We start from the raw sequence: 72,089 nt of genomic DNA on the forward strand, positions 1-72,089 counted from the left end.
TACCTCAACCAGTACTGTACAGTCCCTTTAAAGTGTTATGATACATAGGTTGCCTAACTTTTACTTCTTCAAAATCATTTTCTGGAATTTTCTAGAGATACGTTGTTTTATCCTCAAAATCACTGTCGATTTTATTTAGAACTGTTTTTCCCAAACCATGTATGTATACGATTACAATTTTGGCTTTGACAAAGAAATCAGTCTGAATGGTTATTGTATCTTTTGATACAGTTTAGTTTGGCGACAAACTCTCCGCCATGTTGTTGAAAACACGTTACATCTTGGAATACGATCTTCGCTCCTATGCTGTTTTGGCAAAAACACATGTTTCTTTCTGTTCGAGACACTTTGTTTTGCCAAATCAAACAGCAGCTCAAGACTTCCAATCATTCTGTGAAACACACGAATCTAAAAAAAACAAACAAAAACAAAAACAAAAACAAAAACAGAGACGTGGCAATGTCAAGTAGATTCTTATCAAAATCAGATATTGTTGATATCCAAGTTTAAATGATCATATCTTTCTAACAAGATTCTATCAACACTGATTAATAACGTCATTTTAATCACTAAGGTGTCAGTTTGATTACCTAGAGAATCAAAATGCTCTCAGACCTAGACTAATGTCATTTTTTGTAACCATTCTCAACATTCAACGTCAGATTGTTCGTGGTCATTTTAAATGACATTTTTTTTGGTCATACTCCCATAGCTTCGGTCAGTTTATACTACATCTTTAATAGGGGGGGGGGGTGGTCGACGGAAATAACCCTGCTGCTCTATAAGCACATACAGCGTTGCTTAATTGACACGATTTACATTCTGGACAGTCTACCGATATTTGTTTCGAAAACAAGTTCACGATGACTTAGTTGAAGACGATAATACTTCCCCATCAGCAGGGTCAACGCACTATACTTTTATCGACATACCCCATACAGCAGACAGCCCTTATTAGACACCGATTATTTTGCTGTAAAATGAATTATGTATCTGACACATCAGTAGTACTTCGTTCCTTGCTTTCATCGCCTTGTGAGATCAAAGTTATATGTTTGCATGGTTTATATTGTTCATTAGGATGTCAATACAGTATAAGTAGATTGATAGGAAGCCAGAATAATACAACGTCATAATATCTCTAGGATAAGAGCTAGGATAGATTAAATGTGTTTGTAGATGTGAAGCCCCATACAATGTCTTGTAAAGTGTAGAATAGATACACCTAAACCGTATGATCACCTCAGTGCAAGAAAAACGAAACATGTAACAAAAGTGAGTTCGAATGCCATGCACAAACAGGTTTGTTTTCATTTCTGTGAACGACAAGTCAGCATTTTAATTCGCATATTCGTTGTTCTCGTTCGCGATATTTTGTAAATAGATTCCTTACGACACTACTAATGTAGATTGAAGTTGATATGGCCCCCATTTTATTCCACAAAATGGGTTTTTATCTTTGTTTTTGTTTATTCTTATTTTGATTGCATAAAGTTCTTCAAAACCCACCGGATGAAAGAACGGAGAGTGGTGTACAGGTTTTTTCTCTTTTATTTGGAACACTATGAAAAAGTAGTTTTCTCTTTCTTTCTCTTCTATTCTTTCTTACCATCTTCCAGTATCACTATCTCCTTTTTCTCTTTTTTTTTCTTAGCATCACATGTGTACATGATCAAGTATGTTTGTGTGTGTAATGTGTGTGTGTGTGTGTTTGTGAATTAAGTTACTTTGTTGTGTTTCGTTACAGTTAACGATGTCCCTATATTAAGCTCGGCTTAATGGGGATACTCCTATATGGGACTTTGATTGGTTTTCCCTCTTATCATATCTCTGTTCTCTGTCAAAATGATGTCTTTGGTTATTTGTACGAGGAAAAAACAAAACAAAATGGAAATGATATGAAGTTCCTATCATGTCTCTTGTGTGTTTAAATTTTTCGTAAAATTTCGAACTGCCCACGTGAGCAGACACACACATACACACACACACACAAAGAAAAAATAAGAAAAGGAGCGATAGACACAATGATGCTATTAGATAGAATGAAAAAAAAGGAGAGGAGAGAGAAGATGATACAAAGATCTGGCAATTTAAGAGTCTGATTTTTGAAGACCCCGTCCTCCATCTTTAAATTGGCTTATCATGACGTTATTACTTTAGTTTATTTAGAATGTATGAATTGATAACATTAATCACTGCTCGGATATACCAACACCTTCTGGTAAAATCATAACTGCCAATTCGTTTATGTATAGCTAATGTACTCACAGAAGTGTTGCCAAGTGATTATTGTGTGACGTTGTGCTTGATTATTATAATTATTTTCTTGTGTGTGTGTGTGGGTGGGGGGGGGGTGATCTTTTCTGTAGTATTAGTATCCTCGGGGCATCTTTTACCAGGAAGAAGCAATTAATGATAATTCTTGATTTTCAAGCTCATTGTATCAGATGTCTGTGCCACCTGTTTTCCTTACACTTATTACTTCAGTCCCAAATATGAATATGACACAATATGAATTAGTTCAAGTGTATCTTCTAGATTTGATTATTACGGAAGGCTTATACGTTATACAAGGGGACATTCATAATCTAACGTTATTGTCTTTTGATTTGTAGATATAATGACATGAATTCTATGAAATGGCCTATCACTCTTTTCAAGTTATCCCGAACTTTTTTCAAGAAAGTTTTGAAGTCAACAATATCATTATGGATATAGGGAACGTAAACTCATCATAATTGCGTGTGTGTGTGTGTGTACTGAAGTTGATGTATGTATAGCATAAGCTTGCATACATGAAGAAAAAAGGCGGACGCTGTTTATGATACTTTCGCTACTCTATTCATCACAAATTCAAACGACAGACGTACAACAAATAGCTTACTGAGGAAGGAAGGGACATGCAACAACTATTTTGATGAAAAGCGAGTTTAATTTTACACACGTTATTGAATCACACTATCCAACTGAGTTAATGGAATCAGATGTAATGGTTATGTAATTTTGTACAGTATACACACCTGTGATGACTAATCACTATTAGTGATTAAAGTAAAATTGAAGTTGAGGGAGCTCTAGCAGCAACAATGGACATGAGAGATATTCTGTACAGACTTTCGTTACTTTTTTTTTCAATCCAATTCAAATTATTTACTTTATTTTCATCGAAAAAAATAATGGCGTAATATCATACAAACATACGAGCAAACAAGCAAGAGATTACACGCTATGAAGTTATATGTACAAGTGAATATAATATATGAGAGAAACAATGCATACTTTGCAAGAATGATATATACATGGAACAAAAGCATTCGAAAAGTGATCCAATAAAAGTAGAGTAGTAAGTGGTAATTAAAATGTAGATCACTAGTTAAAGCATGCAAATAACATGTCCATCAACAATTTTTCTTTGTACATTAAAACATTTTGTTAAACATTTATGTTAACGAATCATGTCGGGAGTACTAGACTAGCAAAGAAAAAAAAAAGGCCTAAATGTAACTGACACAGACGCTCTCCTTTCCTTGTATACACAATACATTGTAAATTATGCTTAATAGCAAAACCAACACAAAAAGAAAAAAAATGTATGGTATAAACTTCTTTTAGAGCACTAGTTATAATTGTTAAAAGTTTAAGCAAACATGACGCCCGGTACAATCACTGTTATTTGAATGGTATGTTTTTGAATGTTTTTTGAGCGCATACGGACATCATCACTTTCTGTTTATGCGTTATAAAAGAACTGTCAATAATGATAATAATGATAATAATAATAATTGAAATAAAGACAATAATAATCATTATCATAAATCATACATTTATCATAAATCATAATGATAAACACCAGTACTAATAATAGATATCAACTACAATATTGCCTGGAAAGATTTGAATATCCAAGGAGTTGGGAAAGCATTTTTTTCCCAATATCTCATGATTCATTTGACTAAATCTATTTCTTAGTCTGGTTATTACGATATATGATATGGGTCATCAAGCAGAAAGATGTTGCTAAATTTAAAGATTATCCATCATTTATACACACTCTCCTAATTGTCACTATAACCAGGAAGTGGGATGAAACACCTGACTGTTTTAACGAGGAGTTAACATTATACATCGTTATTGCGATAATCTTCATTGTGCGTACCTTATTCTTTGTTTTAATAGAAAGAACTTAACACCTAGCTGCTTCCGGGTGAAAGACTATCACATCGATAATACATGTGCCGGATCCATGTTTCACTTCTTAGGGAGGCTGCATACCAAACTTGAACAGGGTATAAAATAAACTTTCACCGCTCGATCAGACTGGAAACCAACGTTTATATCGCGAGCATGGTGCAAACCCAATTTGTAAAGATTTGTTTATTCTTCAGTTCAGTTCAGTTCAGTTCAGTTTTTATTTCTGCATTTCAGAATCAATACAAATCAACAAATCAACAAAATACTTACATAGTCATTTACACAGCTAATATTCGTAACGTTTGGATCTTACATACATTTTCTTTTTTTCAAGAACGAATATCATATATGAAAGGAAGCAATAGGAAATGATAAAAATGAAATGCAGGGGACCATCATCATAAGCTAAGCTTGACGAGGAAGATGGCCCCAGGTAAAGAGATACATTTTTTATTGAAGAGATACATTTTTTATTGAAATTCACATAATTAATTTCTTTTCATCGATCAAAGTGCGTAACATTATGCAAAACATACCAGCAAATATGAAAAAGAAATATACGCTATGAAGTTATATCCACAAGTGGATGTAATTGATAAGAGAAAGAATGCATACTTTCTAAGAAGTTATGACATCTACGGAAAGAAAGCAATGGGAAAATGATTCAATAAAAAACTAATTTTGTAAGACGTAGATCTCATGTGAAAGTGTGCAAACAGCATGTCCTTAAAAATGTATCTTTGTACATTATGACATTTTGCTATTTGTTTTTTTTTTTGATAACGAATATTTTCAGTAGTACTCGAGTAGTAGAGAAAATATATCCGTTGACAAAAAGGCCTAAATGTTACTAACAAAGACGCTCTTCATTACTTGTACCCGTTACATTGTACTTAGTACTTAATATCAAAACCAAACCCAAAAGAAAGAGAAGAAATGTGTGGTATAAAGTTCTTTTAGAGCAGTAGTTATAATTGTTTACAGTGTAAGCAAACATGACGCTCGGTACCATCATTGTAATTGGAATTGTATGTTTTTCTATTATCTTTTCATTTTTTCAGCGCATAGGTACATTGCTACTTTGTGATATGAATATGATGTTGATGATGATCATACTACTACTACTACTACTACTACTAGTAATCATGATATTAATAATGATTATAGTACTACTAATAATAATAATAATGATAATAACAATAATGAAAGTAACCATAATAGATATCAACTACAATATTCCCCGGAAAGACATCTAAGGAGTTGGGGGAAAACATAATTTATTATTTTTTCCCCAATATCACATGATTCCTTTCACTAAATCTATTAATATTTCTTAGTCTGGTTATCAATATATATGATATGGATCATCAAGCAGAAAGATGTTGCTTAATTTCAATATTATTCATCATTTATACACACTCTCCTGATTGTCACTATGACCAGAGAGTAGGATGTAACAACTACCTGTTTTAACGCAGAATTATCATTTTAATACATATCGTTATTACAGTTAATATCACAGTATTGTGCGTATATAAGATTCTTTGTTTGGAAAGAACATAACAACTAGCTGCTTCCGTGTGAAAGACTATCACAGCGACATTTCATGTGCAGGATTCATGTTTCACTTCTAAGGGAGGCTGCATACCCAATTTGAACAGGGTATAAATCCATTTCACTGCTCGATCAGCCTAAAAAACAAATATCACATCTCGAGCGGGGTGCAGATCCAATTTCAGTACTTGAACAAGTCGCAAACCTTTAATCGAGCATGGCGCAAAATCTATTTCATTTCTCGACAGGGCGTGTATGCAATTTCTGATAGCTGTGTGGTAAAATCGTCACATTACATTGCGGAATTGTATGACTAGCACCAGAACAATGTTTACACATCCTGAAAGCACATTGTTTCTCCGGACGATGGCACGCACTGCTTTTCCTATCCCCCTCCTCCCTCTATGCAGCTTGTATTAAAAAATGTCTTAAACCGTTGATATATTGTTCCACCCCTTTTTTTTTTGCCAAAAATATATACATGTTCTAAACACATTGTACATACAATTTTGAGTACATAATCGATGAAAATGTCAACTGTGACAACCAAACATTACACAAAAATAGTATTTAGTCGAATTAGATTTGAAGTGACTTGTTATTATTCCAACTAACACTGGTTGACGTGAGTCGGAAATGACTAGAGTACACGTAATGAAATAATATTTCTATTCCTTTGTGCCAAACGGGATGCATATGTAATAGATGATTAATCTTGGTGCCACACCCTCGTTCAAACGTCAGGCGTCTATGACGCATTGTGTGTGTGTGTGTGTGTGTGTGTGTGTGTGTGTGTGTGTTTTAACATAACGTTCGTCTTATCAAACGGAATTCCAAAATTAAATATCATGTTTTCATCCAAGCATATTGATTCTTCACGGAGTAATCATTAAATACTCTGCCTTTAATGTAAGTGTGTATTAACATGCGAGGGTGACAGTGTTTTTTTGTTCCCTTTTCTTAGTATACTTACGCAATAGTGTTGCTATTTCTATCTTTATATTCTTGCTCGATGTTTGCAAAAGTGGACCTCAAAACCGACAAATTATTGTGCTAGATTCAAATACAAAATCTTTGAAAATATAGCATTATACTTCACATGAAAATAGAGACAACAATGAGTGAAGGAAACACATGAAACACAAATTTATACACAAGAGTGGTCAAAAAGGTTTATCTTTTAGCCACGTACAAGAATCTCTAGAAGCTATTCTGTCACAATGTTGGAGCAAAGTCTCAAGATGATATCTTTCGTATTAAATTATATGTTGCCTTTTCTGTGTGTGTGTTTTTTTTTTATTCAAAACGCTCAGCAGTATTATTCTGGCGTGCCTCCACCAAATTAATAGAGCTCTCAGATTTCTATTGTTACTGTTTCAGCCCATTGATGCTCTCTCAAATATGTTATGAGGTCGTCCAGCACGCGGTTTCCTCACAAGAATGACTTGTCTATGTTTTACCATAGATCATTTCCTCCGTTCGAACACATTCATGTCCCTTCTTACTTTCTTTCCGGATTTCGTCTTGCTTCAATATTTTTCCTTTAGTGTCATTTCCTTCTCGTACATGTTCTCATCACCTTCCTACTTCATCCGCTTCCTTCCCTTCTTTCTGGTCCTCTCAATGAACCAACTCCTCGAATGATACGATATTTCCACATTTTGTTTTTTTCTAAGATTCGTTCATAAGTTTTCTTGCCCACAGTTTTGGCCTGTCTGGTGGCTGCTCTCGTCTGTTGAGCTGCTCTCGCCTTCTGAGACGCTGTCATCAACGGGTGTCTATTGGACAGTGAGGAGAGATTGAATGAAATGACTAAGTATAGTCAGATAGCTGTAGGTGACTGGAGTGGTAAAGTCTCTTCTAATCCATACGTATGTGACAACATCTCATATGATAATATTTTAGTTCAGCCAGTTGTTGTTACCCATTCTTCGTGGCGCACCTGAATCTGAAGTTAGCAACCTTTATTTTGCGCAAATCTGAGAACCAAAACTAGAAGGCTAACTTCATGTACATTATTGTGCAAGCGAGTACATGCAAGTGAACATTGGTAATAACCTATGCCATAAACCATTATTATGCATTAGCGATTGAGATGCTTTTAAAAATTGCTCCCCTCTATGTTAGTCCATAATATTTCAATCCCCTCCAGTTCATAATAAGACTAGAAATGTCGGTATGCGTATGGCGACTGGTATGCCTCCGCCATAATGCATGATTCTCCTAATACGTCTGTAGTACATGCGGACAATGCGTGATTACATTTTCACAAAATTAGCAAAATATTAAAATGATATGTTTGTCACAAATGTGTTGACTGTTCACCTTCCTTGACTTAGGTTTAATTGGATGAATGGGAAAGCATGTATTTGGAGATTTTAAGACTTTTACTTGACTTTGACCCTCTCATAAGTTTATGCACTGAGTAATTTTCAAGGTACGGAGAAAAGGTGAAATGTCTGTATTGAACAGGAAATTGTTACCATTTTCATCTGACCATTGAGCCTTGACCTTTGACCCTAAAATTCATCGGAGAATCACTGTGAGGCAGAACATGCATAAATAAAAAATGTACTAAGTTTCAAGATAACTTGAGCTACTTCCGAAATATGGAGAAAGAAGTAAAGTTTAGTACTTTCACTTGATCTTTGACCTTTTGACCTTTGACCTTTTTTGGCCCAAAAAAAAAATTCCCCGAGAATCTCTGTTTGTTTATACATGCATACACCAAGTTTAAAAAAAATCCTGCAGGCAGTGCATAAATATGAGGGGAAAAGTAAAATTTTGACGTGTTGCCCTTGACCTTTGACTAGATAATCACTGCCAATCAGTACATGCATATATACTATGTTCCATGAAAATACCTTGAACCATTTCCAAGATATGGAGAAATAACATTTTTATTTAACCTTTTGACCTTTGACCTTTGACCAAATGACCAAAAACATTCACCAGAGAATCTTGATTGCTTAATACATGTACATATAATAATACACTAAGTTTCAAGAAAATATCTTAAGGCATTGCATAGATATGGGGGAAAGAGTGAAATTTTGAGCGTTTTACCTTGACCTTTTGACCTTTGACTTTGAGCATGTGCACATTAAAGTTGATAGGCACAACTTCACCCCTAATGCACATACATGCTAAGTTCCATTAGGATTCCTCAAAAGGTTTCTTAGGCTGTCCATGAAATTCATGGACGGAAGGAGGACTGTCGGACGGACGGACGGACGGAAGGACGGATAAGCCGAAAACATAATGCCTCCGGCACCACTTCGTTGCGGAGGCACAAAAATACTAGCTAATGTTGGAATTTAAAGGGACTGTACAGTACTGGTTGAGGTAAGGGATCCATGTTTTGAACATTTTTAAGTGAGATAATGAGAAACCTCTTATGAAATATGAAAGAGCATGTAATTTTAAGGAGGATTCAACGTTTATTTGATGAAAATTGGATTTTGAAATGGCTGAGATATCCAAAAAAGTGATAATAATAAAAGGCGACATGCCACAACTTTATTAGGATCTCTTTGTTTCACCTTGTTTTGAGATATATCAGCCATTTCAAAACCGATTTTCATCAAATAAACTTTTAATACCTTTTAGAATTGCATGCTCTTTGACATCTCATAGAGTGGTTTCTGAATATCTCGCAAAATATTAAAAGCTAAATCCTCACCTCGACCAGAACTGTACACACCCTTTAACACATTTCTCTGAATGAAGTATGACTATACCGATCTTTTTTTCTTTTATCTCAAAAGTTAGTGACAAAACTCCGGTAAAAAACATGGACGGTTTGTGTGTATATGTGTGTGTGTGTGTGTGTGTGTGTGTGTGTGTGTGTGTGTGGTCTTTTAATATTTCTCATAGGAACGTAGAAAGCACATCGTCGATGTATATTTACTTCTTCTTTTTCTATTCTCATATTTTATATCCTTGTTCATTCTCTTCACCGAGGGGCATTATGGTATTCATATTCATATATATTCTTATTGGAATTTCCAAATTATCCTCAACAAATGGAAGGTATGACTGATTACCCACGCCGATGAAAATCGGCAGGGGGTTATGTAAAGGGTTCCGTATGTTTGTTTGTTTGTTTGTTTGTTTGTTTGTTTGTTTGTTTGTTTTTTTGTTTGTTTGTTTGTTTGTTTGTTTGTTTGTGTACAAGATAACAAGAGAACGGGTAAACGGATTTGCACGAAATGTTCAGGGAATGTTTGGATAATGACAGGAAAGAATCGATTAGATTTTGGTGATAATCGGTTGACCCTTGCAAATTCTGTGTGACCTTGAAGTTTTGACCCCATGGTATAGTGACCATTCCGAAAATTTCCCGTTTCTCACTTTGCGATTTTCCGCTACCATACGAACACATAAACTCCCCAACGATCCGACTTCGCTGCTCAAATGTTCGTAAGAATTCCGAAATTTACGTTTAGGCCTATTTGAGGGACTATGTCCTTCTAGATTTATGAAAGTTCGTTCTCCGTCATCACAAACTGGCCCGTATTTTGATGATTTTTCAAATTAACATTGATTGTTTTTTTCGTTGGAGGAGCATTTTGCTCGGTCGCAGTCACACTGCACGATATGCGTGCTCAATGTCAATGCGTGTGCAAGGCCGCTGAAAATGCGTCGCGCTCTACACTGTTGGTGCAAAATTGCGCCGCGGACGTTGCGGCGCTCGTTGGTGGCCGAATACTGGTGCAGTAGACATTTGCATTCAACCCTTGCATTGAATAATTCCCGTAGACACTAATCATAGGGGTAATTGCCTAGGGGGTACGTAAATTTTGTTTTTCTTTTTTGCTTTTGTGGATACCATCAAAGATCGTACACTCATACGACCTTTGATATCATCACACTCTCGGCTTGCTATAATCAAAATATCCCGCAAGAAAACGGCGTATTTCTCGATTTTTAGCGCTTTTTCCGCGACCCGTCGCGTAGACAATACTCTTAAAACTGGACTTAATTCGCGCGCGCTTGGAAAAGTTCCGATTCTGCACTTTTGACGGTGGAATTTGGGATTTTCGATGGATTTTTGGAGGAGACTTAAGGACTTTCCTGTACGTGAATGAGTGTTAATACCGTATGTGTAATGATGTGATTTGCGTGTGATGTGACTGTAGAACCAAAGATCGTACACTTCAGTGTACGATCTTTGGTAGAACTCACTGGCTGGTGATAAAGCACACTGGCAATTAAGTGGCCGAATTCTGGTAGATGACCGAATGCACATTATGTTTACCCCGACTTTGTACTTAGGCGTGGGTCTGCCGCCTTTGACGGCCCCTCTCTAGTTTGTTTGTTTGTTTGTTTGTTTGTTTTTTTGTTTGTTTGTTTGTTTGTTTGTTTGTGTACAAGATAACAAGAGAACGGGTAAACGGATTTGCACGAAATGTTCAGGGAATGTTTGGATAATGACAGGAAAGAATCGATTAGATTTTGGTGATAATCGGTTGACCCTTGCAAATTCTGTGTGACCTTGAAGTTTTGACCCCATGGTATAGTGACCATTCCGAAAATTTCCCGTTTCTCACTTTGCGATTTTCCGCTACCATACGAAGACATAAACTCCCCAACGATCCGACTTCGCTGCTCTAATGTTCGTAAGAATTCCGAAATTTACGTTTAGGCCTATTTGAGGGACTATGTCCTTCTAGATTTATGAAAGTTCGTTCTCCGTCATCACAAACTGGCCCGTATTTTGATGATTTTTCAAATTAACATTGATTGTTTTTTTCGTTGGAGGAGCATTTTGCTCGGTCGCAGTCACACTGCACGATATGCGTGCTCAATGTCAATGCGTGTGCAAGGCCGCTGAAAATGCATCGCGCTCTACACTGTTGGTGCAATATTGCACCGGGGACGTTGCGGCGCTCGTTGGTGGCCGAATACTGGTGCAGTAGACATTTGCATTCAACCCTTGCATTGAATAATTCCCGTAGACACTAATCATAGGGGTAATTGCCTAGGGGGTACGTAAATTTTGTTTTTCTTTTTTGCTTTTGTGGATACCATCAAAGATCGTACACTCATACGACCTTTGATATTTGATGATTTTTCAAATTAACATTGATTGTTTTTTTCGTTGGAGGAGCATTTTGCTCGGTCGCAGTCACACTGCACGATATGCGTGCTCAATGTCAATGCGTGTGCAAGGCCGCTGAAAATGCATCGCGCTCTACACTGTTGGTGCAAAATTGCACCGGGGACATTGCGGCGCTCGTTGGTGGCCGAATACTGGTGCAGTAGACATTTGCATTCAACCCTTGCATTGAATAATTCCCGTAGACACTAATCATAGGGGTAATTGCCTAGGGGGTACGTAAATTTTGTTTTTCTTTTTTGCTTTTGTGGATACCATCAAAGATCGTACACTCATACGACCTTTGATATCATCACACTCTCGGCTTGCTATAATCAAAATATCCCGCAAGAAAACGGCGTATTTCTCGATTTTTAGCGCTTTTTCCGCGACCCGTCGCGTAGACAATACTCTTTAAACTGGACTTAATTCGCGCGCGCTTGGAAAAGTTCCGATTCTGCACTTTTGACCGTGGAATTTGGGATTTTCGATGGATTTTTGGAGGAGACTTAAGGACTTTCCTGTACGTGAATGAGTGTTAATACCGTATGTGTAATTATGTGATTTGCGTGTGATGTGACTGTAGAACCAAAGATCGTACACTTCAGTGTACGATCTTTGGTAGAACTCACTGGCTGGTGATAAAGCACACTGGCAATTAAGTGGCCGAATTCTGGTAGATGACCGAATGCACATTATGTTTACCCCGACTTTGTACTTAGGCGTGGGTCTGCCGCCTTTGACGGCCCCTCTCTAGTTATACTTTTAGAATTATTTGGGAATCGTGCTATTGGTAAAGGATTCTATTCTATTCTATTCTCCAATGCCAGCTGAATGTCGAGTAAAGCTTGATGACGTGCATGGTAGCGACGTGGAATAATTCTTATTGCACCTTCCCAATGTCATTTTCTTACGCATTGTGATTTCAGGTTGAAACATTCTCAAAGTTGCCTTGACAGTATTATGCAAGATGTGTCCTGACATGATAATCTCAAAGGTGCATAACAAGTCACCGGCAAAGTCTAGTTACTGTGTCTTCGAGCAATAAGACATAATGTAGACATCGATAAAGTTGTGAACGAAAGGGGGCGGGCCCTAATAGAGACAGTCATGCAAAGGATAGATCAAGTGAAATTGAAGTGGCGAGGTCTCCGAGCTTATAAAGGAACACATGCTTTCATTATGAGCAATTTTGAATGGGGCATTTAATTTGAAGTTATTACCCACGCCGATGAAAATCGGCAGGGGGTTATGTAAAGGGTTCCGTATGTTTGTTTGTTTGTTTGTTTGTTTGTTTGTTTGTTTTTTGTTTGTTTGTTTGTTTGTTTGTTTGTTTGTTTGTTTGTATGTTTGTTTGTTTGTTTGTTTGTTTGTTTGTGTACAAGATAACAAGAGAACGGGTAAACGGATTTGCACGAAATGTTCAGGGAATGTTTGGATAATGACAGGAAAGAATCGATTAGATTTTGGTGATAATCGGTTGACCCTTGCAAATTCTGTGTGACCTTGAAGTTTTGACCCCATGGTATAGTGACCATTCCGAAAATTTCCCGTTTCTCACTTTGCGATTTTCCGCTACCATACGAACACATAAACTCCCCAACGATCCGACTTCGCTGCTCAAATGTTCGTAAGAATTCCGAAATTTACGTTTAGGCCTATTTGAGGGACTATGTCCTTCTAGATTTATGAAAGTTCGTTCTCCGTCATCACAAACTGGCCCGTATTTTGATGATTTTTCAAATTAACATTGATTGTTTTTTTCGTTGGAGGAGCATTTTGCTCGGTCGCAGTCACACTGCACGATATGCGTGCTCAATGTCAATGCGTGTGCAAGGCCGCTGAAAATGCATCGCGCTCTACACTGTTGGTGCAAAATTGCACCGGGGACGTTGCGGCGCTCGTTGGTGGCCGAATACTGGTGCAGTAGACATTTGCATTCAACCCTTGCATTGAATAATTCCCGTAGACACTAATCATAGGGGTAATTGCCTAGGGGGTACGTAAATTTTGTTTTTCTTTTTTGCTTTTGTGGATGCCATCAAAGATCGCACACTCATACGACCTTCGATATTTGATGATTTTTCAAATTAACATTGATTGTTTTTTTCGTTGGAGGAGCATTTTGCTCGGTCGCAGTCACACTGCACGATATGCGTGCTCAATGTCAATGCGTGTGCAAGGCCGCTGAAAATGCATCGCGCTCTACACTGTTGGTGCAAAATTGCACCGGGGACGTTGCGGCGCTCGTTGGTGGCCGAATACTGGTGCAGTAGACATTTGCATTCAACCCTTGCATTGAATAATTCCCGTAGACACTAATCATAGGGGTAATTGCCTAGTGGGTACGTAAATTTTGTTTTTCTTTTTTGCTTTTGTGGATACCATCAAAGATCGTACACTCATACGACCTTTGATATCATCACACTCTCGGCTTGCTATAATCAAAATATCCCGCAAAAAAACGGCGTATTTCTCGATTTTTAGCGCTTTTTCCGCGACCCGTCGCGTAGACAATACTCTTAAAACTGGACTTAATTCGCGCGCGCTTGGAAAAGTTCCGATTCTGCACTTTTGACGGTGGAATTTGGGATTTTCGATGGATTTTTGGAGGAGACTTAAGGACTTTCCTGTACGTGAATGAGTGTTAATACCGTATGTGTAATGATGTGATTTGCGTGTGATGTGACTGTAGAACCAAAGATCGTACACTTCAGTGTACGATCTTTGGTAGAACTCACTGGCTGGTGATAAAGCACACTGGCAATTAAGTGGCCGAATTCTGGTAGATGACCGAATGCACATTATGTTTACCCCGACTTTGTACTTAGGCGTGGGTCTGCCGCCTTTGACGGCCCCTCTCTAGTTTTCTTATTGTTTCCACCAGCTTTGCCACAGATTTAGGTAATGCCAACTTTTCCTTAATGAGCTACAATTATTTTTGGCTATGGCATGCGCCACAATTGACGAGAAAAAAACATAACAAATGTATACCTATCCGCCTCCTTTGCTTGTCACTCAGAAACTCTTTTAGCGGCTTGCCTCCGATAATGATGCACTCCACCTGTATGAAAATTAATAACATGAGAAAAAAAGGTTCATATTTTGTATCAATACGAATATACTTAAATTTCCTCTAAACAAAATTACTTCACACCAGCATACGGAACTGGTACTGAATCACGTTCTTGCTATTATCGCATCCGCCTTCGTTGCAGAAAGTAGATACAGTGATTTAACGTAATCACTACAGCCGGGTGATTTCTGGGGTGAGATAAACCGTTAAAGTCTCCGTCCAAGGGTCCGGATTACGTCCAGCCCGCGTTCCCCCTTGAGCGAAGGCCCTTCGATCCCTCTCTAGACTCTATAGTCCTATTCGGTGGAAGTTTACTCCAACATTTAACGCCAGTTTAAATTTCGTCGGCATTTATCTCGTTTGTAGAATACTCTCTCCTTGGCCCCTATACAGCAACCTCTTTCATGGTGATGAGATCATACCTTACCTCAGATTTTCGAACACAACATAGGTGTGTATGTGACCTTTTGCAACCATCACTTTCTCTTCGTTCTAAATCAATGTATCAAAGGGTATAGACCAGTCCGTCGGCGACACTGATGCACTCCAAACCCTCCAAAAGAACTTAATGAATTATAGACTGAGTGGTTTCACAAACAATGCTGTGCTCTGGTCTCACGAATTCTTGGTTTTGCTTTTGTTTTCCGAACGAAAATTCCTTTTTAACTACACATGCCTATGTCTGACAAGTCTTATTGGAGGAGTTGGTGAAATACTTCACAAATCTTCGTACCAATAGGTCAAAATGGTCCTACCCGAATAACTGTTTTTTTTTTTGCATAATTTCATGGAATTGTTTTTGCACATGATTTGAATGTAGTGGATATTCTTTGAACTACCAAGTGGACGTTAGTTGACCACAATCATGCACTGTCAAAAGCTAACGAGCAAAAAAAAAAAAACAAACAAAAAACCGATCTTCACCGCAAAAGCATAACTTACCACGCTCACACCTCAAGATCTCAATCTTTTTCTTTTTAGTGCCACTTACGCACTGATGACACCTTATGCACTCTTTTGTATGGTGCACTGTAAAAGGGGGAGCCCCCCCTCCTGCCCCGGTTCCGCCGGCCATGACTACATCCTGGTTGTGAGTACCAATTATGGGCGGTGTCCTCCCAGCGGGGTTACCACCCTCACTCCTGGTAGCGATCCGCACTTGGTGAGAATCATCCTCTCTATTTAACTTAATGTTCCACTCGTGCCCCGACGTAGTAATGGCCTATGGGGTGACTGCCCTCTTTTTTCCTGTGCAGTGTAAACTATCATGGGCATCTACATTGCACGTAAAAATAGATTTGATGTAAAAGGGCTCATTAGACTATCAGTAGAACTTTCACATGCAAAAAAAAAAAAAAAAAATGTAGCCTACCCTGCTGTGACAATCATTTTGATAACATTCCGCAACAACACGGTTAGGAGTTGATTTAAATCTAATTTAAATACCCTCCAGTCTGAGATGAAGTAAATTTGAATATGAATTTAGTTGTTGGGTTGGTGGCATCCCACATGCAGGTGTTTGACAGCTATTGTTCCCCATAACCGGGGGGCCAAAAGCTAAAAACAGAGGTCGAGTTGCACTCTCTCTACAAACTAAGTAGACCATGCTTATTTTCAAGTTTTTATTGTAACAAACAACATTCCACTGGTCTACCTCAAAAAATTTGTTGCGAAAGCCTCCAAATCCAAGATGGCGTCCAAGATGGCCGCCATATTGACTGAATTTGTTATTTAAATGATAGAATTCGATAGAAGCATCAGATTTCAACAAATGTGATGTCATATGAAAGAAAATAAAATTCTCTACAAGTTGATACCATTTTTGTTAATTATTGTGATAATTGGATTGAGATTTTAAGGAAAAAACACTCATTTTTTGATTTTTTCTGAAAAAAGGAAAATCATGAAAATGCTTGATTCAGCATAAATTAAAGAAAGACTGAAGGATTATCTTGAAACGTTTCAAGAATTTTGTTTGACATATAATTAATATTTGGAGAAAATTAGGGGTCAGTACCATTTTCGGTTCAGGAATTATAATGTCTCAAACTTGAAAACTCACTACGTAAAAATGGCCAATTTAGTTGTGACAAGACCTTGTTGGTCGTAAAAAAAGCCTGCGCACGCCAAGACTACTACACGCACCACTGGCACTGGCGCTTGTAGCAGTGCCAGTGGTGCGTGTAGTAGTCTTGACAAATACAGATTTTTTCTTTGACAAACAAGAGTTTGTGCCTGCAAACTACTTTTCATACCAAGTGGTAGCTCAGGTGATACTGATCGCTATTATTTCAAAATAGATTGTTCTGAAGCAGATGAGATGAAGCAAAAAAACGAGAAAAAAAAAATCAAATAGAGGTAGTAGCTTGAAACTTGGCACCAATCTTGTTATAGATAGTTTAAGACAGAATTTAGATCAACTGCTCAAAAAAAAAAAAAATCAAGATGACAGCCATCAAAGTTGACATAGTGTATTGCGCCAAATTAAATGTATTATATCGTTTTTGATACAAATTTGTCTGTTGTGCTATCTTAAACCGTCTTAAGTTTTCGTGGACACATTTTTCAAACCAGTGATATTCTACTCTCCGAAAAAGCAAAAACAAATCGAGTGGAAGTTTTTACTTTTGATGTGAGGAGTGAAAAACAGAAAACGGTGAATTTAGAGTGAAATTGGAGTGACTTTTGAGTGAAAATGTTCATTTTCATTCATTTTAGAGTGACCTTAGGCAGAGCCCCACACTAACTTTTATTTTTGGTGGCCCAAAGGCAAATATCCGACCTTTTTTTGGTGGCCCGATCAGGCCACCAAATTCTTCATTTCTGACATTTTTGTGGCCCGACGTGCGTTTTTTGTGGCCCCGGGCCACCGGACCACCGTTAGTGTCGAGCCCTGCCTTAGAGATCACTCGTCACTCTTCGAGTGATCCCCGAGGTCACTCTTAAATGAATGAAAATGAACATTTTCACTTTCGAGTGATCCTGATATCTAATATAGGAAAGCATCTACCAATGGTATAAGTTCAGATCAATTGTGACACTATAACCCACATGAAATCAGCCTAAAAACAATGTAAGAAAAATCTGATAACGGAAAATACAGTTTCCGCAAGCTTATTTGTAACTGTGAATATACAGCACGAATAATCAATTTGGACAATTTTATTCGAACAAAGATGAAAAGCAATTTCGCACAACACATTTAAGAGCAAAGTTGAGAAATTGTCGCCATGCTGGATTTTTTTTTTTTTTTTGGGGGGGGGAGGGGTTTCGGATCAGAAGGGCTTTCAAAGACATCTACGGATCAGACATTATTACACATACCATCATCATTCACGTTTCTACAACAGCAGAGTAACATACAAGTAAAAAAGCATATCTTTGATACAGAAGCATTTCTTTTTTTATTAAAGATTGAGCCTTACCCAAACACTGGAATGAGCTCCACCCCCCCCCCCCAAAAAAAAAAAGAAGACCCTCAATATGGTTTACACTAGTACAATATCGTTCGGATGTATAGAAACATGTAATAGACAGCAATATAAGAAGATTAAAAAAACATATCAAATTATACGTTATAAGTTGAGATAACTTTGACGCAACACACTAAAGGTATTGTTTACCATTGGGAGAGATATCACATTCGATTTATATGTGCAGGTTAGTTGTATTACAAAACATTCTACCATGTAAAAAATTATAATAAAGCCTAAAACATACGGAGATATCACCATTTCTTTTCAAGAAACCATAACCATGATAACTGTTGACATAAAAACATATTCTTAACAGATCTATTTAGTATATCTAACAATATTTAGCATTAATTATACTGATTTAAGTTTGTACATTAATCCATAACTAAATTCCTAATTAAGTAAAGCTGGGTTTTTGTTTTACGTGCACTAATTGTAAATAATGCCTTGAACGACAACCTCGATTAATTACCGCCATCTTGAATATTGTGTGGATACTATTTCTATCGCTAAATATTACACATTGGCAAAATTTGTGCCAAATTTTAAGCTCCTATATCTTTTTGGAAAATACTTTCTGTTCAATCTTATCTGCCTCAGAACAATCTACTATGATGAAATGCTACAGTAATAGCGACCAGCGTCACCTACCGCTTGGCATGAAAATTTAGTTTGCAGGTACTTGCAAGTCACTAGACCATTACAGTATTACATGTGACCATGTAAACACATTGTAAGCAAAATTTATAATGCATAAATATTTTTTTTTTCATGTTTTAGATGTTAACTTGTCAACAGTGTATGATATTGCCTGTAATTCCATAAATATGAATCATGTCTCAATCTCAGTAAATCTCAATCTCAATCGCAGGTTTCAAAATAATTCTTCAGTTCTTCTTTGATAAATACTAAATCATGCATTTTTACATTTCTTCCTTTTTTCAAAACAATATAAAAATATGGATCCCCCCAAAAAGAGAAGCAAACAACCCCCCCCATTTATCACAATACACAGCTAAAGTGGTATCAACTTTTAGAAAGTTTTACTCTCCTTCATATGACATCAAATTTGTTGCAATCCAATGTCTCTATCAAATTTTATGTTTGAAATGTTAATTTCAATAAAATGGCGGCCCTGTTGGACCGCATCTGTACTTTGCAACAAATCTACTGAGGTGTACTTACGGAACATTGCTTAGTATGCTTAATATTAGTCTTGTTTATAGAGAATGGAACTCGAAAAGTAAGCACGATCTTGGATTTGACCCTCTGTGACGTCTTTGGGAACAGATGCGTGTAAATAACATATTATGTAAAATGGGATTTCAAGTTTGAGACATTATAACTCCTGAACCAAATACAATACTGACCTCTAATTTTTTCCACATATTGATTATACGGGAAAGATGTTAATTTTTGCATGGTTTTCATAAACATTTTTAGTTTTATTTTTTAAAACTTTTTATAGAAATATTCATGGTGCATTCTGAAAAATGTCTCCATAAAAACCTAAGTTGGTTTGAAATGGCATTGAAATGTTCAGAATATATAAAAACCATATGAATAGACAGCAAAACAGACAACATTGTATCAAATCGAAATGATACATTTACTTTGGCGCAATACACTATGTCAGCTTTGATGGCCTGCAATCTTGAATTTTTTGAGTGATCGATCCAAATTTTGTTTTAAACTTTCTATAGCAAGGTTGTTTCAAGCTTCTACCTCTATTTGAAAGATATTTTTTGCTTCATCTCATCTGCTTCAGAACAATCTACTTTGAAATAAGAGCAATCAGCGTCACCTGAGCTACCACTTGGTATGGAAAGTTAGTTTGCAGGCACAAACCCTTGTTTGTCAAAGAAAAAAATCTGCGTTTGCCAAGACTACTACACGCACTACTGGCACTGCTACAAGCGCCAGTGCCAGTGGTGCGTGTAGTAGTCTTGGCGCGCGCAGGCTTTTTTTTTTACGGCCAACAAGGTCTTGTCACATCTTAAGTGGCCATTTATACGTAGTGAGTTTTCAAGTTTGAGACATTATAATTCCTGAACCGAAAATGGTACTGACCCCTAATTTTCTTCAAATATCAATTATATGTCAAACAAAATTCTTGAAACGTTTCAAGATAATCCTTTAGTCTTTCTTTAATTTATGCTGAATCAAGCATTTTCATGATTTTCCTTTTTTCAGAAAAATATCAAAAAATGAGTGTTTTTTCCTTAAAATCTCAATCCAATTATCACAATAACCCACAAAAATGGTATCAACTTGTAGGAAATTTTATTTTCTTTCACATGACATCAAATTTGTTGAAATCTGATTTTTCAATCAAATTTTATCTTTCAAATAACAAATTCAGTAAATATGGCGGCCATCTTGGACGCCATCTTGGATTTGGAGGCTTTCGCAACAATTTTTTTGAGGTAGACCAGTGGAATGTTGCTTGTGGAATGTTGCTTGTTACAATAAAAACTTTAAAATAAGCATGTCTACTTAGTTTGTAGAGAGAGTGCAACTCACTCGTTAAGTAAGCGACTTTTGGGGGTTTGGCCCTCCGGTTACCAGCATAGATAAGTATGTAGCAGCTAGCGTATGTATTGGCAGGCTCACAAGAAGTGAAGCTGCCACACCCTGTCTTGCCACCAGACAGACCAGACGCTGCAGAGCCTTGTTTAGCAGTGATGCCACATCTGGGGTGTCCAAGGCCCAACTGTAAGTTTCAGTTGGTCTTATTTATAATTCTGCAGTATGGATAACGCTTGAGTTTGCCCAGATATTAATTGATATTGTATAGTTATATTGCTGGCGGTAAGCCGTACCCCGTAATTATTGATAACAGGACGGTTTAGAAGACCCTCCTTATTGATTGCAGTTGTGATATGAATACAGTTTAATTTGATTAAAGAAAGTTGATATAGTTTTTTTTTTTTGTATTCGAGTTTGATATGAGGAGAGTTGAAGATAATTGAAAGGTAAAAGAGTAATTTTGATAGTTGAAGTTTGAAGTATAGTGTGTAAAATGCGGAATTATGTTTCCGCGTATAGTGCATTGTAATGATGGTGATTTTGTAGATGTAATAAGCCAGTTCGGAGTTCCACTCTGCGCATGAGCAGAAAAAAAGGTCATTCGGACCAACAGGCACGTTGGTTTTTAAAGTCACTGGGATAAGCGTCTGTGATGTATTATTATGCATAATGATTATACATGTAATCCTTATAAATGCTGCTTGCCAGCACATCCACCTGACAGCAAAAGTGGTATTTGGCAATATCGATAGAAAGAGGTTGTTCTTACATTCAATGTAAGATAATAAAATGGATGCTTTCCCAAGTGTTAATTGACGGATCATTCTGGCCATCTGGTCTATGCGAGTTCATTCTTTGTTTAAGCTGGATTGATGAATACCATAAATCGTTGCGTAAAGCGTATGCATTATGTCGCTCTGAAAACGAGTGAAGAGCCCCTTAACCGACTGAGAAAAAAGAAAGGTCATTCGGACCAATGTGCCCATGAGCTAACTCCGAACTGGCTTATTGTCTGCTGTATATTTTGAGACTAGGGTACATTTGAGAGGCCCCTTGTGATGTTTCTGTAATAGAAATGGCTAAAGCAGGCTGTTTGAGTGTACATAATAATGCCCTTATTATCTTAGTGAGTTGGTGATAGTAATAAGATGAAGGTATTATAAAAGATGATATTGTCAGACAGTTGTTTTGTAAGATGTTGTTTATAATGTTTTCCAGACGGCTCTTAATTAAGGGTATAGTGGAGCTTCGTCCACATGGATTAAGTCTTGAAGCTCACACAACCACCGGGTCGAGACTCCACAGGTGTCTCCTGTTCAGCCGCTGCCTGATCCGTTTTCCGGATTCCCTCGCCGAGTTCGAGACACATCCCCTCCACAACAACCCCGTTTACACGGGGCTTGATCCGTCGCCTTCGCTGAAGGACGTCGTTATCGCCCCGAGACATTCTCCAAGCGATCCGCGTTCGCCGTCTCCAAGGATACAAGGCTGTCGTCATTACATGGAGAACGCCGATTCGTGAAGCAAAGTCAGTTTAATAACAATCCCCATTGTTTGATAAACCGGAACCACAAGTTTGGACTGAACCGAACTGAACGCTGAACCGACATTATAATGGTCAGGGATATGATTTGGTGTGGCAAGCCACATGCTCACGCCGTCTCCTAGGTTAATATTGCGAGAAGTATATTATATGTTATTCAGTTTATAAGTCACAAAGATTAATGTTGAGAGTTATTAGTTTTGGAATTAGAAGGTGGTTAGTATTTGACGCATGGAAGAACAGCCGTTTAATTCGGGAGATATAATGTGTAAGCTTTGAGCTCAAGATTATCATATTGTATGACTGGATGTATGATTTAAAGACGTGATTCCACCTTAATAAATGCACACATAATTTTAACGGTACCCCATCTCTTCATATATTTCATTTCGGGTGATAAAACTGCCTCATCTAGATCAATAAGCTAGTTCACTTGTAACATACTGTGACAAACACTAAAATTAATTGTCGAGTGTTTGGACGGATTGCGAGAACATGTGAAAGTAATGTCAATGCTTGAGATATTTAGATTATTTGTGTTTAATTAATCTTAAATCTTGTTTTGTCTGTCTTTATAAGGGAAGTATAAGACTACATGACGTTCCGGATGAACCGAATTCGGAAAATATTGATGCCACACAAAAAAAACAATAAGTAAATAAATAAATACAAACAAAGAAATAAATGAAAATAATAACTGAAGAAATAAAATAGATACAATAACCCACTGACGGAGCCACCCTGTGAAAATAAATCATATAAATAAATACAATATAGACTGGTAAGTAACTAATGTAATAAATCTCGAAATCTCGCCAAGGTTATTGATGTTACCCCCCGGCCCCCCGTTTTGAACAAGGTAGTGTTGAACACTGACTGCTTCTTACTCTAAAGCGTGAAGCCTGTGAGGAAATTGTCTTGAAAAATGTCTTCGGGCGGTGAAGTCCACTGAGATTGGTAGATGTAAGATTGGGCAGACGACATAGAAATTCAGCTAAATGTGCTTCTGCTGACTTTGAGACGAATCGCCCCATTTTTCTCGAGATGTTTATGTCTAATTTGTCGATCTGTATTTAAACAGGAAGATAAATAACATGAGTTACATCACGAGGCCTATCCATTCTCTTGCGGTTATTTCTAATATTTGTTGTGTTTTCCATCCTTTTAGCCCCCTATGGACTATTTTATTATCTCCATGTCAACATAATACAACTGAGCTCAAATCATTCAACCATAATCTCATTTTTTTCTTAACATTTCTCTCGTAAACATTTACACAACCAAATGTTTGAGAGACTCTTACCTTAAACTAAACTTGTTGAGAGTACCCGATACAAAATAAATATATCTCTCATCTGCATAATATTCAATAATTTTTTTCTTCATGAAGTTAAACCCAATGACTTTATTTTTTAACGTTTTTTTTTTTGCGTATGACGAGAACAAAATAGATTGTGTCATGTGATTTATTTGTTACCCTCTTCGCAGTAAGACACATCGCAACAATTAATCATTTTTAGTACAAATTATACAAAGAATCTTCACTTGCCAGAAGAGAAAGGAAACAATAAAGCTCGGCTATTCGACATAATAATCATAGGTGAAGAATGTATGACTGATCAATGACGGCAGCACGCAACACCGTAAAGCCTGGAGAGATTATACCGTTTGACAGACAATGTATGTATGTATGTATAAAAAATTGCATGTATATGTGTATGCATGTTTGTATGTATGTATGTATGTCTGTATGTATGTATGTATCAATGGATATATGATATATTCCTCTGTGTACGTCCATATGCCTACCAAAAGAATTTAATAAATGGAAAATAAATGCATCTGATTCTGCATCTGAGTCTGAATAGGAAGGCGTCACACACAGCCTCTATGTTACGGTCATTGCCTCCGTCTACACTGAGATAGTGATCTGTGACTTGTAAATACAAATTACTCCTCCACCAATTTACCTATTACGGCTTTTGCGAGCGAGGAAGTGATCACAAACACCTTTCTCACTATAACACACACATCGAGTAGCAAGTCTCATGCTAGGTCAATACAGTATGTATTAATATTCATTCTCTCTCTCTCTCATTCTCTCTCTCTCTACATATATATATATATATATATATATATATATATATACATGGGGGTTTGTTCGCAAAAATCGATAAATCCATTTTGAAAATTTTGAAGTACGGTGTCTGTCATAACGTACAAAATAATACCTTTTAAATGATATATTGGTCACTACATAAAAGGTACATTTTTGAAGTTATGGTCAAAAGAAACAAAAATTTTCTTATTTTTCTCTTTATTTTTCTTGACCTTTAATCGAAAATATCTCCATTTGGCAAATATGGACTTATCGGTTTTTGCGAACAAACTCTTCATATATATATATATATATATATATATATATTTGTGGAGTTTATTATGTTTTCATTTCAATAGCCTGCATACATTTTTCATTGCATGAAAAGACTCCGTACCTATGCTTTCGTTCATATATTGAATAAATGCTGTTGAGGACTATAAGAGTAACAAACCTTGTTTGACTGACATCAATATTCAAAGACTACATGCCTGGCATGATGATGCTGAGGCGGCTGCTGTTGAGAGGAAACTATCGGGCAAGTAGTGACATTCAAGGAGGAACTTGGAAAGACGTGGCATAGCACACACCCATTGGGCCAAGTCTGCCCCCACCGAAGGCTGATTTAAGAAATCATCATCACTGCTGGGAATTTGCAAGCACAGATCTTCAAACTGTAGATAGGGGGAAGGGGGGTGAGCAAATAGAAATAGTAAAGTGAAAATCAACAAAGAGAGAGTAATGAAATGGTGTAAAAATGGCAAGAAGGCATACATGTACACGAAGTTAATAGACCAGTGTAAAGATGGATCGAAGACTGGCATTGATAGGCCTATGACATTTAACGTGGGGATGTTTTAAAGCTATACACTTAAGCTCAAGCTACAATTATTTTCATTTTATTTCTTTGATTAATCAACACACATGACTATGTTTCGATAACACAATGACGTTATCAAAGCAGCAAAAAGTCCTCTCTTATTATTAGTAGTACATACCCAGCCAATTGAGTCAGTTGGTGAAGGAAATTATCACTTTTTTTTTTCGTCATTCCCTCCTCCTTGATCCTCATACTTCATAACAGTTTCACTTGCTTTTCTAAAAAATTTGGTCAGGTTCTGAACAATACATGTATTGTCAGTCATGACACAGAATGAACAGAATAATAGTGATAATACAAAATGAATAATGAGTAAAATAATTAGTGTTCAGTGAGTAAGATGACCCCGGTAGAAAAAAAAAAGAAAGCAGAAAACCGGATGAAATGGTCCTGTAAAGTCTCCGTGAACACTTACAAGAGTAGAATGTAGAGTCGCGTTAACTTGTATGAAGTCATTCTCAAAAGTGAAGAACAGATTTAATGTACCTTAATGACGAAATAACCAGCGTTTCCGGTTGAGCTGATAAACTAAATTAAAAAGAATGTTAGATGCCTTGTATTGTAACAATAACATCCAAACAGAGTACAACGTATTCATGGTATCGTCTGATTCCTTGAACGGCATTATTGGGATTTTATCATATTCCGAATTAATCAGTGTCCACGATTGAGCTGATAAATGAAATAGATTAGTTGACGGGTAAAAAACGACGGTGTCGAGGAAGGATGACATGTGCGTCTTTGTATTAATCAAAATTTATTATTGCAGCCTTGTCACTAAAGTGTTGCCTGGTGAGCCTGCAGACTGTGATGAGCGCGTAGCCATATATTGTAAAGATATTTTGCAGACAAAATTGTGATAATCCTTCTCCGTAGTGGTGACGTAACGACGCGAGAGGAATCCCCTCACCATCATTATTACTTATACTACCACTATCCGACAGTGGATCCAATAAAATGTGCCGGGTGTAGTCACAGAATAAGAATAAACACACACAGGGCATTTCATTCCTAATTAGGCAGTTCGATACATCTCCGTTGACTCGGCATGGATTTGCACGCACATCGATAGGTGAGCGCATAATGTGACGTATACGTATAAGTCTACTATACCACGGAAGTGGGGTCAAAACAAGCAGGTACTGATTCGCCTAGTACTACCTTGACTACACACTTTGCCTGCTACTAATAATACTATCATTGCAAAGACATCCGGTAGGGGGTAGTCGCCCCCCCCCCCCCCAAAAAAAAAAAATTATATATATATATATATATATATATATATATATATACATTTGTACATATATATGAATAAATAAATGAAACGAAATAAAATAAAATAATAATAATAATGATTAAAAAAAAAAAAACTTTCTTCACCAAAATATCTCTCGCCATGCGTAAAGTTCGCATGCCAGGCCAGGTTGAGTTTTAAACACCTGTCATGGTACAAGAACAAGCACGCAGAATGGACAGAGAAAAAGACGAGATGATCACACAAAAGGCATCTTACAACTATCCCTGTGACAACTGCCCTTCGGTTAACAGGAAACTAAATGAAGGCCTACTTTCGAGCATTCTTATGTGCACAGATGTTACACACCTTCTGTGTGTGTGTGTGTGTGTGTGCGTGTGTGTGTGTGTGTGTTTGAACGCTTGCTTGTTTTTTTTTTACTCCAAGCATTTAGATCTCTCTCAGATATCTTTCGAATTTCATAATTATGTACTCGAGACAGTGAATGAGATTAATCTTAGTGTTATCTCAGTATCTACATCGCAGTTGCGCAGAGGATAAGGTTCGAACTGCTCATCTTGTTTGTAATAAACTTACTAGAGGGTAATCATAAGACACTCTCGCTAGGATGACAATCGGAAGCGCACCCTCTCTGGCAAGAAGCTTGCGACAAGCGAATTCTAATGTTAACATAATTCTCCATATCGCATATAGCCGATATACAGTGATATCAGCTAATCGATATTAACATCCGGGTATTTTTGCAGTGAAGCTCGCTTCCGGTAACAGCTTTGAAACCTTCTACCCTGAATCGTTCGTTTCCTGAACTGTTCACACATTCATCATGGATGAATTTCAGGGAATGACAGTGCCACAACTGAGAGAATTGTTGAATAGTCGCGGTGTTCCAAATGCTGTGAAACGACGACAAGAACTCGAGACACTCGCCAGGAAAGGCAACGAAGCCGTCATATAAAAGCAAGAAAGCATCGATGGCCAACTAGCGCGCCAGCACCGGAAGTACCCTTGAATTCCCAGCACATCCGGGTACCTTGAAGGGAATTTTTGATATCGATAGCTGATATTGCTGGATATTGCTGGATATCGGCTATATGTGATAATATCGCATATATGGAGAATTTCCCTCACGGCTTTGCATCATTACGGGGCCTAATGCATAAAGCAAGTGATTGTTTGTATGCAAATGCTTCAAGCAAAATCACAAGCTCGTCTAGAAAAATGTCTAGCTCAAGCGATTGCTTAATCCGTATGCATAACCTTTTGCTTGTCCTTATAAAAAAAAATACTTTTTGCTTGTCCCGCACTAGTCTAGCGGGCGACGTACTTTTAGCCTAAAAGTATAATTTCACGGAGCACGCAAACGATTTTCGAAGGACGCGAATGGCAAAATCCAGAATTCGTATTTTAGTCTGCAAAAAGATCGCCAAACGAACGCGAAGGTTCGGAAGCGTCTTCAATTGTTCGCGGATGTCGTTTTTACTTGGGCGAGAATTAAACCTTTTCCGCACACTTGATTGTGATTTGCTCGTGATTTGTTCTAGAAATTGTCTTTAAAGCCTCGTCATAGGCGCAAGACCTTCGCAAGACACGCGAGATGTTTGCAAAATGTTCGTGAAACCCCAAACAGACCCCAAAACTTTGAAAAATGTCTCGCGTATGTTTCACGAAGTCTGCGAAGTTTTACCGATCATTTTACGACGTAAACGCAAACTGTTCGCGTGCCTGTTGAGACATTCTCACCAATCTCACGAACGTTTAGCGAATGTTTGGGGAATGTATGACCTTTCTTATCAACAATTCAAAATTGCAGTATACATCTGAACATCAACAATCATTAACAACAGTATAAAATGAAATAAAAACGAGCAAAAAGAAAGAAACGTTTGATATACAAAAAAAAAAAATCGCAGTATGCCAAAATTACAACTTGAAACTTGAGATTATGTGTTGGGGAAACTGCCAAAAAAGAAGAAGAAAAAAATCAAATGCTTTACTATAAGCGGATATAGGTCCTTAGAAAAAAAAAATACAAAAAACTGTACGCACGCACACAATAGAGGAATGAGAGAAAAAGAAAGGAGAAACACAGGAAAGAAAAAAAAAATCAACCTCTTCTTTGATACATTTTCTCCCATGATTAATGATATATTTGCGTTGTTCGAACTTCCGTGGCATGTTCTTCGTGTACGTAAATTGCTGTACTTTGGCAATGATACACACGACATTGGCACATAGGTCATGAGAACACAAATTGCCCAAAAATAGTTTTCGGCTTCATTGTCCGAACACATTCGGAGGAAAACTTTTCCGAATGTTTAGGATTTTGTCATTCGCGTCCTTCACAAATCGTTCTCGTGCTCCGTGAAATCACACCTTTAATCAGTCCTTGATTGCCAGCCAATAGAGGGCGCGACGGTGTGGAACTCGATCGACTAAAGATACGTCTAGTAAGAAACCTCTGAATAGAGGCGTGGAACCGGGCGTGGCAAAACAGTTGCCAGTCTTCTATATCGAAATTTCATTGGCTGAGCACCAATGTCAATCAAAACACATTGCAGAGCCCAACGGAATTCTAGTCTATTTTCCTTAGTATAATACAGATTGTCTTTCAGTGAAAATAGAATTTCCCTGTCTCTTTCACATCATTATAATATTTTGTCATTCTCTCCCATTCATTGTGAGGTGTACAACATCTTACCTTACTTCAAATAAGAGAATGATAGCAGTCAATACATGCATTTGAAAATTCATGAGGGTTCTGCATGTGGAAACTACTCCAAAATTACTGCGGAGTTCAAGAACCTCTCATTGCTGTTGTAAAGTCTAGGAGGTATTCACTATGATTGTCGGTTTTGAAAGTGTAAGTTATGAATTTTTACCATTGGTAATTTTTTTTCACTTTGAAATACTCTACACTTATTAAATCTATTAAGAAATTTGCTGAACATCAATAAAATCTGCCGTCAAGATAACAATCAAAAAGTCTACGAGGTATTCACTATGATTGTCGGTTTTGAAAGTGTAATTTATGAATTTTTGCCATTGGTAATTTTTTTTTTCACTTTGAAATACTCCACACTTATTAAATCTATTAAGAAATTTGCTGAACATCAATAAAATCTGCCGTCAAGATAACAATCTCTATTATTAAAGTAGACATTCATAGAGAATCTAGAAATATGACAAGTTTGATATCTACGGAAAGCTAAGAAGCTAGTTAACAAAACTGTATATCTTTTAGACGATGTAACTTTACCCCCAAACTGTCTTCTAGATTGAAAAAAAAAACACCCCATTTCCATGACCACGTAGCTCCGTTCGCTACAAGAAACATCGGATTTGAGCGACGTCACCAAATGTGTATGAGCTGATTTGCCGTACGGCTATATGAGACCCGCTCTGGCAAAACACGAAACTTCTCGGCAAATGTGATTTCGCGCTACAGCCCGAAAAAAGTCAAAAGATGACCTACCTCAGGGACCAAATTGACATTTTGGTATCACGTTGAAGGGGAAATTTTCTAGTTTCTGATTGACATCAACAACACTCGAAATACAACCTACAACAGTTGGCCAAAACTCTTACGTCTAAAGACCAAATCTCCTTCGCTTACCACGAAAATGACTGTTCTTTTGGCGATCGTGTCTTAGATATTCTGCGTTGAACCCTGACACATTTGGTACCTACAAAAAACTCTACCGCTGCTTATTCCAAATATGGTCATGGCATGATGTCATGCTCCTCACTTTCATTCATAAATTCGTCTGAAACATGCGTAAGTTTATGCAAATCGTCTCCCAGACGCGTAAACAGCCTTGTTGCTTACCAAGACACGTGATCAAATACACATTGTACGTGTTCACGATTGGTCAACTGCACCGAGGACCCCCTTGTTTACAAGCAACCTACGTGTTGCACTATGGGGGTCGCTGCAGCAGCGGTGCATGCTTGCATGCAACACGTGTATCGTGACTGCTGCTCAGCACGGAAATGTTGCAGTTTCCCGCTTTGTTAGACTGGTTTTTTTTTTAGCAAGCTGAGGTAGAAATGAGAATTTAAACCAACACACAAGAGAAAAAGAAGGTCACATTTATCTAACAAACCTTCATCATGCCATTTCGAAGAAGAATCAAACTGAAATCACGGCATCAAGGAATACCTCTTCACTGCCGATTCTGCTGGTACTGTTGTGCGTACACCTGATCACGGCAATCGCGAATATTGAGCTGATTACGGTAGGTTTTGTGCTTTTCAAACGTCGTATTTCCGTAAATTTATGGGTGTAAAAATGATTTCCAATCAATTACAGCTCTTTGACTTAGTTATCATCCTTCATGAGTATGCAAGATTACCTCAGCTATACGCAATTCCCCCACAATAATCGATTTGTTGTGTCAATAATAACAGCAAATTGTGGCTGTACGAAGGAACAGCTGATCACGGCAATCGTGAATCTTGAGCTGACGATAGGTTGTGTGCTTTTAAAACTTTGTTTTTCCGTAAATTTATGGGTGTAAAAAATGATTCCAATGAACACGAACAAACAATTTCACGACGTGAATATATAGTTTTGGCGGACGATTTATTCTAGATTGACAGCAAATTACACACCAATTTCCTGAAAGGTGCAAACAGTTTGCCTATAGATACGTAAATCCCACTGGGTTGCATACACATTTAGTGACGTCGCAAAATTGGCACTTTTCGTAGCCGCATCGAACTTTTTCCAGTGCTCAAATTTGATAAAAATAAAGATTCTGATATTCAAAGCAGCGACAACTTTATTGCATGATTTATGTCAGAAATCAATCAAAATAACATTAAATGACGGAAAACAGTCAATTTATATATTATTTCCTATAAATTTCTTCTTTAATCACCATTAACATTAAACAGGTGATTCCTGACGTTTTCCTGGGTGTTCACACTGTCATAGGAAAACTCGTCCGTGGTACATTTGCTGTGCAAGGGAAAAGAGAGGATCTGCGACACAAAAGGATGCCTGCAAAGCCAAAGGCCCAGGGAAAATATAGTGCATTCTTTGCAATCACAGCACGTCCTCCGGAGGACGTGCTGTGTTCACCCAGACCACTGTCAAATTATGAAAGCTCAACTCGGCGTTAGCACAGCACGAACAGGGGATGAACACGGCATGAAGTTCGTGCCAGACCTTCTAGCGCGAACACGCCACGTCCTCCGGAGGTCGTGCCGTATTTGTGCTAGACGCCCGTTCTGTAACCCGGGTGGGTCCCACCCACGTAGGTCCTTACAGGACTAACTTACGTTATTCTCATTTTTTTTCATAATAATGACTTTTCCAATGAGTTATGATTGGACAATTCATAGATATCAAAGATGATCCGCTCATAAAAGAGACCATGCTGAATCTCACCATAAGTTGACCTTGATTTCACTCAAACTTGAAACAAATTAAGATCACATTGTGTTCTCTGTGATGACTGTACAAAAAATGGATTGAGTTCTTGCTCTCAAGCCTTAATTTCACAGTGATCATGAACACAAAAGGTATTTTCAAACATTTGAGATGATGCACATGCAATTTCATATCTTGAGATACGTAGCTGTTATTTGGGGTTTGAGAAGCTTTTCCTGCAGTGAAACATTTTTTTCACTGTTTTTTTTTAAATTATTCTTATCTTTTTTAAATATCATAACAATAAACACTTAATCTTGTCTCTGTAATCTGCATATCGAAAAGTGGCAATGATTTTTTTCTGCTTTGTTTGGTATTCTATCATCCGATTATTGCATCAGCTATCTTAAAATACCTTGATAATAATAATTATACTACTACTAACTGCAACTACTATTACTACTACTACTACTACTACTACCACTACTATAATACTACTAATAACAATAATAACAATAAACACTTATAGAGCTCAATACTGATGTTTCAAAGCGCACTTCAATTTCCAGTTCGTGCATAATAACACATGTGTTGTAAAAATATGGCGACAAGTTCTTACCTGACAGTTCAAAGCCTCTGCGCGGAGGATCTTGTAGAATTCAACGTGAAATTGTGAGTCTAATATTAGTACTTTACGCAGTGCACTAGTTGAACACATGCCCTCCGCCAAGTCACGTGACACAGATCTTCCGCACTTCACACTCCTCACGTCTAGAGATTGCTGATAGAACGAACGATAGAACGGATGATTAACTTCGCTACATTTCGCGAACACACTAATGCGATATTTTTTTTTCCAGTAGAGCATTTAAAATGCAAGATTTATAGTATTTTAATATCAGCTCATTTTAATGTATCAGTGAAACCCAGGTGGTCTCCCCGATGTATTTTCTTCGATGATTGTTGAAAATAATGAAGTCCATTCTTCCCCACGAGACAAAAAAAAAAAAAAATCTTTTCATCTCTCTCCTGTACGGGCCGTATCTGCCTTAAAAACAATAGCTACTACAGGACCTAAACTTTGAAATGATTTGAATAGAGAAATAATCTAATCACAATCTCTTAATTCATTTAAGCATAAAACTTAAACTAGTTTTTTCTGAATTCATATTCATAGCTATTCTTTCTCCTCGATATTCTCTGTTCATACTTCGTATTCCTGTTATTATCGATAATTGAAACACGTGCCTCGCTTCTTATTATCTCCTGGACCTTCTTCGTGCATATTTTGTATTTTTGCTATTGTACACTGTATCGGACTTGTAACCTCGTTCGGGTGGTCACGCAACTCACCAGAACTTTTGTGCCGCGGATATTTTTGTCTTTGTAGTTTCTTTTCTTTTTTTACCTCGATGTTTATACTTTCCTAACTGTAAATATCAATTAAGAATTAATCTCACATCAGCTGCATCTGGGAATCTACACCCTGTAAGCAATGCCTGTATGTAGATTCCTCATATTTCACATGTTAAATTGTTTTAAATGCTGTACTTGACAATTCATCCATGCTTTTGTATGTTATGTTTATGGTTATTTATTTGTTGAAATGTTAAGTAGGAAAGTAATTATCCACGGAAGAATAAGGTTGACAATTGCACGTAGTTGATCGGAGGTCTGAAACTGAGAGAAAATGGGGTCATTAATCGATACACGTTTGATTTATATCGTAATTTCACTAATCACAACTCGGGAAATGCAGATCCATTATCGATTTCATATGAGAAAAAGAAGAGGGACAATATACGACTTCATCAGCATTCATTTTATGTGCCCTATAAAGGTGTTTGTCCAAAATACAAAGTATTATCCAAGATACCCAGGATGGTATCTCCCTTCGATACACAGCGTTTTTAGTATGTCTAATCTTTTCATTAAAACGAGGAGCATTTTTGGCAACTGTATAACTGTTGCAAATAGTTTGGGTTTTACTCAAGCATGCAACTGGATTATTTTCTCCGTTGATTCAAATCATATTTCTTTCCTAAAATCCACAAGAAAAAAGAAACGTTCCGTACAATTAACAACCTAACGTTCTGATTAATAACAAGACATGAAATAAGTTTCATGACGGTAAAGATTTAAGTCAGGCACCAAGTAATCTTACAACTGTACCATGAGAGGAAGACAAATATTTTACATTAATAATGCTATAGTTAAGTCGATATGACACTTTTACAAGATTTTGTATTAAAAAAGAATATCCCCATTGATAGAAACCTGGTCAGCTTTGTCAACCAACTTTGAGCACAGATGTTGAGGTTGTATAATGTACTCAATTTTACACAGGGAAAAGCCGCACGCACACGGCATGTATACTATTGACATTCTACACATTATTTTATGAAATATTTAAATTCAATATTCAAACTATGTCACTCACAACTTGGTTGTAGCGCACCATGAACACCACTCCTGACACTGTGTGTTTTGGTAAATTGGACCGAAGTCTGTATTCATTCCATCGTTTTCCCACTACTCTTGTTGCCTCCTCGGTGTGACATTCAAAAGCAACGTCAACGCAGAAATCTTGTTTACCATAGTCGTGGCCATCAAGTAGTGAAATATATTCCCTGAATGAATTGCCAGCACAATTTATCAAGCCGTTGATGATATCAAGGCCAAGCTCATTCCCTGAAGCTGAGGTGAAGTAGAGTACGTAACGAAACTCCTTTGGGCGACTAAGAAGTTTATTTTTCACCTGTACGTACTTGGTGTGATCACTGGTGAATAAATACTTAATATGTAATCCTGCAATGAATTCTTGAAACAGTTTGTGGGGAAAAGAGACAGTTGACGCAACCAAGGATAAAATATTGGCATCACGCCGACGCTCCCTTGTGATGACATCTCGTTCTATTGTCAAAACACCCACTCTGCAGCATGTTTCCATGGCATCATGACACACTCTGAATTGTTCTTCAGGAAATGAAAGATTCCTGTGTAACAAACCCTCTAGCGCAATCTCACTTATTCCATGGATTGCCCTATCAGCTTCCTTCAACTGTTCAACAATGTTCTGATTCTGTAGACTTTCACTAACTTTGGATGCGTAGTGTTCTTTCAGAAAAGAGATCATTTCATTAAAAATCTTGGAGAAAGTTTGTAGTTTTTGAATTTCCTTTCGTCTCTCCTCACTGTAGTCGTTCCACATGAGGCAAAGCATTGCACAGTAGATAGGAAACGGGGCCATGTTCGACCGGATGGCATCATTTTCCTCCATAAAACTGATCAAAGTTTCTGCAAGAGTGTCCTTCTGTCTAATACAAAAGTACTTCCTGATATAAGCTGATAAATTCTCCTTGTTAAATCCTTCGACGTTTAGAAATGTGTAAGCTTTGGCAAGACTCTTGTCGAACCTGAATTCATTTGTCCTCCAAGGACGTGTGGTCACAATCACTCTGCATGAATTGTATTGCTCTATTCCTAGAATACGAATTACCTCACTGCTGCTTCTTTTGCCTAATTGTTCATTAAACTCGTCGAAACCGTCAAATATAATGAGAACCCTACTTAGATTTGCTGAAACATAATTATCTATCTTTTTCTGAGTTGTTGTATTTGAATGAGAGAGGTACGTTTTGACAATACCACCAATACTCATTGTGTTCTTGACATGTCGAAGAGGAATTAGGATCACCATGTCCAGATCCTGGAGAATTCGTCCCTGGCACCAGTCCCAGGCAATCTTAGCGCAAAGTGTTGTTTTCCCAACACCTCCCTCACCCTGGATCAGAAGGCGATTTGAAAGATTTCCCTCTTCATTGTTTTTCAGAAGGTCGTCGTATGTTATTGGTGTCTTATGTTCATTACTTGGGTCTATAATACTTAAATCCGTATAAATTTCATCCAATTCAACACGTTCCATAAAGCTGAGTGGATCCACCATGACCTTGCGTCGTGACAGACAGTAATAGGCCTTCAGCTCTTCCTTACATTGCTGCACTTGTTCCTTTGTAAGTGATGATGATTCTTAGAATAAAAAATAAAAAGCCAAACACAATATCGTTATGTTATATTTCATCACAATATGCATAGATACCCGCACAGACATAGGTATAATTTATAAACAGATAGACAGAGAGAGAGAGAGAGAGAGAGAGAGAAGGCCTTGAATATAATGTAATAGTCGATAGATTAAAGAAACGTTATTAAACTGCAATTGCTTTATAGAGGATATCATGACAAGGCACTCAATCACACAAAATATTACAAAAAATATAAATTTCTTTCTACTACCTGCATTACATAATACAGCTGTATCATTGTCCAACGAATATGGTGAAAAAAGATGAAATCAAATCTTGAAAATATCAAAGTCTCTGTGCATAATGTAATAATGTACAAAAAATACGATTGTGATTATATATATGTTTTTCTTACCCAACATTAATTCTTCTTCCTCGTGAAATCTCTCTGGTATATTTGGTCTTTGCCAGCAGGGGTTCCAGCCACATCCTGAGATATATAATCAACAATAACAAGAGCATCACTATCAATAGGCCCTTGATATTCCAGGCACAATACTTTTCACGCTTTTTCGTTTCCCCTCTTTTCACTACCAGATTCTAAACATCATTTCATGCATACTATGTGTAGTCTGATGCACGTGTAGTCTGATTCCCATCGTGCTTAATTCTTTTCATTTGACATTGATTAATCATCCTTGATAATAAATTTGCAAGCTCTGTTAACATGATTTCACCCTACACACGGGAAAACTATTTTATCGTCCGTATCAGAATGTTAAGATAATACAGGTTTTCCCTGTCCGTTTCATATTTTGTCATTCAAATTCATGAAAGCTTTTCAAATTTACACAGCGCACGCACGCAAAAATATTCGGGCATTCAAATCTATAATCCGAGGGATCAATTTCATTTATGGGCCTTCTATTTAGTTTTCGTCAAATCAAATTCACGCTTGCACTGGGCGTTCAATTTCCAATAATTGCGAGCATTGCATGCATTTCCTACTCGTGCATTCAAATTCATGCGATAGTCATGTGATAGTCCCGATGAGCTTGTTTGGAGAGTTCAGTTTCATTTCAGACGATAAGTTCCTACTTTGTGCAATCAATTTAACGAGGAAATGGAATAGACTTTTTAAGAAAAGAGAAAGGGCATAGAAAACCCAGGCAGGCTTGTGTAGAATGAAATTATGGTCGGTTTAAAGGTCCTACATTGATCTGTGTTTATGTATTCTTTGTTTTTCATCTCAATATGTTTTAAATGGTAAGGTCCAATCAGCAGTGCATCCAAACAACTAAATCACATCCATTGATGATACTGCATGTTGACAACGCTCCAATACTAACCACACAGTGACAATGCATCGATTTAAATAAAAACTGACACACAATGATCTCATATAGTCTTGCAAAATTAAATCAATAATCTGCAATAAACAACAAACAAGAGGTATACAATGTTCATGTTTTCAGTTCCAATGTAGTCGAAATTGTCTTTTCTCTTCCGAAGGTGTCAATCAACTTTCCCTATCATACTCGTCTGTAGGCATTTATGCCTAATGTTCCTGTATATTTCTTGTCATGAAGCCCGAGGTCAAAATTTAGACAGAACAGGTGGACCAATATTGCAAAATGAATAATCTTCGTCATAATTCCCACGATATTCAAAGCTAAATGATAAATTCACACATACACAGCCCCAAACTAGCTAAATTCAAGACTTCTTTTAATTCGAAAGCAATTACTTGGAACATGGTTGCCTATTCACGAATTTGAATGATCGACGAAATTCCGTCGCCAGCTTGAGATGATTTTGAATGCTCATTGTCATTTGCTGAAATGTATGCTCCTCTCTTATGTTTGAATGCTCCGATAATAATTATTGAATTTGAATGCTCCAATAGTGAATTTCATTGACCAGATTTTGAATTTTGAATTTTGATTTTGACCCGGGAAGTAAAGGTCAACTGCATACCACCAAACATGCCTCCTCAGTCAGCTGGGACTTGACCTTGAGATATAAACGCGTTTCAAAACGGCATTACGTTTAATATCTACTCACAGAACGGCGATCGTGATCTCAAACGTGTTTCAGTCTCAAACGTGTTTCAAAACGCCCTGGGAGTGAAAAAAAGGCGTTTCAAAACGGCGTTTCTAAACGCGTTTGAAAACACGGTTGCGTTTATCTAACCCCTGAAAATGCCTCAAACACGTTTAGGATCGTGATTCTGCCTCAGAAAGTTTTTAGATAAACGCAGCCTTAATGATGTTATTTTTGTTTCAAAAGATGAATAAATGGATATTGGGTTTGCGGTTCAGCATGTGTTAGTCCTGAAAGGGACTGTTGAAAAGGAGATAGGAGATAATTTATTGACACGGAAGAAACGAGAAAGAAAGTGAGTGAGAATAGAAGTTCGATTATCTCCTATCTCCTCTTCCAACAGTCCTTTTCAGGACTAACACTGGGTGAACCGCAAACCCAGTATCCGTTATCGACACCACCATGAACACCTCCTCCTTCAAAGATCATCTGAAGATGAAAAATGCATAGAAAACCAAAAGAACACACACACACACACACACACACACACACACACACACGCACACACACGCATACACACACATACACACACATTATCTCATGAATGCAAATTATTATTATAAAACCTTGCACAAAATAGACCAACACCTTTTCGCGGTAGGTAGTCCGGATGTTTGTTTTGCAGATATTTCCCAACAAAGAGAAATAGGATGACTATGGCAACAGGCACACCAATGGTGAGTCCGATGATGAGACCCGAATTAACACGTTTTCCTGAAATTTGAGTGAGGCACAAATGAAACACGCTTTTATTTACTACTCCGTTTAAAAGACAGGAAAATAAACACGTATGAATATTTTACATAAAACTTTAACATTTAGTGTCTGTGTATGTGTATGTGTGTGTGTGTGTGTGTGTGTGTGTGTTTATGTTGGATAGTAGCAACGAAGTAGCAACGAAGTCGTTGATTGCATGAATACATAATCATTATACATTATGTTGACAAAATAAACTATTCAAAGGACACACTACAGTCTTGTAATTGAGTCATCCTACGAGACTGACACCCACGAGTCATACGGCTAACATGCTCGATCTTGATAAAGGTTGAGTCATACAGCTCACGAGTCATACAGCGTATAAGCTTGACATTAGATTAGAAGGTCCATGAGTCCGACACTATAGCAAGCAAGGCCTATAAGAGTCTGACACTAAGCAAAAAGAAAAAAAAAAACCCGGCTCATTAGACCAACAATGCATGCATTAAACCAAGCGGTGTAATGAGTGTCGGACTCATGGGCCTTTTTAATATGTTAACTAATTGGTCTTACTTGGCTAGAATAATCGATATCATGATCTGTATGACTCGTGGGTTGTATTTAACTCGTGGGCTGTATAACTCGTTTGTGTCGGACTTGTGACGCGTACCTCTGTCAATAGTCGTAAGGTTTTTTTTTTTTCTTCTTCGTCTTTTTATTCATTGAAATTGGTTTGCATTTCTATTGTATGCATCTTTTCCTTTGGAGATTAGTGAAATGGAAACTTTTTTTTTTCATGCAGGAAGATTACTCTGCTCTATGTACTGTATAATTGAGCGAATATACTTCTCCATGACCAATCTCAATCAGAACATTGGTTTAATTAATATCAATGGTATACCAGTTTACACTATTGACAAACAGAATTGGCAACATTGCGTGATACCTGGTACAGGCAGAACCGTGATTTCTCGTGTTGACGTTCCATTCAGCGAGTCACCAGTAGCCACGCACATTAAGGTTTGCTCTGTCCCATGTTTAGCTGACACAGTGATTGTCTCGAACCTCTCGTATGTGCCATCAGAAAGTGTGTTCTGCTGTGAAACCACGGAATTCAGTCTCTTTCCCGACTCCTCGGTCCACAGCACGGAAATGTTCGGTTTGAATCCACTCACGACACACGTAAGAGTAAAGGAAGGTGTGTTGGAGGGAGATTGGTACGTACACCGGCTTTGACGAGAATTACTTTTCCCAACGCATTCCTCAATAGTATGCTTTGATGCCATTGCTAGGAAAATAAGAAAATTGTTTAAAAATGACATACACTTATATATTTAATGTACGTATACTTATATTCTAACCTTTAATCGCCAAAAAACTGGCGTGATTTTCGCGAACTTGATATTTTGCGAAGATGTAACGAAGAGTTGTTTTTGTTGTTATTGTTTTGTGTTGTGTTGTTTTGTGTTGTGTTTTTTTGGGGGTTTGTTTTTTGTTCTTTGTTTTTTCGGGGGGGGGGGTAATTCTTTCCTTGCACATGGTTTTATATGTCACCAATGAGACTACAACCTAAAGAATGCTGAAATGAAGAAACAAATGACATTAAAGTAGATGATAAAAAAAAAACAGAAAATAAAGAAAAACTTTGTTTGCATTTGAATTCGAAATTTATGATAATGATTACTCCTATGTAGCATTATGATTTAGTATCAAAATCACTGTTAATGTATTTGTATATTCATAAATGATAGAATGTACGAAAAAAGGAACAGCGTAACAAAATGAAACGGAATAACGAATCATAAGTAATATTGTAGTTATAAAGCTAGTAAAAATAAACATATTTCCAATTATAAGAAATGAAGATGTTAGACAAGTGACTGACCAAATCTGAATAATGTCTTCTACAAGTGAAATTTTTGCTTGCTATAGAAAAAACTCGGTCATCAAAAATATTTCTTTATTTTAAATTGGGTGGTTGCTATGGTAACACCTTTGTAGAAATTGACGTTTCAGGAAAAAAATTGATCTTGATAAAAGCTGTATCAAAACTTTATTAATGACTATTTTGTACATAGAGTTCTAACACTGAATCTTCACAGTCTACGTGTATTCTGTTTAAAGACGGTAATGCCAAATAGGACAGTTGATATTACACTACTATGTGGAAACGTGATCCCCCCAAAAAAAAAAAAAAATAAAATAAAAATGAAAAGAACACAAGGTTCATTTGCTAAATAGTTTTGGACGTAATTTATCTTCTCTGACACAAAATCATTGATTTCTTTTACTTATTCATTTTTTTTAACAAGTTGTTTCAACTACCATGATTTACTTCTTTTCTGTAAAACTGGTGATAGGAAAAAGTATCAAGATGTCTCTGTAGCAGATCAAATGAATAATTTCAATATCAATTTCAAATCATTTTCATATGTTTCTGAAAAAAGCATAATCATACAATACGAATATCATGTTGGACATAAATCACATGAAACTTCACCGGAATGTACAGAAGTTTGTCTTGGTATAAACACAAAGGTCTGCATACATTAGAGTTGAGCTATGTTCATAATGCGAGAAATAACTAATTTGGTGTCTGCGTAAGAGCATGTCTTGTACTGGCGCAGGACGCGTGATAAATCAGACTAGGGGAATTATGAAATGTAGATACTTTTTATCCCACGCTATGACTGGAGGAACCGATTAAAACAAACAAAAAAGATCAAACAAATGTTACAAAATAAAATACAGAATTAATAATGTAAAGTTTTGCCAAAAAACAAACAAAGACATCGAGGTTTTCAAAGTGTGCTTGTGGGAAATTGAACAATGCTGTGACTTACAACGTTAATGTACCGTAAGTGTAAATTGAATTTTTTTTTTTACGCGAAAGTTTGTTTGAAATCAGTCTCAATTCCCGAAATTGGCTGTACTGTTACCATTATATGAATATAAGTCAATGTGACTCTATATGACAAACGATGAAGATATTGACATGTCATACTTTCTCACTAATTGATGACGTGAATAAAGACAGATGTTACTTACAGCTTATCGTCATGATAGTGGAACTTCCAAATGATTGGGTGTTCTTCAGCAGCACCTGACAATAGTAACGACCCTCATCTGCCACTTCCAAGTCGGTGATGACGAGGCTGAAGTTCTTGTCAATGTTAAACCGTTCTTCCAGGCTCTCAAAATTTCCATTGAAATATTCAGCCTTGGGCGTCTTCTGGTCCGGATGTGAGATGCTTGCCTTATACCAGGACACTGCAAGAGGCTCCTCCTGGATGTCACACCACATTATGATGTCTTCTCCTTTCCATCCGTGAACGGTGGGGGCGGTGTCTACCACTGACGCTAGACGGTGGAAATGTTAGTTCGCCTCATTTTATATGCATACATTAAACTTCATAAACTTTCTATTTTAGCCTTTTTGTATGCATGGTGCGCGTCTTTACATCCACCTTTTTTTCGGGGGGGGGGCAGCAGAAAGATCAGATAATTATTATGTTGCTGTTATTGTTGTCTTTATCATTGTTGTCATCATTATTATTAGTAGTCGTACTATTCTTATCATCATAATTATTGTCATCAATATCATTTAGGTTTGTCTGGTACAACTGGCGATTTTTTTTTTCACTTAGTGTCCTTTTTACGCGTCCATATGTAATAATCATGTGACCGTGGATCACAAAACCAACAAAATGGCGGACGCACTGATCTTGTGTGAGGAATGACAAAAGTGAAATGGGTTAACGTGGCAAATTTGGAGTTTTTCATATGTTCTGCAAAAGCAAGTCTTCTATATCATGCCAAAGTTTGGGATCATAACATAGGCAGGAAATAATTGTGCTTTAATAGTTTTTCTTATTAGAAATATGTGATCAGGTGTGTAATTGTAAAGTCCGCTTTTCATTTCTTAAAACTCCCTAAACTTACGTTTCACTTTCAACTCAAATAACGTGACAGAGAATGATGCTACTGAATGGATGTGGGCATTTATCATGGAGAGACCATAAAATAGCGTTGATAGAGAATGCTCAATTTCAGCTTAATCTGATAATCCCTTCAGTGTTGTTGCCCCTGTGGTTTCCCCTTTCATCACGCAGCTAGCATGGGTTGATAAAGATTTAGCGCTTGAATATAGGCCGTGGTAGTTCATAGCCTCTTTTCTCAGCACACACTTTTCCTGAACGTGCGCTTTCTTTCCAATATAGGATTGGTTAGTCCATTTGAATTGACTTGTACATCATTTTAAAGCTTAAAGTCTGCTCTTTCAGAATCTGCTCTTAACTAGAAATCTATATTTGGTGAGTTTGTGTTGGTTTTGTGATGCACGATCACATAATCATGTAAAGCCTATACAGATGAGAAAAAAATTCCAGTACTTAATTCCAAAGTAACTAAAAGGATGATTTGAGTCTTATTTAGTAAGGGTAATATTTATTTGAAATGATTTGAAATAATAGGTAATCCCACCTCTAATCACCTCATAACACTGATTGAAAATAGTTTTCTTCTCTCCATATCATTTGGATGATCATTAAAAAAGTTCAAGAGTGATACGTCACAAATGCCGTGATAGACACGTACTCATGCTATAATTATTATCTTGCATGATTTGAAATCAACCAAGAGTATCATCAAAGAAAAATCCAAAATATCGTCCAGAAATATAACATTGTGACGTTAATGAATGGTAACACTGATCCCAATTAAAGTCATTAATGTCTTATTTCTCCGTTGAAACACTTCAAATGTTTACCTGAAAAATCAGTGAATAACTTTCTACTCTAATCCTTCGCCTTTATACGCGCAGCTTATGTTATGAAATGATGTTAACCATTTAAGGTTAGTCTCTCTTCCACAAACGTGATAAATATGTACCTTTGAATAGACTATTGGAAGCCTAGCTCTAGGTCTGATACCTGGTAAAGTATTGAAGGGAACACAATCATTGTCTGAATTAAATTGTATACGTTGAACTGAAGAGACAGATAGCGTATTTTTTTAATTTAAGTTTACAACATGAGGATGGTGTCTTTTTTGGGCTAAATTTCAAACGGTTTAAATGAAAGAGATACAACAACAATAACGAACAACTCTGTTCATAACAGTGACTTAAGACATTTTCAGAATTTAGTAATTTTCTTGACGGATCTGTCGCTTTGAACTAACCTATCATATTGGAAATTACTCGGCAACAATTAAGCTGATTGCAGATTTATGAAAACAAAGTCGCCCTTACCTTTTCCATTTTGGCCACAGAACATAGTAGCAGTCAATGTCAAAAGGTAAAAGAGGTCGTATCTTCTGTCCATTGCTGGTTGTTAAAGACTGAGATAATTCATAAAGAATAAGTTGAATACGCGTTTGGATTGTAATGTCCTAAAAATACTGTCAAGCGATCACAATAATCATAAAATAAAAGAAACGACTATAGTGAAATACACTGCAAGCCCCCCTTAAGAGACAAAATGAATTCTGTTGTAATGAGTGCCTGGAAGTAAAAATGGCGCTCCTACATGTGACGCAGCAGTTTGCTTCATAAGTCGTTAAATTTGTCATACTCATTATTTTCAGATTATGTGTTCGCAGGAGACATAGTCCAAGATTTAATGAGATGTAAACTAATCTTGTCTGTTTGCTCGTATCAGTTTGATAATGCACTGTTACAACGCGTGCCGTACAAACGCTAATTTGGCTCTTTGTTGCTGCTTTCTTTTATCGCGGCCAAAGGTCGACCTGGAAAATTAGGAGAGTGTTATCTGTACAATAATTGGAGAGTGTTCAGTCATCAGATCATTGCATGGCCGAGCATTCATTCTAGTTGTGTTGGATAAAGTGTCAGTAGAAAACCCAACAGCACAACCCGTGCACCATCTTGATTCCTGCGTATTCTGTTTATGAAAACAATGACTTTTGGTACCTGCGAGTGGTGGACGTGACGAGCTCGACAACAACGAGAAATGTAGTCTACGAGCTATACGGCTCACTAGTCATACAGCCAACAAAATTGACACTAGTTTGAATGATGCTCACGAGTTATACCACGCACAAGCTAGACACTACCCAAATAATGACCACGAGGCAGACACTAAAAGATATGGCACAAAAGATTAGACATTTTTATGGGCAAAAAGTCTCACGAGCTGAACATTACATCTTGGAATTTTACGGATGGTGTCTATCTCCTGGGTCTATTGGTGTCTAGCATGTGAGTTGATGTATTATATTTGATTGTTCAGGTGTATGACTTGTGCACGGTTGTATGACTTATGGATCTGTTTTATTCATATATATATATATATATATATATATATATAGATATAGATATATATACATATGAAGAGTTTGTTTGCAAAAACCGATAAGTCCATTTTTGAAGATTTTGAAGTACAATCTCTGTCATAAAGTACAAAATAATACCTTTTAAATGATATATTGATCACCACATAGGTACATTTTTGAAGTTATGGTCAAAAGAAGCAAAAATTTTCTTATCATTCTCTTTATTTTTCTTGACCTTTAATCGCAAATATCTCCATTTGGCAAATATGGACTTATCGGTTTTTGCAAACAAACTCTTCATATATATACATAAAGATATCATAATAAAAAATATATATATTCATGTGACCGTGTATCACAAAACGAACAAAAAGTCGCACACACTGATTTCGTGTGAGGACTGAAAATAGGTGAAATTGGTCAACCTAGCTGATCTTCACTTTTTCATGTTTTCTGAAAGAGTAAGTCTTCTTCTACATCATGCTAAAATTTGGGATCATAAAATGGGCAGAAAAGCGTGTTTTTTAGCAGTTTATCTCAAAGTTTTTTGGTAGAATAGTGTGATTAGGTGTGTCTTTAGAGTCCCCTTTTCATTTCTTAAAAACCTTATACACACTCTTCACTTTCAACTCTAATAACCTTTGAAAGGATAATTCTACTGCTTTGAATGTTGGCATTAATTATGGACAGAATGTGTTAATAAGGCATGCTTTCAGTTTAATCTGCTAATCCCTTCAATGTTGTTACTCTGGTGGTTTACTTCCTGTTTTTTGTCCCATTCATCGCACAGCCAGCACGGCTTGGTAAAGATTTAGCGCTTGAATAGCCACCGCACTTCAGAGCCTCTTTTCTCAGTTCGCACTTTTCCCGACTGTGTGATTTCTTTCCAATATTTAGATAAGTTAGGAGAATCCATACTGATTTGAGTTATACATCATTTTAAAGCTTAAAGTCTGCTCTTTCAGAATATGCTCTTAACTAAAATTTCATGTCTGGCGACTTTGTGTTCGTTTTGTGATGCAGGGTCACATATACATGTAATATTCACACTATTTTAATAAATTTGATAAAATGCATACAGTCATTACAAGGCTTTATGGTAACATTGGGTTATGTTAGTTTCTTGTTATGTCGATAATGTATGAAGGGAAGGGAAACTTATTTATGGAAAACGATGATTGTCTGTCTTCATTAAATCTAATATGCCAATAGAGGGCGTTACGACAAACTTTTGTTTGTTTGTTTCATTGTGTAAATGTACTTGTTTCCAAAACATCTATTACATCGTTATTTGCGAAAATTTGATTTTTGGATAAAGCCTGTAATGACACGTATGCAAACTTTGAGCAATTCATTCCAGTAAGATGACACTGATTGATTTTAAATTATAAACGTCATTTACAGAAACATGTTTGCCATTGAGCGTCCTACAGGTGTAAGAAATACGCCGCGACTATAGGTCTATTTTAGTGTCACATGGCTATACAATGTGAAATTGTCCAAGTATAAGTTTTTTAAACGATAAAAGAAAAAAAATGTCTTGGTGTTTACTTTAACTCGATGAATCTACATAATTTATACAATATGGACTTTGTGCTTGACATAGTGACAGACTAACCTTACAAATCACACGTACAAACAACATGAACATTTTAACCTTTGTTCACAATTACAGCTTTAGAATCGTCGGGGTGGTCATATAAATCCACGTTGTTGTAAATTAATGATAACCTACTTCATTTATTGCTCCTTAACTGACTTACATTGAATGTGACCAACCAACAGAAGAGAGGATGATCTAATGTGGCAGAAAATGTAACATGAGGACAATGTAACAATTCTAGAATTTCCATGAAACAATAACGCCACTCCCAATTAAATGTGAAAATTGAAGAGCTGGTACCGAAATGTTCAACAAAATTAGTCAAAGTCCCTGAACCTTACCAAGCAGGGCCTTTTTTTTATTCAGTCATTTGATTCCGTGACAGGTACGTTATACGTAAAGAGATAATCATATCACTCACATTATCTGCTTACGCACAGATGACATAGAATAATTATATTGAAACTCTGAATAACAAAGGGGAAAATAACATAATATGTGACTCGTGTGTGTCATTATGACCATTATGACCTTCTAGTTGACAGAATATGTCCATTGTGAATAAATAGAACGAAACCATTACAATTTCAGATGAAATTAATCGTTCTCTTTCTCTCTCTCTCTCTCCCTCTCTCTCTCCCTCTCTCTGTGATTTAGCTTGAAAATTCTTGAAATTATATTCATTGTTTACAACATATAAATACATATTCGACTTATAGTGTTGGTGAACGCAGGTGTCGTTAAATCAATACGGAAATAGAAGGTCAACAATATTTTGTTGCTCTATTGTTTGTTTGTTTGCTTGTTTTTGGTTTGTTTTGTTCATTTTTTCGCATGTTGTTTTGGTTCGAGCGTTGTTTCTTTCAAATCCACAAATCGAAACAAGACCGCAAAGATCGTCCATACTTGATGTGTGAGTCTACAATTGTACGTGACAAGTTGGTTTCTTTGTGTTCGAAGGCGCGGACCGTGAAACCTCGCAGATTATTCTTTGTAATACAGGGTATACCTATACGTCCAGGGGTAAATGCACATTGAGAACCAACATTATGTCAAGCTACCTGGCAATACCAGGAGTTCCTAAACAAAACCAAAGCCCATGGAAAATATAAAGGTAGATTGATATCAGCAATATTGATAAAACACACACACACACACACACACTCACACACACACACACACACACACACACACACACAATCATATCTCTGTTTTCTGTCAATTTTGTACCATGAGGAAAAAGCAAAATGGAAATAAGAAGTTGAAATCATGTATCCTGTCTGTTTCAATTTCCCATGAAATTTAGGTATGAATATAATAAATGTAGAAATACAATCAATCATTTAGTCAGTAGGTGTAGAAATGAAATGTGGCATGTGACATTTGGACATGCGGATGGTGTAGTAATTAGGATTAATCTAGAGCTGTGTGCAGGATATATATAAAAAGAAAATATGTGGAAGAGCCGCTTGAGAGATGACAAATTTAATGTTATGTGATAGCTAATTGCGTCTCTATTTTTCCTTCTCTATCTCCCTCTCCCCCTCTTATTTTCTTTCCTTCTCGCTCTCTCTCTCTCTCTTTCAATTTCTGTCTTTCGTGGTTCTCATTTTGGGCAATGGTTGTTCCACGTTACACATAATCATTCAGCCGAGAAGAGGACACTGGACAATATTAAGCTTCTACGTGGTTTCTCACCCATCTCAGTTATTCTCATTTACGAATCACAGTTCTGAAAGGCGCCCTCTATAGGATGGACCAGGCTATTTTGGCGTTTCCACGATAAATCCTGGAGACAATGCCTACGACGTCACGTTTCCACATTCTATGTTTCGAAGTCTACATTTTTTCTGTAAAGCACGTGCTTGCGGTCTCCACCTTGTAAGAATGCAACTTGAACTTCAATACAAACAAACAAACAAACAAACAAACAAACAAACAAACAAACAAACAAAATATTACAAAAATAAATCAAGTGTCTCTTTTGGAGCATTTTTTCTCGATATTCGAGACATTAATTTCCACCGTTTGAAACTCATGATGTTTTTTTCTATCATGTCAAAATTTCTTTCGACATGATATGCTAGTACTACTTTAACTAATTCAGTAATCATTATTTTCGAACAACAAATTGTTGTCTTTGTTGTCTTCATTGAAACTTTCTCGAATTTTCTGATGACACGGGGATGCAAAACCCCGTATCTCCACGATTACGATCGTGGTTTAAAAGAAAATAGTTTTATGTTTATCGTATCTTTTAAAGGCAGTTTAGTGTGCCGACAAACTCTCAGCAATTTTGTTTAAAAAAAAGAAAACAAGTACAATTGTGCCTCCAGGAAAAAGATCTTTGCCCCCCATGCCCTTTTGGCAAAACTAAGTTTTCGAGATACGTGGTTTTGCCAAATCAAATAGCAGCTTAAGATTTTTAATCATTTTGTCAAATCCACGTATATCAAAGAACACAGATACTGGGGCTATACCAAGTACATTTTAACCAAACCCAGACATTGTTAAAATTCGAGTTTTAATGATTATTTCTTTTTAAGAAAATTCTACCAAGAACATCACATCTTTGATCACTTGTTAAATGCCAATATGAATAACTACAGAGTAGAAATGCACTTAATCCTAACGTAACACCATTTAATTTAACATGAGATTATTCGTGATTATTTTGACCTTCTTTGTCAATTAGTATACTGCATCTCTAATGTGGAGGGGAGGGGTGGGTGGTATCAATGGACGGAAATTATTGTAGCTCCATTAGTGCCATACACGGTGCTGCTTAGTTGACAAGATTTACATCCTGGAGGTTCTAACAATATTTGTCCCGAAAACGATAGTTCATGATGACTCAAGCGAAGAGATTATATGCATAACTTCCCCATTATTGTAAACATTATTGGGTCAACGCACTATACTTTTAACAATAGACACCGATTTTTTCTTTAAAATAAAGTATGTATCTGACACACCAGTGGTACTTCTTTCCTTGATTTAACCCCATCGAGAGACAAGTTGCATGGTTTAAACTTATATTGTTCATCGGGATATCAATACATTGTGTGTAGATTGATAGGAAGGTAGGATAATAAAGCGTCGTCGTAATATCTGTAGAATAAAAACAGTGCTAAGATTAACTAAATAATGTATCGCAGATGTGGAGCCCGACAATGCCAAGTGAAACGCAGAATAGATCTACCGAAACCTCGTGTTCATGACAAGAAGACAAACGAAACACGTTACAAAAGTGGATTTCGGATATAATACATAAACAAACTTGTTTTTATTTATGTGAATGACTGGCAAACATTTTAAATGGCATATTCGTTGATCTCGTTCGCGATATGCTGTGAATATATTCCTTACTTTACCAAAGTTATGTAGATTTGGTTGGGAACCCCAGTGAATTCCACTTAAAAATAGCTTTTTATTTTTTTTTTTTACAATTTTGATTGCATAACACACCCCACAACCCACCTGACGAAAGAAACCAATTAAGTCGTGTAATCATCTTTCTCTTCTTTTTCTTTTTGAGCACAATGAATGAAGAGTCTTTCTATTTCTCTCCTATTTTTTTTCTCACCATCTTCCATAATCGCTTTGCCTTTCTTACCTTTTTTCTTGGCATCACCTGTGTACATGATCAAGTATGGTGGTGTGTGTGTGTTCGTGTGTGAAATAGTTTGTTGTATGCCGTTAAAGTAAAGTTAATGAGTCCAAATGAAGCTCGGCTTACTAGGGATCCTCCTGTATAATTTCATGGTACTTTGATTTTCTTTTCCCAGTTATTTCTGTTCTCTGTCAAAATGATTTCTTTGATTTTTTGTACCATGCAGAAAAATAAAATGGTAGTGATATGAAGTTCATATTATGTCTCGTGTGTGTTTCAATTTTCCCTGAAAAATTCGAACTGCCCAAGTGATGCCACACTACACACACACACTTACACAGTTGAGGAAGCTCTAACAGCAATCATGGGACATGACAGAAATCTGTACAGATTTTCTTTACTTTTTTCTTTTCAAATAAATTCAAAATTTTTATTACTTTATTTTTCATCGAACATAGTACGTAACATTATACAAACAAGTAAATGATTACACGCCATGAAGTTATATGTACAAGTGAATGTAATATATGAGAGAAACAATGCATACTTTGCAACCAAAAAAAAAAATGACATCTAGATGGAAAGAAAGCAGTCGAAAAAGTGATCCAATAAAAAAACAACAGAGTAGTTAAAACGCAGATCACATCTTAAAGCTTCTAAGCATGCGTAGAACATATCTATCAGAAATGTGTCTTTTTACATTGAGAAATTTTGTTAACTGATGTAATAATCAGTATTGTCAAAATTAGACCTAATCGAGAAGTACATAAAATATACGAATTTTTTAAAAAAAAATCTAAATGTAGAGGCAAAGACGCTCTTCATTCCTTGTACCCGTTTCATTACATTTTACTTCATGCTTAATATCAACATCAAAACCAAAAGGAAAAAAAAAATGTGTGGAATAAATTTCTTTAAGAGTAGTAGTTAACAATAATTACAATATTGCCTGGAAAGATATCTAAGGAGTGGCGAAAAGCACTTTCCCCAATATCTCATGATTCATTATGAATAAATCTATTTCTTAGTCTGGTTATAACGATTTGTGATATGGGTCATTAAGCAGAAAATGTTTAATTTCAAGATTATCCATCACTTAAACAAACCCTCCTGATTGTCACTGTAACCAAGGAGGCATGAAACACCTCACTGTTTTAACACAGACTATTGACAGAATTATAATTATAAATCGTTATTGCAATATCGCTCATAGTTGATATCAGAACATTGTGCCTACCTTATTCTGTGTACGGAAAGAACATGACTAGAGCTTCCGGGTGAATGACTATCACAACGATATTACATGGTCAGAATTCATGTTTCACTTCTAAGGGAAGCTGCTTACCCAATCTGAACAGGGTGTTAACCATGTTTCACCTCTCGATCAGACTGCAAACTAATTTTTACATGTCGAGTAGGGTGCAGATCCAATTTCAGAACTTGAGCAAGTCGTAAACCTTTTATTCAGCATGGTGCAAAATCAAGTTCATTTTCGATAGGGCGCGTATGCAATTTCCGATAGCTGTGTGGTAAAACCGCCACATTACAATGCGGAATTGTATGACCATGCACGAGAACAATGCTTACACCTACACTGAAAACACAGTGTATCTCTGGGAAATGTTGTAAAACAGGTCTGATTTTCTTATCCCCTCTCTCTATGTTTTTATGCAGATGAATTTCAAAATGCCTTAAGCCGTCAACATATTTTTCCTTTTTTTTTTTCAAGAAATAGAAACATGTTGTAAACATAAATACATAATCAATGAAAATGACAACCGTCACGACCAAACTAAAAGAACTTAGAAAAAATCTAATCGAATTGATTTGAAGTAACCAATTGTTATTCCAAATAACACTGAGTGACTGGACTCGGAAATGACTGGAGTAGAAAAAAATGAATATATTCTTATTCCTTTGTGCCAATTAGTACCGGGATCTATACATATTATGTTATCGGATGTCTCATCTTGATGTCATGAACTCGTTTCATCATCGAGCGTCTATGACATAATTCTGCCACATCGCAGGGTTGGAGTACTGTAGGATCTCAAGATGGTTCCTCTCGTATTATATAATTTTTGCCTTTTCTGAGCGTATTTTTTTAATTGTCGGCAGATTAATCGAGCATGCTTTCGCCATATAGATCCCTCAGATTTCTATTTTTTATTGTTTCAGCTCACTGAGGGTCTATCAGATCTGTTATGAGGTCGTCCAGTTCGTTGGTTCCTCACTAGAATGATTTGTTTATGTTTTACCATAGATCATTTCCTCCGTTCGAACTCATTCATGTCCCTTATTGCTTTCTTTCCGGATTTCGTCTTGCTTCAATATCTTTCCTTTAGTGTCATTTCCTTCTCGTACATGTTCCCATCATCTTCCTACTTCATCTGCTTCCTACACTTCTTTCTGGTACTCTCAATGAACCAACTACTCAGTCCTCGAATAATAAGATAATTCCACGGTTGTTTTTTCTAAGATGCGTTCAGAAGTTTTCTTGGTCAGAGGTTATGGCCTGTCTGGTGGTAGTCTGGGCTCCGTCCCCTTTTCCTTGATGCGATAAACCAAGAGAGGGCGCAAATTTTCTGATAGCGATAATCGAGAGACTGCGCGCCCAACGGGTATCGCAGTTCTCGGCGTATCTCAATCCTCGGGTATCGCCCTCATACGGCTTGTCGCGTACACTGAATCACCCCTACGAGTAAAAAGGGTCCAGAAGCTAGACTAGTCTGGTGGCTGCTTTCGTCTGTTGAGCTGCTCTAGCCTTCTAAGCCGCTGTCATCACTGGTGTCTATTGGACAGTGAGGAGAGATTGAATTAAATAACTAAGTTTAGTCAGATAGTTATAGATGACTGGAGTGGTAAAGTCTCTTCTAATCCATACGTATGTGACAAGAATATTTCATATATGACAATATCTGAGTTCGGCCCGCTATAGTCTTTCGGCTGAGCACCTTCATACTGCACATTTTATGCGAATATGCGGTATTTCATTACCCATTCTTCGTGGCGCACCTGTACTGCCTATACAAAATCCGAATTTGACGTTAGCAACCTTTATTTTACGCAAATCTGAGAACCAAAATTAGAAAGCCAATTCACATTACTGTGCAAGCAGCAGCGTACGTCGCAAAAAAAAAAAAAAAAATACATGCAAGTGAACATTGGTATCAACACTTTCCAATAACCTACCCCAAACCATTATTATGCATCAGTGATTAGGATGCTTTTTGACATTGCTCCCCTCTATGTTTATTCATAAAATTTAAATCTCCTCTAATTGATAGTAACAAAATACCGTATCAGGGCAATTGTACCCCCGGCTAAATACTGGCTAGTGGTAAGGTTAGAGTACAGATTAGGGTGAGAGTTAGGTTTAGAGTCAGGAGTTTGGGTTAGGGTTAGGATTAGGTTCAGGATTAGGATTAAAGGGCCACGGGAAGGGTCCGGGGTAATTGTCCAGGGGGTAATGGCTCTAGACCTAGAAAATACTAGCAAATGTTGGAATTCAACAGATTTCTCTGACTGAAATAATCTATTATGACTATACCGATTTTTTTTTAATCATCTCAAAAGTTATGACATAACCCCTGTAAAAACATGGAAATATCAGAGATTTTTTTTTTTTTTTTTTTTTTTTGGGGGGGGGGGGGGTCTTTTAGTATATCTCATAGGAACGCAGAAAGCACATCGTCGGTGTACCCTCGCTTTTTTTTTCTGTTATTCTTATCATAATATTCAGGGTTGGTTTTTATATCTATTCTTTATTCTCTTCACCGATGAGCATTATAGAATTCATGAAAATGATTGTTATTCTTATCGGAATTTTCTAAATTATCCTCAACAAGTGGATGGTATGCGACTTATTATACGGTCAGAATTACATGGGGAGTGTGCTAGTGGTAGACCAATATTCTTCAATGACGACTAAAGCTTGAGGATGTGTTTGGTAGCGATTTGAAATAATTCCTGTCGCTTCTTCCAAATGTCACGGTCGTAAGCTTTGTGACTTCAGGTTGAAACATATTTCAAAGTTTCCTTGACAGTATATGCAAGGTGTGCCCTGACATGATAATCTCAACGGTGCATAAAAAGTCACCGGCAAAGTCTAGTTGCTGTCTTCGTGCAATATGGCAAGCAGATAATGTAAAGATCGATAAAGTTGTGAACTAAAGAGGGCGGGCATTGATTGGGACACTGATGCAAAGTAGATCAAGTGAAACTGAAGTGGCAAGGTCTTCGAGACTTACTAGTTTTTTAAAAAAAGCAGCCCCTCTGTCGCCATCAGTAGGTGGTGCAATGCAAATTCCTTGCTGCGGAATCTATGGCTGAAGTGCAGGAAAATTGTTCATTAACATACTGGCTGCTGCTAATAAAGGAATACATAATTCCAGTGTGAGCAGTTTTTAATTTGGTATTCAATTTGAGTTTCTTTTCTTATTGTTTTCACCAGCTTTGCCAAAGATTTAGGTAATGCCAGCTTTTCCTTAATAAGCCATAATTATTAAAATGCTACGGCATGCGCCACAACTGACGAGGTAAAAACACAACAAATGCATACCTATGCGTCTCCTTTGCTTGTCACTCAGAAACTCTTTTAGCGGATTGCCTCTGATAGTGATGCACTCCACCTGTAGCAAAATGAACAACATGAGAAATCACGGCTTATATTTTATACCAATAGGAAGATATTTTGATTTCCTCTAAATGAAATTATTTCACACCAGAATGGGGACTGAGTTACATCCTCGCTAATGATAGTTATCGAATATATCGCATCCACCTTTGTTGCATAATAAATGCATATACAGTGATTTAACGTAATCACTACAGCCGGTTGATTTCTGGGGTGAGATGAACTGGGTCCTGATTACGTCCAACCCGTGTTCCCCCCTTTGACGAAGTCCACTCTATCCCTCTGTAGACTCTATCGTCCAATACGGTTGGAGTTTACTCCAACATTTCTACTTCAATTCCGTTCGCGTTTATCTCGTTCTGAGGGGTGACTGCACTCTTTCTTCCTCTGCAGCGTATACTATAATGAACATCTCCCTTGCACATAAACATAAATTTAGCGGAACAGGGCTCATGAGATTATGAATAGAACCTTCACATGAACAATGTAACCTGCCCTGTCGTGACACTCCTTTATAACATTCTGCTACAAAACTAGGATTGATAGTCGATTGTTTGGACGGATTGCGATAACATGTTATTATCATGCCACTGCTTGAGATAATTATAATATGTGTGTTTAATTTTAAATCTTACTTTGTCTGACATCTAAGAAGGGAAGAATACGATTACATGACGTTCCGGATGGACGGATTTCGGAAAATATTGATACCGCAAAAAGTAAAAAACAAAAACAAAACAAAAAAACAGCAACAACAACAACAACAACAACAAGTAAATAAATACATTTATAAATTAATAAATTCATTGATACAAGAATAAAAAGAAAAAAAGAAAGAAATACAATAAATACAATAAACAAATAGATGAATAAGTAACTGATGCAATAAACCTCGAAATCTCATTCAAGTTTATTGATGTTATCTCCCCACTCTTTTGAACAAGGCAGTGTTGAACAATGACTGATTCTTACCCTACAGCGTGAAGCCTGTGAGGCAATCGTCTTGAAGAATGTCTTCGGGAGGTTAAATCCATTGAGATTGGCAGATGTAAGATTGGGCAGACGACACAGAAATTCAGCCAAATGTGTTGCTGCTAACTTTGAGACGAATTCCTTGTTTGGCATCAAGGTATCTATGTCTAATTTTCTGATCTGTAACAGGAAGAAAACAAAACAAGAGATCATGAGGCCTATCCATTTTCTTGCGGTCATTTCTAATTTTAGTTGTTGTTGTTGTCTGCGAACGAGAAAAACAGAATAGATTGCGTTATGCAATGTATTTGTCATGCTCTTCACAGTAAAGCACATCGCAGCAATTAATCAATTTTAGTACAAATTAAAAAGAATCTTTTCACATACCAGACAAGAAAGGAAACACACAACTTTACTATACACTCTTTTGGTACGTAATTCAATGAAGCCCAGCTATTCGACATATAGTAATAAAAGCTACTGTAAAAATGACCTGTCCTATATGAATGGTCAACGACAGGAACAAATCATTGTAAAGCCTGCATGGAGAGAATAAAACTGTCTGACAGATAACAGGAAGGCGTCACATTGCCACGTTTGCTTTCTCGATTATTATTGATATTGTATATCTCTGCGTCCTATGTAGCAGCTTCCATGTTGAGGTTGATGCCTCCGTCTACACTCAGATAGTGATTTGTAATATGTAAATGCAAATTACTGCTTCCCCGATTTACCTAGTTCGGCGTTTGCAAGCGAGGAAGTGATCACAAACACCTGTCTCACTATAACACACACATCGAGTAGCAAGTCTCATAATAGGTCAGAATGCAAGTAGCCTTTCTCTGTTCCATTTCATCGTAAAATTGGATCTTACGGTGCTTCAAAACTGTTTGTTTTCTAGCAGAAATTTGATAATTAAACTTATGGGAGAAAAAACTGTTTTATCATCAGAAAAGTAAAAGATGTTTTAAAGCCCATTCGGATATTTTTTTTTGTGTGTGTGTGTGGAATTGATTATGCTTCCATTTCAATCGCCTGCATACGTTTTTCATTGCATGAAAAGTGTCCATACATATGCTTTCGTCCACGTTCATGCACTGAATGTCACAATGCTGGATGAGGACTATAACATATTACAAAGAATGAGATTTATTTGCAAAGGAATTACAGCCCCAGATGTAAATCACACATACCATGTTCTTTCTCATTATTCGGAGAAGAAATTTCATTACGCTCCAAACACTACTATGGCTCGTATCAATATTCAGAGATCACATACCTGGCATGATGATGCTGAGGCGGCGGCAGCTGAGAGGAATCCATCGGGTATGTAGAGGCACGTGAGACGAAACTTCGAAAGACGTGGCATAGCACACACCCATCGGGCCAAGTCTTCTCTTACCAAGGGTTGATTTACGAAGTCATCATCACTCTTCAATGTTTGCAACCACAGATCTTCAAGCTGTAAAAAACAAACAAACAAACAAACAAACAAACAATTTGAAGTGTTGTCAAAACTGACAAAGAGAGAATAATGAAATGGTATGTAAATGCTACGAAGGAATAATTGGACACAAAGTGAAGGTGGATCGAAGACTGGAATTGATAGGCCTATGACATTTAATGTGTGGATGTTTTAAAGCTATACACCTTAAATTCTCTCGATTTCCATTCTCTCTTTTATTCCAATTGAATGAGAAGCTAGACATGGAATTCCACGTTGTCGCCGTCACAATCCCTGTGACATATATAAAATTGCGTTTAAAATCACTATTAAAAGGGCACGGTGAACGGTTTTGCATTAGTTTGGGTTATTTGTTGCCATTGTTTTGGCGGTCGAGGTCCTATCTTTTGCCTTGAACGAACTTTCCGACAGAAGAATGTGCGTGTTTTGCGATATTCTCCTCTGGCGTGCCTTCTTCACTGCATAAACACCTTAATAACAGATGTTGTAGGTGTGTGTTGTGAATGTGTGTGTGTTTGTCATGTTTGTGTATTTATCTAAATTGAATGGGAGTTTGATAATATTTGTGTAGTTGATTGGCTGGGGGGTTGATGTAATATTATACAGGTAATTGTATGTGAGTGTGAATATGTGTGTGTGTGTGTGTGTGTGTGTGTGTGTGTGTGTGTGTGTTTGTGTTCATATGCATATTTCAATGTGCTATGTCACTCGGGAAACGAAGTTATTGGTTTATGGATTGATTTATCTTCTTGTTCATATTCACGCATTACATTGATTACAGAGACTAAAATCGTATACTTTTTTTTATACTGAGAACAATATCATTTTTAACTGAAAGTGATTACAGAATTGAAAAGTTGAATGTTTTTGAAATTTTGTTTTGATATAGGAATACAAATAATGTTAAAGAATATTTGGTTTTAACTTTTTGTTGTTGATTTTTTCCAATGAGGTTTATTAGCATACTGTTCAATTTGCTTTTTTTTTTAATGTTTACAATTTTTATCTCAATGAGCAGGACATTAAAGATTTTGTTTGATGTGTGACTGTACAAGAGTTGAATGGCTGCATGAGATGAGTATACCATATGTGTTTATCTGTAGACATGTTCATGTGATGTGCTTGCGTGTATGTGTGTAGGTGTGTATGCGTCTTAGTGCGCATGCGTGCGTACGTGTAGGTTGACAATTATGCTTATCGTATTGAAGTCATATATTTTGTACAATAATAGGTATGAACTGTCAATGGTTTCGATATGATGCTGTCTATTTGTTATATTAATGCAATAGGTATCTTTATAGTTGAAATGTTTATACAACCTTTACTCTGTTTGATATAATAGACATGCTCTTTAATGGATGAATTATGATTTAGCCTAAAGGCTACTACTTTGCATGTTTGTTTCAATAAATCTTTGTTAAATCAACTCAGTATAATAACAAAAAAGGCAATGAAATATTGTTGCATTGTTTAGTATTTTATCATTCAGTTAAAGATTTGCCTCTTTCGAATAAACACTCCTAGTTTGTTACATTATAAATAATATGCTGTAGAACTACGGTGATAAATTCATACCTGACAGTTTGAAGCCTTTGCGCTGAGGATCTCGTAGAATTCCACGTGAAGTCGTGGTTCCGATATTCGTACTTTACGCAGTACACAGCTGGAACACATACCCTCCGCCAAGTCACGTGACATAGTTCTTCCGCACCTCACTTCGAACAGATCTAGTGAATGCTGCCAAAACGACCATTGACTGAAAGTAATTTTCTATAGTAATTGAAAGTTGAAAAAATACACTTATTCCATATCTGCAGATAGAACGAACATGGACTAACAATAATTATAGTCAGAAGTTTAAAAAAAAATGACCACAGGAGAATAAGGTTGATAAACATGTACACGCAGTTGATTGGAGGTTTGAAACTCGGAGTAGAGGAGATCATTTTGATGCACTTTCGAGTCACATTGTGGTTTCACTATTCAAAATGCAAAATTCGGGGGGAGGGAAGAATTCATTCTCAATTTGATAAACCGTCGTGCGCCTGGTTATAGTCGTTACAGCGCTTCCCTATGCATGACAGATTGTCGTTAGGGTGTGGGAGTGCGCATGGCAGAGTCGTTAGGGCGTGGGAGTGCGCGTGGCAGATTGTCGTTAGGGTGTGGGAGTGCGCGTGGCAGATCGTCGTAAAGGTGTGGGAGTGCGCATGGCAGATTGTCGGTAGGGTGCGGGAGTGCGCGTGGCAGATTGTCGTAAAGGTGTGGGAGTGTGCATTACAGATTGCCGTTGTAGGGTGTGGGAGTGCACACAGGGATACATTCTGCAATGCGTAGGGAAGTGCTCTAACAGCAATCTGCCAAGCACGCGACGACATGAGAAAGAGCGATAGATATGACTTCATCTACACTCATGTTATTTTTCCTAAGTACTAGTGCACTGTAGGTGTATGGCCAAAATACATAATTACATACCATACAGGAGACCCAGTGTGTTATCTCCCTTCGATACACAGCGTCGTTGTACATGGTATAACCAAACTTGAATGATTACTATAAGGGGCAGTCTTACAACTGCAACTCGAGCATGAAGCTGTACTCATTATTTTTCCATAATAACATACATTATTACCTATACGAGGGAGTTTTGCGAGGCAATTCCGGTTGTTATTTTGCAGGGTTAAAGGTCAGCAGTCAATATACTTTTCACCACGTCGCTGCGTAACAGTAACAGTATGTGCAAACAGTGCAATCTTTCGGTTTGGGGAGGTGGGAAGAGAAAGAGTGGAATCTCTCTCCCCACCTCCGATCGACCACGAAAAGAAAACATTCCAGGACGTCCAGGGTGTCAGTTACACGCACCACAGAAGAACGCTGATAAATCAACTCATACAAGGTCGACCACTTACAGCAGCACTAGGCAATGACTGGTCCATTTGTGATCAGTAATTGCACAGTGACCATCAGTTTTACAACTCTCAAACTTTAAACAGAGAAGTAAAAATAAAGTGTAAGAACGTTCAGAAGTCTGAAGTTTGCCTGTTACAACTACATGTATCTTTGAAGTTGGAGTTGAATGATATACATTGATGAACAATTTTGCAATTATTCAACATGTTGATGGTCTACAGGTAGTCAAATGTGGCTTGATCTCTATCATATATAGTGTATAGCCGTATTTACACATTTTCTTAATTTGCCTAGGGGGATAGGTAATAATTATGATATTGACTGGCCTTTCTTTCGGGAGGTACCAGATAAATATTGCCCGCACTGAAAACATATTGCCCTCGTCTTCGACTCGGGCAATATGCTTTCAGTTTGGGCAATATTTTCTGGTACCTCCCTCAGGGCCAGTCAATATTATATAAGTATTGCTTGACTCATCGTAGCTTTTTTTCTTTTCAAAAAAGCCACAAGGAAAAACGTTTTATACAATTCAGCCCATACATTTTGATAGATAACAAGACATGAAATAAGTGACACGGCGGGTAAGATTTAACTCACACATCAAGTCATCTTCCAACTGTATCATTCGAGGAAGATATACAGTGTACATTACCAAATAATATACGTAGGCCGATATCACACTTCATACAAGATTTTGTATTTCAAATCAATTTCCCCATTCAATGGGACCTGGTCAGATCTGGAAGCGAACTTTGAGTACAGCTTTTGAGATTGTAGTTTGTGCGCTCAATTTAACACACGGAATGGCGCGCAAACATACTGTCTCATTACACAACTTTTGTTGTTGTTGATATCTTTAAAGCGAAATTCAAGCTGCATCACTCACCACTTGGTTGCAGCGTACCATGAACACCACTCCTGACACTGTGTGTTCTGGTGAATTGGACCATAGTGTGTATTCATGCCATCGTTCTCCCACTGCTCTGGTGGCCTCCTCAGTATGACATTCAAACGCAACGTCAACACAGAAATCACGTTTACCACGCTCTTTGTGAAAAGATGTAAAGTTTTCGGAAGCACAGTTTATTAAGCCTTTGATGATATTAAGTCCAAGCTCATTTCCTGAAGCTGAGGTGAAATACAGTACGTAACGGAACTCCTCAGGTCGACTAAGAAGTTTGTTTTTTACCTCGTCGTACTTGGGGAGTTCATTGCCGAACAAGTACTCAATATATACTCCAGCGATGTATTCTTGAAACAGTTTATGGGGGAACGAAACTGTTGACGCAATCAAGGATGAAATGTTAACATCCTGCCGACGATCCCTTGTGATAAGATCCCTTTCTATTGTCAAAACACCCACTCTGCAGCATGTTTCCATGGCATCACGACACTCTCTGAATTGTTCTTCAGGAAATGAAAGTTTCCTGTGAAACAAACCCTCTAACGCTATTTTACTTATTTTTTGAATTGCCCTACCAGCTTCCTTCAAATGTTCAACAATGTTCTGATTCTGTAGATTTTCACAAACTTTTGATGCGTAGTGTTCTTTCAGGAAAGAGATCGTTTCTCCAAAAATCGTGGAGAAAGTTTGCAATTTTTGCATTTCCTTTCGTCTCTCCTCACTGTAGTCATTCCACATGAGACAAAGCATCGCACAGTAGATAGGAAACGGGGCCATGTCTGACCGGATGACATCGTTTTCCTCCATTAAACTGATCAAACCTTCTGCAAGATGGCCCTTCTCTCTAATCCGAAAGTACTTCCCGATATAAGCTGATAGATTCTCCTCGTCAAATCCTTCGATGCTAAGAAAGGTGTAAGCTTCTGCAAGAAATTTGTCCATCATTAGTTCATCTGTTCTCCATGGTCGTGTGGTCACAAATACTTTGCATGACTTATATTGCTCTATTCCCAGAATGCGAATTACCTCAGTGCTGTTCTTGTCACTTAATTTCCCGCTGAACTCGTCGAACCCATCAAATATGATCAGAACTTTACTTTGATTTGTTGAAATGAACTTATCTATGTGGCTCGCTTTTGCTGTATTTGAATCAGAGAGATAATCTTTGGTAATTTCACCGATACTTTTTCCGTCTGTGACATCTCGGAGAGGAATTAGAATTACCATGTCCAGATCCTGGAGAATCCGTCCCTGGCACCAGTCCCAGGCAATCTTAGCGCAAAGTGTTGTTTTTCCAACACCTCCCTCACCCTGTATCAGAAGTCGCTTTGAACATTTTTCATTCGCATCGTTGGTCAGAAGATCGTCGTATGTTATTGGTGTCTTACGCTTGCTATTTTGGTCTATCACACTTAAATTCGTATAAATTTCATCCAGTTCAACACGTTCCATAAAGTTGAGTGGATCCACCGTGACCTTGCGTCGTGACACACGGTAATACGCCTTCAGATCTTCCTTGCATAGCTGTACTTGTTCCTTTGTAAGCGATGATGGTTCTGAGAAGAGAGACCAAAAGATAGAAAAAAGCACAAAATCATTATTATACATTAATATATTTTAGATGTATACCGGCACACATATAATAATGCACTGTATCATAATACACACAGAGAGAGAGAGAGAGAGAGAGAGACTAAGAGAGAGAAATAGGGCCTGGGATATAATCAGTTGATAGACTCAAAAATGTAAACTATGATTGCTGAAGAGAAATCACTACAAGGGACTCAATCCCACAAAGTATTATGAAATCATAATTTCCTTTAACACTGTACAACAAATGTTGAATGAATATCTACATAGTTTCCATACCCAGCATTAATTCTTCTTCCTCGTGAAATCGCTCTGGTATGTTTGGTCTTCGCCAGCAGGGGTTCCAGCCACATCCTGAAATATATCACCATCATCAACAACAACAAGAGCATTACTTCAATTAACGTTTACATTCAGGGCACAATATTTTCTGCGCTTCCCTTCTTTTCACTATCAGATTATGACAAACTTAATTTCAAGCGTACGTTTACGATGTGTGGTGCAATGCATTTTCCCTTCATGGATATTTCTTTTATTTGACATCAATTAATCATCGCTGATAACAGATTTGGAAGTTCTGTTTACATGGGACAATTATTCGGTCGTTCGTTTTGTTAAAAATATCATTAATGATGTTATCTTTGTATCAAAATAATGAAGCATGCAGAAATAAAACAAAAAATAAACACATACGCAAGGAGAAACACATAAGCACGCACACGCACGCACATACATACATACTCACACGCTCGCCTATACTTTTTATAATATTCTTTATCTGAATTCCATTCAATATCAGGTTCTTTTTTCGCAATAATACTAATTCGAACAAGAATTAACAATTGTATTCTTCTAACTTGTGCTGCTAACTCACATTTTCTTGTAAACATGGAATACAATTATCTTTTTTTTCTTTTTACATTTCAAAACATGTATACAGATTGAAGTAAAAAAAAAACACTGAAAAAATCACAGGAAAAAAAAAAAGTTTATTTGATCAACCTGATCAAACTAATTAATATCTGCTTCATAACAGCAACACTTGTGCTGCTGACTTTTTTTAAAACATGAAATACAATTTCTTTACACAGTCACATACGCACATTTGCAAATGAATCCAAAAATAAAGTCTCAATGAAAATAAACCTGTACCTTTTCGCGGTAGATAATCCGGATGTTTGTCTTGGAGGCACTTCCCAACAAAGAGAAATAGGATCACAAGGGCAGCAGGCACACCAATGCTAAGTCCGATGATGAGACCAGAATTAACACGGTTTCCTGAAACTTGGCATAAAAACAATGAAACACGTTTTCATTTTTTACCTCCATAGAAGACAGTAAAATAAACAAGTATGAATACTTCGATATACCTATTACAACGTCAACATGATGTGTGTGTGTGTGCATGTGTGTGTGTGTGTATTTGAGTTTGTTTTTGTGTTTGATAGTGGCAACGAAGTAGTTGATTGCATGAACGTATGAAGAGTTTGTTTGCAAAATCCGATAAGTCCATTTTTGAAGATTTTGAAGTACGATCTCTGTCATAAAGCACAAAATAATACCTTTTAAATGATATATTGGTCACTACATCTAATGGTATATTTTGAAGTTATGGTCAAAAGAAGCAAAATTTTTCTTATTATTCTCTTTATTTTTCTTGACCTTTAATCGCAAATATCTCCATTTGGCAAATATGGACTTATCGGTTTTTGCAAACAAACTCTTCGTATACTTCCAGGAATACGATCTTCGCTCCACATGCTGTGTTGGCAAAACTATATCATCATTGTATGATATTGTTATACATATGTTGACAACATTATTCAAAGCACACACTTCTAATTGAGTCATCCTATGAGACCGACACCCACAGATCATACAGCCTGTCAGCTTGACATTAGGTAAAAAAAGTCCGTGAGTCCGACAGTAGGCAAAAAAAGGCCTGTAAATGGACACGAGGGCCAAAAAAAAAAAAATGAAAGAAAAAAAGAAAGGCCAATGAGACCAACACTGCATGCATTAAGTCAAGCAAGTGTCGGACTGTTAGGAAATTTTTGACATCTAAACTCATTGGCCTTAATGGCTTGCCGAAAAGTTTAGAGATCACGGACTATAAAGCTCGTGAGCTGTATGACTCGTGGGCTGTAAAACACGTAGCATGATGTCGGACTTGTGACGCGTACCTCTGCCAATAGTCGTAAAGGTTTCTTTCTGTATTTGTTTGGAATTGGTTAACCTTTTTTTTTTTGTTCTAGTAAATTTCAGACTAGTAAAACGGAAACTTTTTGTGGGTGAAGGTTACTCTGCTCAAGATATGAATAAGTGAACTATACTAAATCTCCTCCGTGGCCAATCTCAATCAGAACATTGGTTTCAGTACATGTACAGTATGTCCCCCCCCCCCCCAAAAAAAAAAAAAAAAGAAAAAAAAAGAAAAAAAAGAAAAAAAAAAGAAAAAAATACTATCTGATTTTCCCATAAATAACACGCAGTAGGATTAAACTGTCTAAATGTTACTTCAGGGTCTTAAAATGTAACATCTTAGCTCTAGTTTCCAGAAAACCCCATTCATTTTGGTTAAGCGGTCACAGACAAATGTGGATTGCTGTAAAGCATGTCATGAGTCTGATTCTTCCAAGTTTAGCACTTTGATGCCCTTGTGTGTGAACACAATAGGCAGAACTTGACCACTCTTTGACCACTGAAGCAAATCGAATGAGGTTTTTCTGTAAGGTGTGGGCAATGAGTTCTAGTTTCAAACCCTGAAATTGTATCTGGATTGAATCATTTCTTTTAAAGTTATCATTGCGGAGGGGCCCATTGTATCTTTTTTTTTTTGGGGGGGGGGGGGGGGAGGGAGGACATACAGTATGGTATACCAGTTACAGAGACATAGAATTTGCAACATTTCACGAAACCTGATGGAGGCAGAACGGTGATTTCTCTGGTCGACGTTCCATTCAGCGGGTCACCGGTAACCACGCACAAAAAGCTTTGCTCTGTCTCATTTCTGGCTGATACAGTGATTGTCTCGAACCTCTCGTATGTGCCGTCCGAAAGTGTATTTTGTTGTGAAATCATGGAATCCACTCTCTTTCCCGACTCCTCGGTCCATAGCATGGAAACGTTAGGTTTGAATCCACTCACGGCACACGTGAGGGTAAAGGAAGGTGTGTTGGAGGGAGATTGGTATGTACACCGGCTTTGACGAGAATGGCTCTTCACAACGCATTCCTCAATAGTATGTCTTGACGCCATTGCTAGGAAAATAAGAAAATTATCTTAAAATGACATACATTGTATATTTCATATACGTAGACCTATATAACTGACGTGATTTTCGCAGACTTTATATTTTGCGTAGATGTAACGAAGGGTTGTTTTTGTTTGTTTGTTTGTGTTTTTTTTTGGTTTGTTTCCCCGCACACGATTTCCTACTGAGACTACAACCTAAGGAATGCTGAAATGAAGAAACACTTGTCTTGACAAGTGGATGATAATAACAGAAACTCAACACAATTTTAAAAAAATGAACATGTTTCCAATTATAAGAAATGAAGATGTAAGGCACGTGACTGACCCTGCCTGAATAATAATATGTCTACCACAAGTGAAAATTTTGTTTGCCGTAGAAAACTCCGTAATCAAAAATCTTACTTTATTTTGAATTTGGTAGTTGCTATGGTAACGTGTTTGTAGAAATTGCCGTTTCAGGAAGAGTTAACATTGATACAATCTATGCCAAAACATTATTAATGAAAATGTATACAGAAAGTTTTAACACTGAATCTTTACAGTCTACTTATATTCTGTCTTAAGGCATAAACGGTAATGCCAAATAAGACAATTGATATTACTATGTGGAAACGTGACCCCCCCCCCAAAAAAAAAAAGTTAATTTGCTAAATAGTTTTAAAGGGATCGTATAGTTTTGTTTGAGACCTAATTTCAGGTTTCTAACATGTAATTCCATGAGGACTTCAACGTTTATTTGATGAAAATTGGTTTTGAAATGGCTGAGATATCCAAAGCAGAGCGATTCTAATAAAGTGTGGGACCCACATTTTATTACGATCGCTTTGTTTTACTTTGTTTTTGGATGTTTCAGTCATTCCAAACCCAATTTTCATCAAATAAACTTTGAATTCCTCTTAAAACGGTATGCACTGTACTATTTCATAGGTGTTTTCTTGGTATCTCGCAAAAAGTTAAAAGCCCAATTCTCATCTCCGCCAATACTGTACCATCCCTTTAAGATTAATTCTTCCTCTCTGACAGAATTATTTCATTTATTTATTTTTCAACCAGGTTGTCTTAACTACCGTGATTTATCTGTTTTCTGTGAAACTTGTGATAGAAAAAAGTATCAGAGATGTCAATGTAGCAGCTCAAATGAATAATTTCATTTTCAATTTCAATTTCAATTTATGTTCATATTTCTCACAGTTGGCAAAAAAAAAATTGTTTACAATACAAAAATCATGCTGGACATAAATCAGATGAAACGTCCCCGGAAAGTACAAAAGTTTGTCTTGGTATAAACACAAAGGTCTGTATACTTTAGAGTTGAGTAATAATAGACAGTGAATGAATAATAAACAAAGTGCCGGTTATGATGATATAAGTACTTTTATCATAAAGGGAATTATGATTTCTATTGCTGATCCTGCACTTTCTCATATTTTCATTAAATCCACACTACACGATGGTGTTTTTCCTGATTGTATGAAAATTGCTAAGGTTTTTTTTTCTGTATTTAAAAAAGGAAACAGTTTTGATAAAAGTAATTATAGACTTCTTTCTTTACTCATTTCCCCATCTAAAGTTTTGGAAAAGTTGATATTCACAGGAATGATTAAATTTCTTATCATTATAATGTTTTAACAAATTCCCAATTTGGGTTGCGTCAGAAACACAGCATCCATGCTCTTTTGAAGTTTATTGATAACGCCGCGCACAATATAGATAACCATTCCCATCTTGTTGGTATCTTCCTGGACTTTTTCAAGGCCTTCGATACATGGAGTCACCAAATTTTACTTCATAAATTGTCTCATTATGGTATAGGAAGGAAGGCCTTGGAGTGGTTCAGGAGTTACCAGCAAAACCGAAAACAATTATGTTATCTTTGAAGGAGAACAACTCTAGCAATGTCTAGTTTTGAAGTCATTAAATGTGGCCTTCCTCAGGGTAGTATATTAGGACCTTTACTTTTCATCATTTACATTAATGATTTTTGCAGATTATCCGACATACTTTTTGCGCATGATTCAAATATGTTCTTCTCGCACCAAAATCCAATTACTCTTGTCAACATTGTCATTTCTGAATTAAAAAAGTGACTCAATGGATAAGAGCCATACTAAATGTTCGGAAAACTAAGTATATGTTATTTAGCAAGTCTTTATAAGTTTTACGCACATAAAAATGAACGTCATCAAAATTGGTATATTATACCATTTTTTATGACGTTTATTTAGAACGTTTATCTTACATAAAGTTTCTCGGTATTACAGTCGACGATAAACTTTTGTTGAAGCCTAATATTATTAATATTAGCAAAATAATGTCACGTACTATTGGTGTTATAAAAAGACTTAAATTTCATATCCCGTTGACTTCTTTGTTGACGTTGTATTTTTCATTAATATTACCTTATCTTAACTATGGAATTTCAGCATGGGGTAGTGACCATCAAACTTCATTAGATAAACTATAGTGCTATTACAAAAAAAAAAAAAAACCAAACCACTTCATATTATTTGTGGCGTTTCACCACATTCCCATGCAGATCCATTATTTGTTGAATATAGGATTTTAGTATGCTTGTGGGAAATCGAACAATGCTGTGACTTACAACGTTAATGTCTCGTAAGTCAGTCAGTCCAGTCTCACGATCCCTCTCAAAATTGGATGCACTGTTACCATTATAAAATATAAGTCAATGCGACTCTATTATGACAAACGATTAACATACAGTACTGACATATTGTACCTTCGCCCCTTTTTTTTTCAGTTAGCTTGTGTGTCTAAAGCTTCTTGACAACAGTCTTTTTCCCCATCTAGGGTCTTCTCTCACTAATTGATGACATGAATAAAGACAGATGCTACTTACAGCTAATCGTCATTACTGTGGAACTTTCAAATATTTGGGCATTCTTCAGCACCACATGACAATAGTAGCGACCCTCATCTGCTACCTCCAATTCGCTGATGACGAGGCTGAAGTTCTTGTCGATGTCAAACCGTTCCTCCAAGCTCTCAAAATGCCCGTCGAGATATGCAGCCTTGGGCGTCGTCTGTTCTGGATGTAAGATACTCTCCTTATCCCAGTACACAGTTAGAGGCTTCTCCTGGATGTCACAAGGCAGTCGAACGTCTTCTCCTTTCCATCCTCGAACGTTGGGGGCAGTGCGTACTACCGACGCTAGACGGCCGAAATGTGAGTTCGCGTGATTGTATGCTTGTATTGAACTTCATTAACATGGATTTCTGCTCTAACCTTTTTGAATGCATGATACGTGTCTTGATGCCCCGCCCCCCTCTTCCCAAGAAAATGGAAGAGGTGCAGCAGAGAGATTAGATTCGGTCCTTCTTACGCTTTCGTAATATTTAAAAGTAAAGGCTATAAGGATGAGAAATTTCTCCTCATACGCAATTTACAATTAAAAACTTAAGTAGAGATGAGTCTTCATTTTCAAGGTGACGGTAATACCTTTTTTTTTTTTTAAATCCCAAAGAATGGAAAATAATAGGCAATCCTAGCTTGAATTACAATAATCGATGTTGCCTAAATAAACTGATTTGGTAAGCCCAAATGAAATGAAAATGGCATTTGAGCAGATTTTGGGTCTATCTCTGGGGTTAATACCTGGTTAAGCATTGTATAAAACACACTTAATTTTGTTGAAGCTAGATTTTGCGTATTAAACTGCATAAATTACACGAAAAATGGTTTAATTTAACAACAAGAGTGTGGTGTGTTTGCATATTCTAAAATTGGTTTAGAATAAACATTCAGTGATGTCAGACATTTCCTGAATTTGGTAATATTTCTTGTCTGATCTGTCGTTCTGAACTCACCTGTAGCATTGCTATTACTCGGCCAACTAAACTGAGTGCAGGTTCATACGGACAAAGTCATACATTGTACTTACCTTTTCCATTGTTGTCACAGAGCACAGTAGCAGCCAATGTTAGCAGAAGAACGAGGTCGTATCTTCTATCCATCACAGGTAGTCAAAGAGATAGTTCATCAAGAATAAGTTAAATGTACGTTTTGATCGTAATGTCCTAAAATATCGTCAAGTAATCACAGTCTGACAGTGGTCATAATTTAAAAGAAAAAGTAACAATAGTGGAATACACTCCAAGTCATATACCCTTGCGAGACCAAATTAATTCGTTTGTAATGAGCGCATGGAAGTGAATGTGACAGAGCCGTTTGTTTGCTATTCTAAGTCTTTAAGATTTTCATATTTCCAGATTATGTAGCATTCAACATTCTGTTGATACTGTTGGTTCATAGGAGACATAGTCCAAGATTCAGTGAGAAGTAAACTTGCCTGTGTGCTCGTATCGTGTTTGATAACGAGCTCTTACAAGGCGTGCCGTTCAAACGCTAATTAGGCTCTTTGTTGCTGCTTTCTTTTCTCGCGGCTAAAGGCCAACCTGGAAGATTAGTTAAGGGAGTGTTATCTGTTCACTAATTGGAGATAATTACTGTCTTCATATCAGTACGTTTATTATAGGTTTATACAATTCACAGAAACACGTTTGCAATTGAGCATCCAACAGGTGTAAGGAATACGCCCAGTTTGGGTCTATAGTGTCACATACCTATACCGTGTAGGAGTGTCCAAGCATAAGTTTGCAAAACGATAAGAAATCCGCAAAAATAAGGTCTTGGTATTTGCATTGACGCGATGAACATACATAATTCATACACTGAAGACTTTGAGCTTAAAATCACAGAGATAGACAAACCTTATCAATTACACGTCGTACAAACAGGTGCACTTTTTAACCTTTGTTTTCAATCAGAGTAATAGATAAGAGCCGTGTCAGTGGTCACATGAATCCATGATGTCTTTATTACAGATAATCTACTTCACTTATTGCTTAATTATACTAACTTACATTGAATTAATGTCTAATTGTGGCAGAAATTGTAACATGAGGAAAGTACAGAATTTCTAGAATGTCCATAAAACAATAACACCAGTCGCAATTGCATGTCGAAAGTTAAGAGCAGGTAACGAAATGTGAATTATCAGTGAAAGCCCCTGGACCCTACCAAGCAGAGCGCTCTCTCTCTCTCTCTCTCTCTTTAAATTCAGTCACATCCATTTGAGTCTATGTCAGGTTTGGTGCACGTAAAGAGATACTATAAACATCAATCGCACTTTCTCCTAAACCACAGTTGAGAACAAATGCATTGCAACTCTGAATAACGAAAGGAAAAAAAAAATACACATGTAATATGAGTGTCTCATGTGTGTCATTATGACCACGATAATCAAATGAAAGCAACCTCTCTGAGTCATAATAATCATTCTGCTTGACAACTCTAAATCAATACCGCTATCGTGTGTTTTTTTTTCTCTCTTTTCCATCATTTTTTTTTTTTTTTTTTTTTTGCAGGTCGGTGTAGTTCTTGTGTTGTTTCTTTCCAATCCGTAAACTGGAAGTAGACTGCAAAGATTGCCCAGAAAGATGATGTGTGAGTGTGTGTGACACGAAGGTTTTGTGTTCGGTGGTGCTGACGGTAAAACCGCGCAAAACAGTTTATTCTTTGTAATATAGGGTACCTACATCCAAGTCATTCGACGGCGTGCCAACTTCGCATATTCTGCTCAAAAGCACAACCCCCCCCCCCCCAAACAGACCGATAAATACCCAAATGCCACAGTACGATGAGAGGGATTTCTCGTGATTCCAATCCTTCCACAGGTAGCTTGATTGTATGTAGTAATTGGCTATCAAATGGTGTTCCCTTCTGGATTTGCTAGTAAATTCTAAGTTTCTGGCACTGTTTTGCATGCAAAAGTAATGCCTTTACAATAAAATGGCTACTGGTCATTTGAAAGAAAAACTATAGTAAATTTGTCGGGTGCTGTTCGTTATTCCGAAGGTTCGTTATTCCAAAGGTTCGTTATTCCGAAACTTCGTTGATCCGAAACACGCAAATTCCCTATACCTA

This window comes from Diadema antillarum, unplaced genomic scaffold (genome assembly GCF_040938485.1).
Source record: "Diadema antillarum isolate AM-2024a unplaced genomic scaffold, OU_Dant_1.0 seq00000142_RagTag, whole genome shotgun sequence".
Classification (NCBI taxonomy): Eukaryota; Metazoa; Echinodermata; class Echinoidea; order Diadematoida; family Diadematidae; genus Diadema; species Diadema antillarum.